This window comes from Notolepis coatsorum (genome assembly GCF_963971535.1).
Source record: "Notolepis coatsorum genome assembly, chromosome: 2".
Classification (NCBI taxonomy): Eukaryota; Metazoa; Chordata; class Actinopteri; order Aulopiformes; family Paralepididae; genus Notolepis; species Notolepis coatsorum.
Genome location: NC_140166.1, coordinates 67,915,801 through 67,987,889, shown reverse-complemented (window position 1 = coordinate 67,987,889; position 72,089 = coordinate 67,915,801).

Sequence of the window (72,089 nt, the reverse complement as noted above, 5' to 3'; positions counted from 1 at the left end):
CAGCTCTTGGCAGGCCAAAAACAACAGCTCCCTGCATCAATAACCAATCAGATATGTGTTTGCCAAGTCGTGTTCCCTGGGTTCGCATCAGATGCATCAATGTGCAAAACCGGCCTGCCGACCGTGAGGCTGGGGGGGAAAAAAACAATGTAATTCAGCTTAAACCTGCTGGTGCCACTGGGGGGGGGTCTGTGGAAAACCTTTGTTCCGCGTGCATGGGCTAGAAAAGTGATTACTCATAGTGACCCATAGTGATAGCAGTCATACTGTAAGCCCCTTTCACACTGCCCGTTCACGCTCGGAACCCCGTCATTCCGCCATGCCGTTCTGTGTGAACGCTCGGAACCCCGTCATTCCGCCATGCCGTTCTGTGTGAACGCTCGGAACCCCGTCATTCCACCATGCCGTTCTGTGTGAAGGCTCGGAACCCCGTCATTCCGCCATGCCGTTCTGTGTGAATGCTCAGAACCCCGTCATTCCGCCATGCCGTTCTGTGTGAACGCTCGGAACCCCGTCATTCCGCCATGCCGTTCTGTGTGAACGCTCGGAAACCCCGTCATTCCGCCATGCCGTTCTGTGTGAACGCTCGGAACCCCGTCATTCCGCCATGCCGTTCTGTGTGAACGCTCGGAACCCCGTCATTCCGCCATGCCGTTCTGTGTGAACGCTCGGAACCCCGTCATTCCGCCATGCCGTTCTGTGTGAACGCTCGGAACCCCGTCATTCCGCCATGCCGTTCTGTGTGAACGCTCGGAACCCCGTCATTCCGCCATGCCGTTCTGTGTGAACGCTCGGAAACCCCGTCATTCCGCCATGCCGTTCTGTGTGAACGCTCGGAACCCCGTCATTCCGCCATGCCGTTCTGTGTGAACGCTCGGAACCCCATAATTTTTTTTTTGCGGAGACGCTCTCTGATTGGCTACTGACGTTTCTGGTGCGCCCAATCGTGTGACGCCTGTTTCTACACCGGTTAAGCTTAGGCGCTCTTTGGAAGTTGGTTAAGGTTAGAGTTTGTCTTAGAGCAGGGCGATAGAACGCCAGCCCTGATTCCAAACTCTAACCTTAACCAACTTCGAAAGAGTCGCCTAAGCTTAACCGGTGATAAACTAGGCGTTAGGCAGTTTGCTGCTGTTCGACACGGAAATGGGCAAAGACACAGCTCGTCATGCGATTGGGGGCACATGTCAGTGGCCAATCAGAGAGCGTCTCCGCAAAATGCGGCTACCGGAACAAATAACGCTGCCGTTCTGTGTGTAAGCTACAGTGTGAACAACGTGAAGATGTGTTTTTTTGTCGGCCATTCGGTGTCAAGAAAAGGCACGTCCTGCGGTCGCATTTTGAAACGGACACCACCGTTGTGTTTTCCGTAACAAACAACTTGTATCACTGCCTTGTATCTTCATTTGGACCCCTGAAAAAATATTCGTAATTAGGAGTTCGTAATCTCGGCTGCTCTGCGACCGGCAAGGTCTCCCTACATTTGTATTTGTATTTATTGGTTTAAAATACAGAGACAGTGCATATTAAGGAACATTTGACTGTAAATATGCCAGTTTAGCCAAGTTGGCTAATTTTCAACTGTAGTCTCTGGGGCAGGTGACATGAGCACAACAATAATTAAAACATAGTACAATAATTAAAACACAGTAGGAATCAGTATAGGTTACAATACACTAAAATACATACAAATAAATACATTAAAATACAACCCCTCAGTTAAAATGGTCGCACACTTGACCATCTCTCAACCATGATTTTAAGTTAGTTTTAAATGAGATGTAACTTTGATACTCCCTGAGCCGTGTTGGCAGACTGTTCCAGACATGTTTCAAAGCCTAGAGACAGCTTGTCATCATCATGAGTTATGCATGTCGAATTGATTACATATGTCATTGCGTGTGTGTGCGCCTTTGGAGACCTATTTCAGAACCACGACTTGGGAACACAGCATTCTGTCGCACACACGATTCAGTGTGAGCAACCTATAGTTGGCTATAGTGACCTATTGTGATAGCACTTGTGCGTAGTGATGTCATTGTGACCTATTGTGATAGCACTTGTGCATAGTGATATCATAGTGACATATTGTGATATCACTTATGCATAGTGATGTCATAGTGACCTATTGTGATAGCACTTACTGTATGCATAGTGATGTCATAGTGACCTATTGTGATAGCACTTACTGTATGCATAGTGATGTTATAGTGACCTATTGTGATTGCACTTATGCATAGTGATGTCATTGTAACCCATAGTGATAGCACTTATGCATAGTGATGTCATTGTAACCTATAGTGATAGCACCAGGGGCGGACCTTCCTACAGGCGATATAGGCGGTCGCCTAGAGCGCCACCCAGAGGGGGGCGCCCAAAAAAAAAAAAAAAAAAAAAAAAAAAAATTATTTATTTTTTTAATTTTTTTTTCTCTGTGCAGTTTTGGCGCCCCCCTCTATATCTGCAACCATTATTTTTACATAAAAAAAATTCTAACATAAGGGAAAATGAGCCAAAAATCGAAAACGGTCGGTCGGTCTGAGCCTCAGCTTTAGGTGTTCACAGTCAGAACATGCTAGAGCGCTGTGCATTGATGGGTATCGGTCAAGTGTTTATAGAATTGAGCGTTGAGGAAAGAAAGACTAACGTTAGAGAACTATGAAGAGGCAAAAGCCATAAAAAAAAAAAAAAAAAAAAAATTACAAAAAAAAAAAAAAAAAAATCTTTTTGGGGGGGGGGGGGGGGGGGGGCGGCGCAGTGGTGAATCTCGCCTAGGGCGCCAAATGTGCTAGGTCCGCCCCTGGATAGCACTTATGCATAGTGATGTCATTGTAACCCATAGTGATAGTACTTATGCATAGTGATGTCATTGTAACCCATAGTGATAGCACTTATGCATAGTGATGTCATTGTAACACATACTGTAGTGATAGCACTTATGCATAGTGGTGTCATTGTAACCCATAGTGATAGCACTTATGCATAGTGATGTCATTGTGACCCATAGTGATGTCACTTACTTATAGTGATGTCATGCCACTGATCTAAGAAGCCTACTGTGCTAAATGCAGGCGTTGTGTGGAATAGGTATTTTAGCACAGCTGGACGTACATTATGCATTATGATTGTACAAATACTCTTCTGGTGCACTCATGCTATCATAATGCAACGATGTCCACCCAACTTGAATTGGGCAGTTGTTTGCACTTGCTCTGCTATAAACCTCTCTTTGTTGTGCTTGGTATTGTACAATAAAATCTCAAGGTCTATGTGATTCATGATTTTATATCCGCAATGACTTACGATCTAATATTTACATTGTGGTTATGCCTCGGGTGATCACAAAAATAAACCACATCACACTGGCAGAATTAGAAGAACAAATTACTAAATCTCAGAGTATAAATAGAGAATGAGTATTCCTGCAAGACACCCATATAACACACAACACGTTAATATTGTATGTACAGTCCAATTAAACGTGTTAATATTGTATGCACAGTTCAATTAAATACAATATTTATGTGTTCTTCCCTCATACTCATTTTGAAAGAGAGAGAGAGAGAGAAAAAAACATGTCCTGAAGCATCATTCAGCTGAGCTTCAAATGAGGAGAGAAAATAAGAGAAAAGGAGAGAGGTGTGTGAACCTCTAGCTTCCCTTCAAACGCAGCGTAAGAGGCAGCCAACAGACCTGGCAGTGGAATCCCCAGTGGGATGGGCCCAGGAGGGTAGAAGCCAGCTTCCAGCCCCATCCCCTACCTGGGAACAGCTGCGAGCTCCATCTGGATGCCCTTTCGCGGAGGCGATCTGAGAGGAGCATGGCGCACTGCCTCTCAGAACCAAACTTAGAGAGCACATTACCCCTGTGTTAGCCACGTTACATTGGCTGCCTGTAAAATACAGGTTTGATTTTTTAATTGCGCTCACCACCTACAAGGCTTTAAAGGGTGAAGCTCCAAGCTGCATTAGTGAGCTCATGACCCCTTACTGCCCCAGTAGGTCTCTCCGCTCCTCAGACCAAGGGGCGCTCGTCGTCCCCCGGACCAAACCAAAGGTGACCGGGCTTTTTCAGTGGTAGCACCTCCTAAACTATGGAATCAGCTACCTTGTTAAATCAGGTCTGCTGATAGTGTGGAGCCCTTTAAACAGGGTCTTAAAGCATGGGCGGCTACGTGGCGCAGTGGGCAAGGTAAGGCGCTCGCAACGAATGCTGGACACAAGACTCGAACAGAATGCCTCCTGTTCGAGCCCAGCGCTCCACATTGCTTTCAGTTTAGCTGGTCGTCCACAGTAATACACATTGGCCGTATTACGGGGAGGGAAACTGAAGGGTGGGTATCGGGCGTTGTGGACAGCGACTCCTACAGGTCGGTTGGTGCGCCTGCGCAGTAGAATCAAGAAGCGACGGGGGCGGGGCCCCTCCAAAGCCCAGACCCTCGACGCTGAAAGATCGAGCCGCGCAGGTGAAAAGATGCGACGGCTGTTACCTCGAGTATTGGAGGGGACTCGTGCTATGTATGACTTAGTCCACATTGCAGCCGGCTTGTGGGAGGCAAGAAACAACGTTCGAAAGACAGGGGAGGGTTGAATTGGATGATACGAAATTGGGATGGGAGAAAAATAGAAAATGGGAGAAAAAGTGGATAAAAAAAAAAACAGGGTCTTAAAGCCTTTCTATATAGTCAGGCCTTTAATTGATCATGTATGCGGTGTAACATTTGTGTATGTGGTGGTTATTTTAATTAACTTTTTACTGCCTGTAAAGCACTTTGTGATTTTAATCTAGAAAAGCTATACATATAAAATGTACCTTACCTTGCCTCTATTGCATGAAAGACGAGCACTTTTGTAACCACATGGGGGCGACAGTGGCTCGGGAGGTAGAGCGGTCGTCCGGTAATCCGGAGGTTCCCTGTTCGATTCCCGCTCCTCCTCCCGGGCAGTGTGTCGAAGTGTCCTTGAGCAAGACTCTTAACCCCGTAACTGCTCCCGATGAGCACGTTGGCACCCTGCATGGTCGCCTCCGACCGTCGGTGTGTGAATGTGTGAGTGAACGGGTAAAATGTGAGGAACAAATTGTAAAGCGCTTCGGATAAAAGAGTTATATAAGTGCACCGTTTACCACATGGTAGCATTTCAGGTATTGATGTGATCGCTAGTTAACCCTAGATCTTAGATCCTAATATGAAAAACAATGTGATTTAATGTTCTGTCTTACCTTGACTTTGTCTATTTTACTGCTATCTATTTTATGCTTTATGTCTGCACTTTATGCATTGCTCTTGATCTGCCAATGTTGTGCTCATTTTATGCCTGTCTTTTTGTACTGCTGTGAAGCACTTTGAGCTGCAATTCTTGTATGAAAGGTGCTATACAAACACAGTGTATTATTATTATTATTATTATTATTATTATTATTATTATTATTATTATTATTATTATTATTATTATTATTATTATTATTATTATTATTATTATTATTATTATTATTATTATTATTATTATTATTATTATTATTATTATTATTATTATTATTATTATTATTATTATTATTATTATTATTATTATTATTATTATTATTATTATTATTATTATTATTATTATTATTATTATTATTATTATTATTATTATTATTATTATTATTATTATTATTATTATTATTATTATTATTATTATTATTATTATTATTATTATTATTATTATTATTATTATTATTATTATTATTATTATTATTATTATTATTATTATTATTATTATTATTATTATTATTATTATTATTATTATTATTATTATTATTATTATTATTATTATTATTATTATTATTATTATTATTATTATTATTATTATTATTATTATTATTATTATTATTATTATTATTATTATTATTATTATTATTATTATTATTATTATTATTATTATTATTATAAATTATTATAGTTTGCTTCATTAATTAAAGGGTGTGAATTTAAGTGTTCTCTAGTGCCTTTTGTCCGCTTTAAGGTGGTGGTATAAGTTAAAGGTTGTGGTGTCGAAGTAAAAAAAATCTGTCTGGGCTAACCCCCCGGATCTCCTACAATCCTAAATCCGCCCCTGCTGACGTCCCTTGGTTGTTTGTGTGTGCGCGTGTCTCCGTGCGTACCTGCTCATGCGCACGCACGCACACACACACACACACATACAAAAGTGTGTGCACATGGACACGCGATTTACATTGACTGAAAATAAATGCAGACTGTAGCAACATTAGCGAATTGTAATAATTAATTTGCATGCATAATGTCCTCTTGTATACACACAACCCGTCCGTATGTTTCCAAGTTTAGTTGAAGGCCATTGATTATTTCCAACGTAATCTTTTACTTAGCAGAAGTAAGATCATATTTCTTCTCTGCTCCTCTCTCTGAATATGAATTACATAAGAGAATCCCCCCCCCCCCCCCACGCCTCTGGCAGAACCCGCAAACAAGCCAATGGCATTTATCAGAGGTCGCAGCGACATTACTTACCTAAATGAGACAACGCTAATTGCAATGAATTACCCCTGTGTTTGATACATTAGCGCAGGCTCAGTGGGCACAGACGCTTCTTCATTGTATTACGTCTGACCACCTCTGTGAGATTAAAGAACAGAGTTTAGAGAGAGAGAGAGAGAGAGCGTCTTGAACGCTCCGGCGTAATGTTTATTAATGTAAACGTTCATGTTTACCGCATCGTCGGCTCGCACCCGTGATTTGATAAAGACACTATTAGCCGAGGCGCAGGGTGACACTTCTCCCACACTGCCGGTGCCGGTTCCGAGTCCTACGTTTTCAGTATTGGTTCCGATCCAATCCATTCATTTTACTGAACCTGTTATGGTTTGTAACCGACCCCAATCGCACAACACAAGACAGGTATGATGGTTTGCCAAGAAACAGATATTTATTGAGAGACAGGGAAAAAGGGCACTGTCCCTTTAAGGGAGAACACAAATACAGGAATATAACAAGAGGGGAAAAACTAGGTGCCTTTAAGAGGCGGGCAGGAAAAGGGAACACTAAGGGAAGGTTAATGAACGCTAGGGGAAACATTAAAGGAACGCTAGGGGAAGGTTAAAGGAACACTAGGGGAAGGTTAAAGGAACAGAGGAACTAGAGACTAGGAGAAGTCGGGACAAGGAGAGCTAGGGAACAGGAGAAACTGGGGACTAGGAGAACTAGGGACAAGGAACTAGGTGGAACTAGAAGGGGAGAACTAGGGACAGAGGGGACTGAGGCCCGCGGAGGCGGGCTGGGGAACAGGGAGGAACTGGGGACAGAGACCCGCGGAGGCGGGCTGGGGACAGGGAGGAACTGGGGACTGGTGGGAAAACATCTGGGCCGCTCTGCAGAACAGAGGAGAGGGTTAATATTCAAAAGGGAACAAACAGAGCAGATGCAGAACAGTCCAAATAAACAAAGTAACAAAGTAATAATATCTTCGTGTGACTAACACACAGGGGGAGATGTAATGTCCAAAAATACTATCTAAGTGAGAACAAAAACAGAGTGGGAGATGAAATGTCCAAACAACTAACTAAGTGAGAACTAAAGGAGGCAATACGCTGGGTGAGTGACATCACAATCAAAACTCACCCAGGCGTATGCGTAATGGTACAGGAACAGCAGCGAGACGGGGGCAAGAGGCATTACGCTGGGTGAGTGACATCACAATCAAAACTCACCCAGGCGTATGCGTAATGGTACAGGAAACAGCAGCGGGAACGGGGGCAAGAGGCATTACGCTGGGTGAGTGACATCACAATCAAAACTCACCCAGGCGTATGCGTAATGGTACAGGGACAGCAGCGGGAACGGGGGCAAGAGGCATTACGCTGGGTGAGTGACATCACAATCAAAACTCACCCAGGCGTATGCGTAATGGTACAGGGACAGCAGCGGGGCGAGGGCATCGCCACCGGGTGGCTGGCTGTCCGAGCCGAGGAACAGAGTGCTGGAACAGTGGCGGTGGCGAGGGTGTCGTCCACCAGGTAGCCGACTGTCGGAGCCGAGGAACAGAGTGCTGGAACAGTGGCGGTGGCGAGGGTGTCGTCCACCGGGTAGCCGCTGTCGGAGCCGAGGAACAGAGTGCTGGAACAGTGGCGGTGGCGAGGGTGTCGTCCACCGGGTAGCCGACTGTCGGAGCCGAGGAACAGAGTGCTGGAACAGTGGCGGTGGCGAGGGTGTCGTCCACCGGGTAGCCGCTGTCGGAGCCGAGGAACAGAGTGCTGGAACAGTGGCGGTGGCGAGGGTGTCGTCCACCGGGTAGCCGACTGTCGGAGCCGAGGAACAGAGTGCTGGAACAGTGGCGGTGGCGAGGGTGTCGTCCACCGGGTAGCCGCTGTCGGAGCCGAGGAACAGAGTGCTGGAACAGTGGCGGTGGCGAGGGTGTCGTCCACCGGGTAGCCGCTGTCGGAGCCGAGGAACAGAGTGGCGCGCCACACCTTGGTGTGCGCGTCGGAACCGAGAGACGCATCGGGGTGCGTCTGCGAGGAGGAGTGTGCCAAGCACGAGGATCTTTGGAAAATGCGCGTTGGAGACTGGAGAGCGTGCCAAGCCCTTGAAGATGCGCGTTGCGCGCTGGTGACTGGAGAGCGTGCCAAGCCCTTGCAGATGCGCGTTGCGCGCTGGTGACTGGAGAGCGTGCCAAGCACGAGGATCCTTGGAAGATGCGCGTTGCGCGCTGGAGACTGGAGAGCGTGCCAAGCCCTTGAAGATGCGCGTTGCGCGCTGGTGACTGGAGAGCGTGCCAAGCCCTTGCAGATGCGCGTTGCGCGCTGGTGACTGGAGAGCGTGCCAAGCCCGAGGGTCCGGGAGATGCGCGTTGGTCTAGATGTGCGTCAGGACGAACAGCTGCGCTGGGGTCTGCAGTGGAGCGCTGGGGTGCCTCCCGTGGAAGTACAGGGAGCGCAGAACAGTCTCCTCCACAGGCTACGGCGACAGCAGACGAAGGCTGGAGCAAAACATCTCAAGGCTGGAGAAATCCATATACAGCATTGGTAGACCAGAGGATCTCCCGAAAGAGTCTAGATGTTAGAGAATATGACTCAGCATGAATACAACACGACCCCACGCCGAAACGAGGGGAAGAGCCCTGGTATTTAAAGCCCACAGGGGAACTAATTAGCCTGCCACCACAGGTGCGAGAGGTAATTGATAATAGTCCAGGTGTGGCCACTGAGAGTAAACGAGAGTAAAGAACGAGAGGGTGGGGGCTAGAGAGAGTGAGTGAGAAGGGAATTTCTAACAGTAGGCTTAAAGAAAACAGAGAAAGTTGGTGAGCAGCGGACAAAACCTCACAGTACCCCCCCCTCAACGGGAGCCACCTGGCGACCCAAAACAAATACAGACAGAGTGGCAGGGGGCAAAACAAGACAAAAACAAAAGGTACTGGCCAAGCCAGCAGGGGAAGCCACCACAAGAGTGGGGCTAGCAAAAGAAACAGGGTCGCCGAGGGGTAACTAGGGTAGCAGAGGGGCAACAGGAGGAACTGGCCTAGAGGAAACCGGGCCTAGAGGAACCGGGTCAGGAGGAACTGGGTCCAGAGAACTAGCCTAGAGAACTGGCCAAGAGAACTGGCCTAGAGAACCGGTCTAGAGAACTGGTTTAGAGAACTGGCCTAGAGAACTGGTCTAGAGAACTGGTCTAGAGGAACTGGTCTAGAGGAACTGAGGGGCAAGCAGGGTAGCTAAGGGGTAACCATGGTAGCACCGGGAAAGGGCTAGCAGAGGGAAAGGGTAGCTGCCAAGGCACTGATAGCTACAGGGCCTATGCTAGCTGTACTGCTACATCAACATAGAGGCTGCGCTAGCTGCCGAGCTAGGCTAGCAGGGGGAAAGGGTAGCTGCCAAGGCACTGATAGCTACAGGGCCTATGCCAGCTGTACTGCTACATTAACATAGAGGCTGCGCTAGCTGCCGGAGCTAGGCTGGCAGACAGGGCTGGACCAGCATGAGAGAACAAGCTAGCTGGAAGGACAGTCCTAGCTGTGTGAGATAAACTGACCTTGCTAGCTGAAGGGCAGTCCTAGCAGTGTGAGATAAACTGACCTTGCTAGCTGAAAAGGCAGTCCTAGCAGTGGGAGAAAAACTGACCTTGCTAGCTGAAAAGGCAGTCCTAGCAGTGAGAGATAAACTGACCTTGCTAGCTGAAAAGGCAGTCCTAGCAGTGGGAGATAAACTGACCTTGCTAGCTGAAAGGGCAGTCCTAGCAGTGGGATAAACTACACAAAAAAGTGGAGGCCATGCAGAGGGACCGGGTTAGCTGCTTGGGCCTGGCTAGCTACAGGGCCTATGCCAGCTGCAAGGCTGCATTAACATAGAGGCTGTGCTAGCAGCCGGGGCTAAGCTAGCAGACTGGGGCTCTGCTGAGGGACTGGGTTAGCTGCCAGGGCATGGCTAGCTACAGGGCCTATGCCAGCAGCAAGGGCTGCATAAACATAGAGGCCGTGCTAGCAGCCGGGGCAAGGCTAGCAGACAGGGGCCATGCTGGTAGTAGAGGCCTAACAAGCTGCAGGGGGGTCAACAGGGCTAACAGGGAAGCCAACAGGGCTAACAGGGGAGCTAACAGGCTAACAGGGGAGCTAAACTGGGCTAACAGGGAAGCCAACAGGGCTAACAGGGGAGCTAACAGGGGAGCTAGAGGGGAACTAGAGGGAACAAGAAAAAAAAGGCAAACTCAACATACACCGTCTGTGCTGGCTGGGGTCGTCGATTTGGTGGGGTCGTACTGTTATGGTTTGTAACCGACCCCAATCGCACAACACAAGACAGGTATGATGGTTTGCCAAGAAACAGATATTTATTGAGAGACAGGGAAAAAGGGCACTGTCCCTTTAAGGGAGAACACAAATACAGGAATATAACAAGAGGGGAAAAACTAGGTGCCTTTAAGAGGCGGGCAGGAAAAGGGAACACTAAGGGAAGGTTAATGAACGCTAGGGGAAACATTAAAGGAACGCTAGGGGAAGGTTAAAGGAACACTAGGGGAAGGTTAAAGGAACAGAGGAACTAGAGACTAGGAGAAGTCGGGACAAGGAGAGCTAGGGAACAGGAGAAACTGGGGACTAGGAGAACTAGGGACAAGGAACTAGGTGGAACTAGAAGGGGAGAACTAGGGACAGAGGGGACTGAGGCCCGCGGAGGCGGGCTGGGGAACAGGGAGGAACTGGGGACAGAGACCCGCGGAGGCGGGCTGGGGACAGGGAGGAACTGGGGACTGGTGGGAAAACATCTGGGCCGCTCTGCAGAACAGAGGAGAGGGTTAATATTCAAAAGGGAACAAACAGAGCAGATGCAGAACAGTCCAAATAAACAAAGTAACAAAGTAATAATATCTTCGTGTGACTAACACACAGGGGGAGATGTAATGTCCAAAAATACTATCTAAGTGAGAACAAAAACAGAGTGGGAGATGAAATGTCCAAACAACTAACTAAGTGAGAACTAAAGGAGGCAATACGCTGGGTGAGTGACATCACAATCAAAACTCACCCAGGCGTATGCGTAATGGTACAGGAACAGCAGCGAGACGGGGGCAAGAGGCATTACGCTGGGTGAGTGACATCACAATCAAAACTCACCCAGGCGTATGCGTAATGGTACAGGAAACAGCAGCGGGAACGGGGGCAAGAGGCATTACGCTGGGTGAGTGACATCACAATCAAAACTCACCCAGGCGTATGCGTAATGGTACAGGGACAGCAGCGGGAACGGGGGCAAGAGGCATTACGCTGGGTGAGTGACATCACAATCAAAACTCACCCAGGCGTATGCGTAATGGTACAGGGACAGCAGCGGGGCGAGGGCATCGCCACCGGGTGGCTGGCTGTCCGAGCCGAGGAACAGAGTGCTGGAACAGTGGCGGTGGCGAGGGTGTCGTCCACCAGGTAGCCGACTGTCGGAGCCGAGGAACAGAGTGCTGGAACAGTGGCGGTGGCGAGGGTGTCGTCCACCGGGTAGCCGCTGTCGGAGCCGAGGAACAGAGTGCTGGAACAGTGGCGGTGGCGAGGGTGTCGTCCACCGGGTAGCCGACTGTCGGAGCCGAGGAACAGAGTGCTGGAACAGTGGCGGTGGCGAGGGTGTCGTCCACCGGGTAGCCGCTGTCGGAGCCGAGGAACAGAGTGCTGGAACAGTGGCGGTGGCGAGGGTGTCGTCCACCGGGTAGCCGACTGTCGGAGCCGAGGAACAGAGTGCTGGAACAGTGGCGGTGGCGAGGGTGTCGTCCACCGGGTAGCCGCTGTCGGAGCCGAGGAACAGAGTGCTGGAACAGTGGCGGTGGCGAGGGTGTCGTCCACCGGGTAGCCGCTGTCGGAGCCGAGGAACAGAGTGGCGCGCCACACCTTGGTGTGCGCGTCGGAACCGAGAGACGCATCGGGGTGCGTCTGCGAGGAGGAGTGTGCCAAGCACGAGGATCTTTGGAAAATGCGCGTTGGAGACTGGAGAGCGTGCCAAGCCCTTGAAGATGCGCGTTGCGCGCTGGTGACTGGAGAGCGTGCCAAGCCCTTGCAGATGCGCGTTGCGCGCTGGTGACTGGAGAGCGTGCCAAGCACGAGGATCCTTGGAAGATGCGCGTTGCGCGCTGGAGACTGGAGAGCATGCCAAGCCCTTGAAGATGCGCGTTGCGCGCTGGTGACTGGAGAGCGTGCCAAGCCCTTGCAGATGCGCGTTGCGCGCTGGTGACTGGAGAGCGTGCCAAGCCCGAGGGTCCGGGAGATGCGCGTTGGTCTAGATGTGCGTCAGGACGAACAGCTGCGCTGGGGTCTGCAGTGGAGCGCTGGGGTGCCTCCCGTGGAAGTACAGGGAGCGCAGAACAGTCTCCTCCACAGGCTACGGCGACAGCAGACGAAGGCTGGAGCAAAACATCTCAAGGCTGGAGAAATCCATATACAGCATTGGTAGACCAGAGGATCTCCCGAAAGAGTCTAGATGTTAGAGAATATGACTCAGCATGAATACAACACGACCCCACGCCGAAACGAGGGGAAGAGCCCTGGTATTTAAAGCCCACAGGGGAACTAATTAGCCTGCCACCACAGGTGCGAGAGGTAATTGATAATAGTCCAGGTGTGGCCACTGAGAGTAAACGAGAGTAAAGAACGAGAGGGTGGGGGCTAGAGAGAGTGAGTGAGAAGGGAATTTCTAACAGTAGGCTTAAAGAAAACAGAGAAAGTTGGTGAGCAGCGGACAAAACCTCACAGAACCTCATAGATTTAGAACATTCGTTTAGTGTCAAAATGTTTTGAGATGTAATACATTTATCTCCATTAGCAAGATCTAGCCAGCTTGTTATGCGTCAAACATTTAGCAAATCCAGTCACTTTGCTTTGATGCATGGCTGATGTTACACACCTGGTATCACCTTTTAATATTGGGGAAATTACATTAACATTTTTACATTTAGTCATTTAGCTGAACACTTTTATCCAAAGCGACTTGCAAGTTCTGTACGACAAGTCAGCAGGAAGGGTACAACTCTTTCATCTGAGTAAGAATGTTAATCAAACAGTGTTGAAACTTGAGTGCTGCAGTGTTGAGTTCATAGTAGTAGAGACATATTAGTATAGTAAGTAGTAATATAGGCAAGGAAGATTATCTGATATTGATATTCTATGATACCCTAAGTGTGAGGATTGGTCCGATTCCGCACGCTTCAGGGTACCAATTACCTTCGCGCACCTGAAGTGAGTTCTAATCAGCTCGGTGGAGCCCTTTATATACTCTGGTGTTCCTAACGTTCTGGGTCGGGTCGTTTTGGATTACCACTGGCTGCTGCTTGTTCCCTCCCGTGTTGTACCTCGTCTGTTTTTCTCCAGGACGTCTATGGAAGTCGCCGCTGTTGCTTTTCTCTGTCATCCGTTGGATCTGTGCCTCGTTGCCCGCTTTGCGCAATTGCGCCTTGGTGAGTTTGGAACGTACTTTTTTGATACTCTGTTTTTCTTCGCATCTTCCTGACTCGGGACCTTTCTGTTTTTGTGTGTTTGGGTAACACTGAAGATTTGCCGTTTTTGTTTGTACTGGACTCAGCTAAACTTGTGTGTTGGTAACACTGAAGATTAAGTCACTTGTGTTTATACTGGACTCAGCTAAGGAGGACTGGACTGCCTTGTATTCCGTTGGCTTGTTTGTTGACAACTCTCTCTCTCTCCGTTCCTCCCCGAGTTGGATCTTCGAGTAGCTGCAGAGCCACAGAGTCAGAGGCGCAACGCCACTGTGCCGTCTCAGCACCGAGACGAGCTGCAGAGCCGCAGGCTACTCTGCCAAGAACATTCCCCACTTGTGCTTTTTGTTGTTTCTTCTATTCCCTGTTGTTTTGGAAATAAATACGCCCTGGTTTTTGGCTAACTCTGAACTACCTGTCTGTGCCGTGCTGTTGGGGTTGGTAACAAACCATAACACTAAGCCTGGTATTGGAGCGATACCTCATACCAGTATCGGTGCCTCCTTACTGTATGCAGAAAGTAGAATGTATCCTATTTCACACTATTTAACGAGAATCCACTTATTCAAACGCAACGATCGTATTAATTTATTTAACCTTTTTGAAAAGAGAATTGGCATGGACTACATTTCAAGGCTCAATCTTTCCACGAGACTAAGGGCCACAACTAGGGATGTTCGATATTGGCTTTTTTTTTACCGATATCCGATCTACCGATATTGTCCAACTCTTAATTTCCGATACCGATTTCAACCGATACCGATATATGCAGGGTTCCCCCCCCCCCCCAAAAAAATGGAATAATTTCAGTTAATTAACATTACATATCTCTTGTCATGGAATTAACACAATATTATGCATACTTTTGACAATAAATAAAATAAGAATTTGTTCTTACTTAGCCTGGGTAAAGAAAGGTTAAATACATGTAAAATATATTTTTTTTAGACCGATACCAATAATTTCCGATATATTATCCGCCGATATGCCAATATCGGACATCCCTAACCACAACCCTTGTGCACATTTTAGTGCCAGGGAAGAGTGAGTGGCGAGAGGTCAGCGTTACCTTTAGCTGCAGCCATACGTGGACCAGCCGTTCTCAGTAGACTGCAGCTCAGGGAGCTGTGGCCGGCGGTGAAGCCTTCCACTCATTTACCTCCGCCAGGTCCAGGAAATTGAAGTCAAAGGTTCACGGCACCTCACGCCACAAAGAAATGATCTGTTCGGGACTGCTGTGTAAAGGGAAGAGTGTGAATTAACCTGGACACTGTTAGAAGGGACACAAAAAGGTGAATTAAACTGAACACTGTTAGAAGGGGCACAAAGGGGTGAATTAAACTGGACACTTTTAGAAGGGACACAAAGGGGTGAATTAAACTGGACACTTTTAGAAGGGACACAAAGGGTGAATTAACTTGGACACTTTTAGAATGGGCACAAAGGGGTGAATTAAACTAGACACTTTTAGAAGGGACACAAAGGGGTGAATTAACTTGGACACTTTTAGAAGGGACACAAAGGGGTGAATTAACCTGGACACTTTTAGAAAGGGCACAAAGGGTGAATTAACCTGGACACTTTTAGAAAGGGCACAAAGGGTGAATTAAACTGGACACTTTTAGAAAGGGCACAAAGGGGTGAATTAAACTGGACACTTTTAGAAGGGACACAAAGGGGTGAATTAACTTGGACACTTTTAGAAGGGACACAAAGGGGTGAATTAACCTGGACACTTTTAGAAAGGGCACAAAGGGTGAATTAACCTGGACACTTTTAGAAGGGGCACAAAGGGTGAATTAACCTGGACACTTTTAGAAGGGGCACAAAGGGTGAATTAACTTGGACACTTTTAGAAAGGGCACAAAGGGTGAATTAACCTGGACACTTTTAGAAGGGGCACAAAGGGTGAATTAACCTGGACACTTTTAGAAAGGGCACAAAGGGTGAATTAACCTGGACACTTTTAGAAAGGGCACAAATGGTGAATTAACTCAGACACTTTTAGAAGGGGCACAAAGGGTGAATTAACCTGGACACTTTTAGAAGGGACACAAAGGGTGAATGATCCTGGACACTTTTAGAAAGGGCACAAAGGGTGAATTAACCTGGACACTTTTAGAAAGGGCACAAAGGGTGAATTAACCTGGACACTGTTAGAAGGGACAGAAAGGGGTGAACTAACCTGTCTGTCTGTCTGTCTGTCTGTCTGTCTGTCTGTCTGTCTGTCTGTCTGTCTGTCTGTCTGTCTGTCTGTCTGTCTGTCTGTCTGTCTGTCTGTCTGTCTGTCTGTCTGTCTGTCTGTCTGTCTGTCTGTCTGTCTGTCTGTCTGTCTGTCTGTCTGAAGACATTTTAATTCACCTAAAACAATGCTTGATTTATTGTGCACCTGATCTCACGCACATTCAAAAACGTTTTTCCAGCTTTTTCAGACGTGACCAACAGAGGAGAGGGTGAACGGGGAGGAGATGCGACAAATTGTCCCCCGGGAGCGGGAGGCGAACGCGGGATGGCCCCGTGGGTGTGCAAGGCACTACGCGGTGCGCCACGAGGGCGCCGCACATGCATTTACGGTTATTGAGAGTTAATTAGTTTTGAATAATGGCGACCGGTGATGTCATCGGGGACATTGAATCCTTGTGTTGTGTTAATTACAGCTCCGTGAAATGATATAGAATGTCTTGTCTTATAGGGAGCTACTACCTTATAATAAATATATAATAATATAATTGAGCTGTAATTAACACAACACAAGGATTACATGTTCCGTGATTACATCACCCGTGGCCCTATTCAAACTCATTAACTCTCGATAACTAAATTCACGTGTGCAAAACTGTTGAGTTTCTTTTTGGATGTGTGAGATTATGTTTTTCTTATTTATTTTTGGTGAAGTACCCCTTTAACTCCACTGTACACGAGGGAGAAACCTGAAGGGAGACTGTGTATGGGGGTAGTTTTGTGGATTCTACTTTTGCGTTTGTTTATTTTTGATAGAAATCTACCCCCATAACTGTGAGACATCCTGATTCCAATGCAATTTTGTAATAATAATAATAATAATAGATTCAATTTGTACCGCACTTTATATTCACGAGAACCTCAGAGTGCTACAGGAGATATAGACAAAAAGTTAAATGAATAAAACAATTAAAATTAATAAAAACAATTAAAATGAATAAAACAACCAATGAAATGGAAGAACATAAAGGAAAATAAAATAATAATAATAAAATGAACAGAAGTAACAAATACAAGTAAAAGAAAAATTCAGGCAAAAGCCTTGTTAAAAATAAATGTTTTTAGGCCCCTTTTAAAAGCCACAACGGATTGTGGTGCTCTCAGGTGGATTGTGGCCAAATATAGCTCATGAAACCGGTGGCATCTGCTGCAGCCTCCACTGAGTCCACAACGCCGCTGCACGTCCCTGCCTGCTCTGCCTGGCCCCCGGCCCCCGACGCGGCTGCTAATCCTTGATCTCTCAGGCTCAGTGAATTACCCACACACCTCAAAAAAACAGCACACTCAATAACCGGGAGATTACCGGGACTTTTGATGATGTCAGCAGTAGTAGAAGCCAGTTACTTTTCCGAGGGAGGCCGCTCGCTGAGAGAAGGAACATCTCACAGCTTGAGCTACAAATCCTCCTCCGGTACTGCATCCTATAGGCGTCACTGGGGCACCGCTGGGGAGGGGAAGGTGTTCTTGAAGAGGCAGACGGCCCGCACCTCGCCTCGTCATCGGAGGGTCAAAGACGGGGTATAAATGGGCGTCCGTATGTACCTGGATGCCCTTTGATTCAAATAGTTACATTTAGTCCTTTGGAGCAAAATTGCTAAGGCAAAATACTGTAGTGGTAAATAGAGTGGACCTTGTACACTGCAGTGTGTGTGTGTGTGTGTGTGTGTGTGTGTGTGTGTGTGTGTGTGTGTGTGTGTGTGTGTGTGTGTGTGTGTGTGTGTGTGTGTGTGTGTGTGTGTGTGTGTGTGTGTGTGTGTGTGTGTGTGTGTGTGTGTGTGTGTGTGTGTGTGTGTGTGTGTGTGTGTGCGTGCGTGTGCGTGCGTGCGTGCGCGTGCGTGTGTGTGTGTGTGTGTGCAGCTGAGCGTCATCTTCAGCACTAGAAGGCAGCCACTTCCAGTCAAGTCAAGAGTTTTATTTGTCACGGCATACAAGTATACAATGAAAGGTCAGACCAGGTCCTCATATTTATTCTTTGTGCACAACATGAGTCTCCTTCTTACTGTGACCTTAGCCCGGGATAGCGTGGGCTGGGTGCACACTAAAGAGGAGGCCACCGCGGGAAACAGTTAGGGTGACCACCTGTCCCGCGACTCGCGGGACAGTCCTGATATTGGGCCGTTTGTCCCGCGTCCCGCAACAACAAAACAATGTCCTGCAATTCAAAAAAAAAAAAAAAAAAAATTATTTTTAATTTTTAATTTTTTATCTTTCAAAGATTATTATTTAAAAAATGTTTTAAATGTTGTTCATTTAATGCCTCGTTCCAATACCCTCGTATATTTAAAATAAAAAAATCGGGTCGATGTCACAAACCAATGCATTGCGCAGCCGAGCAATAGTATCCATCTGCAGGACCACAGCACTGACACATTCCGGACCGCGACATTTTGCGGACCCACACTCTCCAGACCCTCGCTCCCATTGGCTGATTTGGGTCACGTGACCGTCCCACCCAATGGCTGAATTGGAGTGGGACGGTCACGTGACCCAAATCAGCCAATGGGAGCGAGGGTCTGGAGAGTGTGGGTCCGCAAAGTGTCACGGTCCTTAGTGTGTCGGTGCTGTGGTCCTGCAGCAGGATGCATCTCCAGCCAAAGCTGCTGAGCAGCTCACTCGAGTCGCGCTGCCTGTCACCTGTCCGAGCCGGTGTTCTGCGAAATTCTACTACTCTGCTGAGAACTGCTGCCGTAGCGCGAATCGCCTATATGTTTGGACAGCTGGGTGACGTCACCCTATAGTTCACTCCGAATTCCAACAGGTGTACCGACATTTTATCATCTACAAATACATTCGGCTGCAAAGCCAATTACATGCAAATATGTACATGCATAGATATATACAGTTCAAAAGGTGCAATGAAAAACATATGTTTAAGATATTGTTTAAGATATATCAACAACAAGACTCAACAAGACGTTCGTCAGCAAGGTGGCAGGATATAGTGTGAACGATTGTGGGTCATGCGCATTTCGCAGAACACCGTTTCAGATGATCCCCATCCCCACCGCTTCACCATCACCCATGGAGGAGAGGGGGACGTCACGTATAGTTGTTCAGAGGAGCGCCTCTTCAGCAAGTCTGGCCCAACTATTATTGAGAACTGAATCAGAGGGTCGGTTTGTTATAATAACAGAATACACAGGGAGTATCGCCGGGACACTGTCCAGAGGGAAGGGGGCAATAGAATCCGGAGGCTAATATCCCCTAAAACCGGAGGTGAGTTTAATAAGATTAATAACAAAATGAGCTATATATAGCCTACCGTCTGCGTCGAATATGATATATAGGCATTTAAATAATAAATACATTTATTTAATTTTAATTAGCAATAACATTTTTTTTTTTTTTTTTTTTTTTGCCCCCCCCCCCCCACGTGTCCCGCACTGTCCCGCAAGAGCAGTGCTGCTGTCCTGCGACTGAACCATTTTGACCTGGTCACCCTAGAAACAGTGCATGCTCTGCATACTCAACACCAGGGGTGTAAAAAGTACCAAGAAATTATACTTAAGTCAAAGTATGGGTGCCGTCTCAAAATCGTACTCAAGTAAATGTGAGGATGGGGGGTTCTTGCGGAGCCCAATAGCAAAACACAGGAGGAGAGAATGGAGCGGTTTAGGGTTCTTTAACCCCCTGAAGTCTAAAGTTTCTAGCTCCACCTTCTCAGAATATTCTCTTTTTTTTTTGTTACATAATGTAAAATTACAGATTCATACCTTCAAAATAAGCCATCAATTGTCAAATTTGAGACGATAGTTTTCAATCAATGTCCTATCAAACATTCTGGTAAAATCCTAACAACTTTTAAGTATAGGACTTGAACTAGATCCAAGTTCATTCAGCTATCTGATGAGAGAACTACACTCCCAGAATTCAATGTGATCATTGTCACTACAACCATTTCACACCTGGAGCAAAGGCCCAGTCATTCCTTTGTTATTCCAGTGAATGGACCCAGCAGGAGGCCTAGCCTAGCGACAAGCGGCCACTACATAGTTGGGTATTGAAAAAATGCTCATATACACATATAGAATAATAATCAACAAGAAACATCAACTGTATCAATTGTATTGTACAATGAACAACCCTATATATCGCTTTTGGATTACAATAGTAATACAAGGTAATGTACTGATTTCTTTTGATTTCTCTGTTTGAGAGAGAGAGTGCGTGTGTGTGTGTGTGTGTGTGTGCAGGGGAGTAGCTGGGGGGGGGTTAGGATGATTCCAAGGGCCCAGCAAATGCCCCAAATTTTTTTATAGATTGGGGGCCCCACATTTTTTTAATAGATTGGGGGCCCACAAATTGATTCTTTTCATGGGGCCCAGAATCTCCAGCTACGCCCCTGTGAGCGCACCTTTCTCTAGAGAGCTGTCATCACCGTGATGCACGCTTGAATGAACTGCGAGATAACTCATAACTCGTACACACACGCACTCTGTCTCTGCCAGTTATGTTGATGAAAAGCATGTTAGACTACTTTTAATACATAAATTAACGGTCCGTCGGGTCCCGTGTATTCTAGAGAATGATAATAATAATAATAATAATAATAATAATAATAATAATGCAGGACGCGCTGAAGAGGCATACATAGAAGCAGACTCGACATTAACGTTCCGTCGGGTCCCGTGTATTCTAGAGAATGATAATAATAATAATAATAATAATAATGCAGGACGCGCTGAAGAAGCATACATAGAAGCAGACTCGACACAAGTTTCGTCTCGACGCTGCGTCTCAGCGCACACACACACATACACGCACACCACATTATTCTGCGAAGCAGCTCAGTGTCCCGTGGATATTATTGCAAGAGATAATTCATACATATTATGAAAAGCCGATGCCGATCTGTTGTTTAGAATTTGGATGGGGGGTAGCGAGTCTCTGATACCTCTCACCTCTGCGCGGGGGTCTAACACCTATTCACAGCGCACACGCTTCTCTTGTGTGTGTGCGCGCGTGCGTGTATATGTGTTTCGTGACGCGCTGTAGTTCTCTCGCAAACGGAAATAATTACAAGCATACCATCTAGCAAGAATTAAACGTATTTACAAGTCGTATTATGTTTAGCAAGTAATGAGACATCTCAAAGCACTCGAAATTGTCATTTTTCTATTTTTATCGATTTCTGAAAATATGTACGTTTAGAGCATTTAGAAGACATTCTAATTCTTTTGTTCTCTGCCCACGGGAGCAATACGCCCCGTTGACTTATTCTTCCCAACCAAGCAGAGTATAACAGGAATGTGAAACAGGAATGTGAACAACACGGAGGTTATAATGTTCTTGGGGGGAAGAAGAATGAGAGCAGGTGCACTGCTGTCGGCAGCGAGAGAGAGAGGACACAGGTCTTGCGCTTGAGAGTGAGCAGGAGTCCTCTTTGCGGGGCTCGAGACGTCAGGGTGGAAGGACGCTGGGGCTCGAGACGTCAGGGTGGAAGGACGCTGGAGCGAAGTCCTGGGGCACAAGAAACAGAAGGTTAGGGCAAGCAGGGTAGTTACAGCTGGTCTTCAGGTAGCGTCGTCGTACCTCGGTAGGCAGTTTAACACTGCGACGTTGGATGACGGGTTCTGCCAGTTGAAGTAGGGAACGCTTGATGAGGTGATCTCTTCTGCTCCTCATCAGGCAGACACAAGCTCTGATCGTGACAGTAAAAGTCAGAGCATCTGGCTAAAAACACACTTGAGTAAAAGTAAAAAAGTGTCTACTTTTAAATCTACTTAAGTACTAAAAAGTAAAAGTAAAAACCTTTTTTCTGACTGTCTATTCTTCTGATAGCAGGTGTTTAATCAAATATCCCTGCTTTCTGGTCTTGCACAAGGACCAATCAGCATGGGTATGGGCGGGTTAATTTTCCATTGATGGGGATTTGATTGGCTGTTTTTAAATAAAGTCCGGCCGCAGGATTAATATCGTTAACGTTATTTCGGCCAGAGAAACAAATATACTCATTAAAATTGATGGACCTGCAAGATTTGTACTTTGTAGGTCTGCATTTTAAATGTAAGGAGTAAAAAGTATTTTTTTTTTCTCTGAAATGTAATTTAGTACAAGTATACAAACCTAATAATACTTGAGTAAAGTACAAATCCCCAACAACACGACTTAAGTATTGTAACGAAGTACAATTACTCAAGTACTTTACACCCCTGCTCAACACTCATCTCTCGATTTACAGTACCGGTACAGGTCAGTGGCACTGGATTCATTTCAGAACAAGGGGCCAACATATAGACCGGAGAGGCTCTCAACTCCATTTGAGGATAAACCGCACAAGGCCGTAGCAGACTACAGAGAGTGGCCCGTTCAGCCGAACGCACAATTGGACATTTACAACAAGCGGTGCGTGGGTAAGGCTAAGATAATTATGAAAGACTCCAGCCACCCAAACAACTGCCTCTTTGAACTGCTGCAGTCAGGCAAGCGATACCGGTGTCTCATGGCAAGCACAGAGAGACTCAGAAGAAGCTTCTATCCTCAGGCCATCAGAATGCTAAATGACAATAACACTATGTAACAACCATCAAATACACTCACAGCACACAGATCCATACGCACACACTCACTTTAAACAAACAACTCACTGCAGCACCCACTTTACCCACTTTAGAACACCTAAACACACTTTATATTTATTGGTAAATAATTTGCACTACAACCCATACCTCATTACACCTTACTGTAAATTGTACCTAAATTGTACCTCATCCCATTTCTGCTTTGTACTGTATAGTATATTGTATTGTAACTCAGTTACTTCTACTCTGCATTGTACATTGTATATATGTATATACTGAACACTTTTGTCTACGTACTTGACTTCTATTTTATACTTACTATACTTATTTTATACACAATCTCTGGAGCAAAACAGAAAGAAGCATTTTGTATAAAAGTATTCTGTACTTCTGTATGACAACTAATAAAGAAACTTGAAACTTAAACATAGTTTCCTACTGACAAAAATGCCCTTGATGGCATGCAGCTTATGTTTCAAGTTTCAAGTTCAAGTTTGTTTAATGCTTATCACAATAAAATACACAAACGTTACGGTGAAATGCTTGGTTCTGTATGAGCCACTGAGAGTGTGCTTCATACAGTAAAAAAAGTAAGTAAAAAAGTAAGTAAAGAGGAATATACAATATACATATATACAATACAATATAAAGTACAACCTAGGTACAGTCTAAGTACAGTGAGTAAAAATGAGTAAACAGTGAGGTACAATGCCGGAAATTAGGTACAAAACTTTGAGGTAAAGTGCAAATGCAAATGAGGTATGAATGTAGTGCAAATCTCTTTAATAATAGATAAATATAATGTAGTTTTAATGTCTAAAGTGAGTATTAAGGTGAGTGTTTGTTTAAAAGTGATTTTGTGCATGTGGATGTGTGTGCAATGAGTAGATGATGGGTTGTTACATGGAGTCATTGAGCATCCTGATGGCCTGGGGATAAATCAAATCAAATCAAATGTATTCGTAAGGCCCGACAACACACGTTAATGTCCCCATGGGCCGGCCACGTCTTCTTTAACCCATTTAAAACGCCTGCTAATAAATGCATTATATAGCCTGTATATACACACAAATGTGTTCCCGGTTTCAACGGGTTAAACAAGTCAAGAAGAAACATCACAATAAGTCAAGAACAAAACAAGAACACCATAAGGTCCAACACATTTTAAATAAATGCAAAATAAATTAATTGAATTGAATTGATTGGCTTATGATTAGGGATGTCCGATATTATCGGCCGATATCGGCAGTAAAATGTGATATCGGAAAATATCGGTACAAAAAAAAAAAAAAAAAACATAACAATATTTTTTATTTTCTTTATTTTTTAACATTTATTTAAACTTTATTTACCCAGGCAAGCAAGTAGGAACCAATTCTTATTTTATTTATTGTCAAAATTATGCATGTTGGTTTAATTCAACAACAAGAGATATGTAATGTTAATTTTTACTTTTTTAATGATCATATTTTGCACAGATAATGCTTACATTTAGAAAGCCTTTTGAATGCATCCAGTGAAATTATTAGTTACCTGAAATTATTCAGTTTTTTTGGGGGGAAACCCTACATATATCGGTATTGGTTGATATCGGTATCGGTATCGGAAATTAAGAGTTGGACAATATCGGAATATCGGTATCGGTAAAAAAGCCAATATCGAGCATCCCTACTTATGATATAACTACTAGAGAAACCTGTTGGTTTACAATACAGATGGAATTGGCTCTGGAGAAATAACTTCACACAACCTACATGGCTAACAATGTACCATGTAATCACTACTGCTTTCTACTGATTTTCTACCGATTTTTAACGTTCTAACGCACAGAAAGGAAATTGGTATCTATGTATGTTATTGTCTGACTCTGGAGACTCTGATGACTGTAATCACATTTCCCATAATGTCGGCATGTTCTTTTAAATGTCCACTTAGGGAAATGAGGAAGTATCCTGCAGGGAAGCACCACAGGGTAGATTGAAGAGGCATGCCTGAAAATGGATGATGGATCAAATGTAACCTTTCACAATGAACATGAACACTAAAACCTCAGCCCTGTATTGTACAATGAAGTGATGTACATCTTTCTTTTCAGAGCAACCTGGGCTATCAGATGATTCAGTTTTGGCCGATCAAGGTATACATGCATTATACCTCCAGATATAAATATAAAATATATATCAAAGAATTGTATTGAAAAAAACATAGAGCACAATAAAGAACTAGATATTTGTCTCCAAATATCCCCTTCTATCAAGACTTAGGAATAATAAAAGTGAAGTCCTAACTTATACGAATAAAGAATTATTGAAATTGTTCACAAGTCATTTCGTTTTTTTCAAGCTGTATTTTTTTAAACCAAATTCAAGTTCAAGGTAAACTTTTATAAAGATGCTTCTAAAACCTGAACGCTGTATTGTACAATGAAGTGATGTACTATACATCTTTCTTTTCAGAACAATCTGGGCTATCAGAATATGTTTTGTCAGATCAAGGGCTGCAGACGAACCTCTCTCAACTGGTACAGGTTCCATTCATATGATAACAATCGAACCATGTGCAAAATAAGGATGGCTTCTGCTAAATGTGATACGTTACATCATAATCATAATTGATATTGATACCATATATTTAATACACAACTGGAGCATTATCATACTCTGGGTTATGAAGCACGGGTCCTATGATTTAGACATAAACCATGACTAACACTGAGTCAAATTTCACATTGTATCATGAGTCTCAAAAAAGAGAGGGAAGAAATTAATTATTAAGAAAAAAATAAGAAATAAGTAATAAGACGAAATAAACGTAAACTATTGCTAATTAGTTAGACCGAGGAACAGGGGGCACATCTTGAGTAGGGGTCATCAACTGCATTTGTCCAAGGGCCAGAATCTTTACTATTATTCTTATTTCTATGACAACGTATGACTCACAAGCAGACACTGAACTCTCCACTCACAAGTACACATGAGCACACACAGACACACACACACACACACACACACACACACACACACACACACACACACACACACACACACACACACACACACACACACACACTCTATGGGGGATGAAACAGGTCGCACAGCGAACGAACGATCCACTCACCGCATCACTGCTCCGCGTGCACACCGCGTGCACACACTGCTCCGCGTGCACACACATGCACTCATCACGTTCACACATACAGATGCGTGCACACACGTGCACACACATGCTCAAAAACATGCACTCATCACGTGCACACATACACACGCGTGCACACACGTGCACACACATGCTCAAAAACATGCACTCAACACGTGCACACATACACACACGTGCACACACGTGCACACATACACACGCATGCACACACGTGCACACATACACACACACGTGTACACACGTGCACACATACACACGCGTGTACACACGTGCGCACATACACACGCGTGCACACATACACACGCGTGCATACACGTGCACACATACACACGCGTGCACACACGTGCACACATACACACGCGTGCACACACGTGCACACATACACATGCGTGTACACATGTTCACACATACACACGCGTGCACACACGTGCACGTTGCTTTTTTATTTTTTTTATTTTTTTATTTTTTTTATTTTTTTATTTTTTTTATATATTTTTTTGCTGCAAGAACGAATCTGTGAGTATTCGGGGACAGGATATGGTCGATGACAGATTACTTAAAATATACCTATATCTTTTTATTCACACTTTGGTAGATGATTAATACATTCTTAAAAGATCCAGCTCCCTTCAAAGCTGTAAAGTAATGTGAATCTCTACCCACTTTCAAAACCACTCTCACTCAGTCTGTGTGGTTCTCCAGCGGCTCTACAGAGGGTGGTGAAGGCGGCAGGCACGATCGTCGGGACTCCTCTAACAAACATCACCTCCGTCTTCACCTCCCGCTGCCTCCACCGCTCCAAGTGTATTATCAAGGACCAGTCTGTCTTATCCAGCACATCACCTCTTTCAGCTCCTTCCGTCAGGGAGGAGATACCGGTCCATACATACAGAGTTGAAGACTTATGAACAGCTTTTTCCCCCAAGCAGTCAGACTGTTAAACGCTCATTGACTGTCCCCTCACGTGCACCATGCAATTACCTGGACTTGATAAACCACTATGTTACTGCTCATCATGCACTTTATTATTTAAAATATTCTGTTATATGTACAGTGTTATGTGTTTCATGTATGTATATATTGTACTACGGTCTGTGGGAGCTCCCCTGAAATTTCGTTGTATACTGTTCCCCTAAGATTCCACCAGGGGGTAGTGAAGCGTAGGAATACATTGACTGCTATGAATGAATGAATGAATGAATGAATGAAAACTTTATTTAACAGATTGCAGAATGGGTACAATACAGTACGGCTCAATACACACAATTGTTAAGGGGATGCAGACCAGAGAAAGACGTTTGTCTTGTTTACATCAGGGTCCCCCATTTTCATTTCATATTGACATTTATGACATACTCAACATACATGACATTTATGGCATAGGGACATATAGGTATTTAGTACTGATACATTTGTGACATATAAGGTATTCAAATATACAGTACTGTTACTCATAGATCCTGACAGAGTATAGATGGGGAGCGGACTGTACATTAGGAGGGGGTGGGTGGGTGGGAGAGAAATATACATATACGGCGGGGAGAGAATATATACATGCGGTGGGGAGGAGACTGTCTATTAGGAGGGGGTGGGGGTGGGGGGTTTGGACATTTACGGTGGCCAGTTTCGAATTGCAGCCTTACATTTTAAAATACAGGAACTTGGTGCAGCCTTTCTTTATGTGAGCAACTGTCAAAATCCAGCTAGATGGGCCCTTGATGAATTCCCTTTCCATCCTGTACCAAAAGTCTACGTAAAAAGTCTACAAGATACACTATACGACTAAGGTACCCATGTACATGTCAAAATACTTCACAAAATACTTCCCTAAATCTGCATATGGCTCGCCGACAACAAACTATCATTACACATGGGCAAAACAGAGTCCATTCTCTTCGGTTCAAATAACAAACTCAGCAAAACAGACGGCTTCTCAGTAACAGTGGGTGACAATATTGTCACAAGGAAAGATGAAATTACCTTCCTGGGTTCCATCCTAGAGGCTAATCTTTCCTGTGACAAAATGGCATCCAATGTAATAAAAAAAGTCAATCAACGAACTCGATTCTTGTACCGGATCTCCTCCCTGGTAAACAAGAATACCCTGAAGACTCTGGCAGGAGCACTCATTCAAGGGTACTACGACTATGCTTGCACCTCATGGTACCAAAGCACCTCAAAGGCACTAAAAACCAAATTACAAACATCTCAAAACAAACTAGTCCGACTACTACTTGACCTGACTCCTAGAACCCACCTCACCCCTGCACACTTTGCCAACCTAGGATGGCTTAGAGTAGACAACAGAGTACAGCAACTTGCAATGGGCCTGGTCTACAAGATACACTACACGACCAAGGTACCCATGTACATGTCAAAATACTTCCCAAAGGTCAGTGAATACCACGATCACAACACCAGAGGGAGCTCCACAAATCATGTAAAACCCAGATTCGGCTCAAACAAGGGACTAAACACGTTTCGCAATTATGCCACAACAATGTGGAACGCCCTACCCAAAGCTGTAAAGGAATGTAAATCACTACCCACCTTCAAAAACACTCTCAAAGAACACCTACGGGAGACTGCAATTCAAAACTGGCCCCTACAAATGTCCTAACCCAGTTGTACAATAAAGACCAAGCATGGCTTTGTCAGTATTCCAATGTACAGCCCCACCCAACCCCACCCCACCTACCCAACCTCCTCCAATGTACAGTTTCCATGTCAAATGTATGTCAGTATTCCAATGTACAGTGCCCCCCCCCCCTACCCAACCCCCCCCCCCCCCCCCCCCACCTCCAATGTACAGCCTCACCCCACCTACCCAACCTCCCCCAATGCACAGTTTCTATGTCAAATGTATATACTCTTCTTCTGGATTTTTTTTAGTATCACAAACAGTACTGTATTTGAAAATCTGGTATGTCATAAATGTATAGATGTAGCAGTACTGTCTATCTGTATGTCATGTGTGTCATATGATGAATTGAAAATGGGGGACCCTGATGGAAACAAGACGAAAGTCTTTCTCAGGTCTGCATCCTCTTAACAATTGTATGTATTGAGCTGTACTGTACTGTACCCATTCTGCAATCTGTTAATAAACTTTTCAATCAATCAATCAATCAAGGTCAGTGAATACCACGACCACAACACCAGAGGAAGCTCAACAAATCATGTTAAACCCTGAATTAAGTAATCTGTCATCGACCATATCCTGTCTCACAGATTCGTTTTTGCAGTAATTTCTTTTTTATAAAAAAAAAAAAAAAAAAAAAAAAAAAAGTGTGTGCACACGTGTGTATGTGTGCACACGTGGGCACGCGTGTGTATGTGTGCACGCGTGGGCACGCGTGTGTATGTGTGCACGTGTTTGCACGCGTGTGTATGATTGCACGTGTTTGCACACGTGTGTATGGTTGCACGTGTTTGCACGCGTGTGTATGTGTGCACGTGTTTGCACGCGTGTGTATGGTTGCACGTGTTTGCACGCGTGTGTATGGTTGCACGTGTTTGCACGCGTGTGTATGGTTGCACGTGTTTGCACGCGTGTGTACTGCACGCGTGTGTGTGCTAGCTTGATTGCAGTCACGTGATTGCAGTCACGTGATTTTGATGACGCGCGAAACTCGCCGGGGGCAGGAAGTCAAGTCCCGAACAGTGATTCAAAACAATGGAAAGTCAATACGCAAAAACGTTGGACGAGCCTACCTACACGCACTAGGTATCATCAGAAAATCTCAAAACATATTGGATATGATCCGTACATGCTGAGGAAAATAGATTTTTCTCGCGTCTTGACCGATTTGCCTGGCGTTGAGGCGATTGACATAACAAATTACCTCGTCCTCCAGACCTACTACTACACGGCTAGCCAATGGAGGCTTATAACTATTTGGTGTGTGGTTGGGTCAACCATAGATATCTGGATCGAAAGCAGCATTGAATGACTGTCGTCTTGTTTTTGCGCGGGTGAGTAAATCTACTTGAGAATCACTCTTTTATATTGCTATTTCAACTCTAATGTACATGGATACACCACTGCATCGGCGTATTTAGACCACTATCACTAGGGCACGTGCCCTAGTGATCCTAATTTGTGCCCCAGTGATTACATAATCATTCTTATTTTTTTTACTTCGCTTTGAAATATTATAGTGAAATATTTTGCACTGTTTTTGATTTATCTTGTTGAAATCCTCCAACAGGCTCTTTTTTGTAGGTTGAATTGTTTGCACACCCCTATGACAGAGGCTGAGCATACATGGTACATCCCACCAGCTGACTGAGTCAGCTGGCAGCGCAGTTGAGCCAGGTAAACAGTAAACACACACACAGTGCTCGACGTCGACGAGGCACCACGTTTCAAATGGACATCAGAAAGTGCTTCGCCAAAGTGTTGCAGAGTAAAAATGAGAGAGGTAAGAGACTAGTTATAAGGCTGTCAAGAAAGCCCGCATGAATTTGAAGAATCTCCCATCCCTTAAGTTTAACCACAACGTTACCGGAGGAATTAGCTGCTAGAATAGGCACCGACTATATCTGGTAAGCAGCACGTTGTCGTATGGTCGTAACGTGCGTGCTCACCAGATATAGGCTAGCCTAGCTAGGACCTTTATACAGTAATAGCCTATCTATCTGCCTATGCCAGTAATTTTTATATTCTGCAGTTGTCTTTTGGAACAGTCTGCCCAGTGACTTGAAAATCGTCAATGCTGTTAGATTCAACTAAGTCCAGCCTGAAGACTGAATGAATGAATGAAAACTGTATTTAACAGATTGCAGAATGGTTACAATACAGTACGGCTCAATACACACAATTGTTAAGGGGATGCAGACCAGAGAAAGACGTTTGTCTTGTTTACATCTGGGTCCCCCATTTTCAATTCATAGTGACATTTATGACATAGGGATATACATGACATTATAGGTATTTTAGTACTGTTACATTTGTGACATATACGATATGCAAATATACAGTACTGTTACCCATAGATCCTGACAGAGTATATGATGGGCAAGGCTCAAAAGGGACTATAATTAACCTAGACACTCAGCAAAAAGGCACCCTTGCATGTTTATGAGTCTGTTATGTATAAATAGTAAATGGTATGATGTGTTGTGATGTGATGTCATGTCTGTATGATGCATGTCTAAGCATGTCATTCCTATCTATATATCTTTTTAAATCTATTCTATTCTACAATTTTATTGCACTTGTAACCCCGGGTTCAGATTCATAATTATCAATTACATAAATAGTTCCTGTTTATCTCTGAGGTCCCACTTCCTGTATATAGCGTATGATGTCATGATTTGAAGGTTCTGGAACCTTTGTGATGTCATCCTATGATGTCATATAGAACGTTCCGGAACATCTTGGTTTCCAATATATACAGCCAGCTCTCAAGAAGCCAGCTCTCTTTCTCCTCGACCACCGAACCAGCAACATCACCCAGACGGACCGGACTAACCAACCGACTGGAAGCCGCAAGTCTCCACCAGCATCCCGGAGCAGTCCAGACCACCCATCACCAAGCGTGCTCAGCTGGATAGATACCCGATGGCGAGCCAACCCCGGAACATTTGATAAGACTAATGCCAGCCTGATGTGAATACCCATGATGCTCAACTAGTGCTCAACTATTGCTACACCACTAGTCCGGTAGGATTGAACTGAACGAGACTACAAGGACTTCCAAGGGAGGCAATCCCGTTCATCTTATGTTATTTTGATATTGTATTTTGTATTTGAATTGATTTAACTGGATATGGATACAGATATTCCCCTATAAGAGTTAGAGGGTAAATGCTACCATTGTATGATGTTATAATAGAACCTTCTAGAACATAGAACCTTCTACACCGGTTGTGGTGATGTCATAATAGACCATTCTAGATGACACATCGATTATCGCCGAATCACTTCCTGGTTTAAAGAGTTTAAAGGGCCAATTCACCTAATAAGGTATTTGCATTCCCTGGTATGAAGAGCAGTCTTAAACTACCCCAAGTAGGTTACGGTAAAAGTAGGTTTGACTTTGGTGTCTTCTGAACTATGGACATTGGTGACATGTGGCGACCGGTTCCAATAACGCATTTCACTTTCACTGCCACACTATACACACTATATATATATATTTTTTTTTTCTAGGAGTTGGATTGTCTGTTACTGACTCATGTTCAAAGGATTTAAATTGTGTTGTACATAAACTACATTAATTTCAGATATCCACATTGATGGCGATAGGAGGCAAGAGTGTCCCGGGACTGCACCAATAAAATGGACAGGTATTATTATATTATACTATGATTCTACTGTCACCATGTATGCATATGCTCACTACATGTATGTATTGCTCCATCTCCACCCACTACAAACATGCAAACTCTCTAACCCACCCCCCCCCCCCCCCCTTCTCTGTGTGCTTGTCTATATTAGAGGTGGGCATAGATTAATCTTTTTAATCTAGATTAATCTATCTGCAATCCTGGATTTAATCCAGATTAAAATCTAGATAAAAAAAAGAGTCTGCCGAAGGCATTCAAAATATGTGTTCTACCCAAATAATGACCAGAAGTAAGTCCTTACTTTTTCTTTCCTCCTTACGTTTCTCAGGCCAGGTGGCCCATTACACCATGAGCCCATCTCCCGTTTCCAAAATGCATTACAGACTGTTTGAAAAAGCTGTTTTGTTATGATAATTGGTAATGAAATATCAAAATAATGTTCAATAAGATGTACTTGTGTTTAATAAATTGTTTATTCAGAAGTTAACACAAATAAATAATATTACCAGTACAGAACAGTAGAGTATCTAGCACACTCTCAGGAGCAAAACAGAAAGAAGCATTTCAAACTTGAACTATGTGACGTGGCTTGACTCAATCAGTCCAATCTCTATTTCTCCTTCTTCCACCAGTCACTCAGGCAGACCAGCTTGTTTTATGTAGCGGTGTCTACTCATAGTGCCTATAATATTTTTCCCGTTGGGTGCCAGACCAAACCCTGCCAATGCAAATCAAATTACCTTTTTAATTGGTTAATTAGGCCTATAGCTCCGGCACAAGACTGTACCACATAAAGGTAGACAAATAACTTAATTTATAGTAGGCCTAGACTACTGACCAAGCTAAATCATAGGTTAGTTTGCTCAAATGTAACAATCAATTACCCTTTCATAAATTCAAAAACCACTCAAGAGTCATGCTCAAGGTTGCCGGTTCGATCCCCGGGACCGGCAGGAACACCAACCACTGAAGTGGCCTTGAGCAAGGCACTTAAACCCCAACTGCTCCAGTGGAGTTGCTCAGTGGCCAATGCATGCATTAAAGCATTCCGTCTCCAGACGGATTTCCGTCAATTTGATTGGGGAGATCCGTCCATTTGATTTGCGGTCTGACTGAATTGGCTACCTGGTATAATATGATTTGTAGATGCATACACATTTAAACAAAATTTAGCCAATCAGAGGCGCCAAATATGAAGACAAAAAATCGCACCGCGCCAAGCAGAGTCATCACTCAGCGACTCGAGAGACAGGACGCTGCTCGCTCCGGAGGCTCGCTCCGCGGTTGCAGCTGCAGTCTATTGGGCGAGTTACACATTTGCGAGGTCTGAGAAGTCTGTCCACCACATGGCAGGGTAACAAGATAGTCATGTAAAATAATTAAAAACTGCGTGTTTTGGTTTAACGAGTCGCCTTTTTTGCAGCCTCGCGCGTCAAGTCAACTCTGCTTGTTGACCTAGTTTGTTTGTTTGTTTGTTTGTTTATTTGTTTGTTTATACCACGCTGCTTGCACTCGCTGCTATACCGATTAGCTAACGTTAGCTTAAAGCCCAACCTCCAGGTTAAACCCTACTGATCAATTATGGGTAGTTTACATCATTGGTATATAATTTCATTATTTATTTTTATCAAACGCCGACGTCACAACAGGACAACAGGTGCATATTAATGAGCCGAATCTAAAAGCTTATCAGACGCTAGCACCTAGCACGGCCGTGACGTCACTTCAGGAAACGTATGCCTTATGTCCGTCCGGGTCATAGTACTAGATCAATGGTGGCTCACTCGGTGCATCACAGTTAGCCTATATCTCCGCCGTCCCTGCTACACTCACTGACGTTAGCCTATAGCCCGCCGTCCCTGCGGGTGGTTCTCTCCTCTTTGTGTGCCCCCGTCCCCGCGGAGGAGCTTGTGGACTCGACAACAGCGGCGGCCGCAGGGCGCCGGAGCCCGCAGCGCTAGTTAGCTCATAGCTATCGTGTAACACTAGCCTTTACAGGCTCGAGCACCCTACGGTTGCCGCCGCCGTCGCGTCCATGGGCCCCCCGGCAGGGCACCCGTGGGCCGTGGGGACGGGGTGTACAGAGAGGAGAGAACCATTTTGGGTCGGCCGTTCATGCCGGCCAGCGAGCTGGATGTCGGGATATGTTGTTAGCACAATAGCTACCAAGCTAAGCTATGTTATCTACTAACGTTATAAACACAATATGTGTACAACGACACAATGATTTACATTATTACAAATATGGTAACGTGGTTGTGGCTTTTATAAATAGTGGTTAGCTTTAGAGTTGGATGGATGGCTATAATCACGGAGCAATAGTGAGGTGAAACAGATACATTTTCATTCGGCTAGTAGCAAGCATATATCTATGGTAGCAAGGCTCTCTGCCTGCCACTAGCTGTGTGACTATCAGCGCCCCCTGGTGAGCCCCCTGGTGTCCTGCACCTGTTGTGACGATCATTTTGATTACACACGCATGTTATGAACCATTGATTAAAATATGCACGTGCGTGGTGATTGTGTTGGGCAGACAAAATGTTTGATAAAAACGCTAAAACTGGGTCAATTTCAATACTTTTTTTTCCCTTCTTCATGAAAGCCACTGTTGGCCTAGTCCACATTGTTTATTGAACAAAAATACAACGTGGAGGTTGACCTTTAATAGCGTCGGTTAAATGGAAGGAGTAAGCCGGCCACTAAAAAGAGAACCCACCGCGGGGTTCTCAGATGAAAAGGATGAGCGGCACCACCTAACAAAAGAAAGTTTAGAGAGGAGAGGACGTTTGAAGAGACTGGCTAGGCAGCGCTACTGGGGGCTGTAGTGGTGAGTTGTTAACTTGTTCCGTGTGCCGCAACTATGTCAAAAACAGAAACAACACTTTTGTCATTGTCGTGTTACTTCACAGTACAATACGTGAGTCCCCTGCTGTGGTTGTGAGTATAAGTTTATTAGCTTAACTCCGTAGCAACATCACACAGGTGTATCTGTAGACAGTCTCCTCCCCACCATATATTCTCTCCCCACCGTATATCTTTTTTCTACCATCCCCTCCTAATGTACGGTCTCCTCCCCATCATATGTATATAATCTGTTAGGATCTATGGGTAACTACTGTATATTTCTCTCCCACCCCCTCCTAATGTACAGTCTCCTCCCCATCATATCATGTATATAATCTCTGTTAGGATCTATGGGTAACAGTATTGTATATTTTCTCCCACCCACCCACCCCCTCCTAATGTACAGTCTCCTCCCCATCATATGTATAATCTCTTGTCAGGATATATGGGTACCATTACTGTATATTTGCATATCGTATATGTCACAAATGTAACAGTACTATATACCTGTAGACTGTAGTATGTCCCTATGCCATAAATGTCACTATGAATTGAAAATGGGGGACCCTGATGATGTAAACAAGACAAACGTCTTTCTCTGGTCTGCATCCCCTTAACAATTGTGTGTATTGAGCCGTACTGTATTGTACCCATTCTGCAATCTGTTAAATAAAGTTTTCATTCACCTTGTGTCTACTGTAGGAGCTACCACATTTGAAGAGTCTGCTGTACAGACAGAGGATGTCTACTGTGGGACCTTGATTGCGGACAGTTTCTAACGTGATTCTCAGCGGAGCAGCAGTTTTCAAATAAAAATATAACTTTTTTGACCAGTAGAATCAACACACAACCAGCATCTCAGTAGCTCACAAAAAAATGAATTGTTCTACAAATTGATTTGTTATTATGCCTTGTAGTTATCAGGTTTAGTATGATGAGTGTATACAGTACATGTATGTATCTTTGGCTAAACTAAGTAAAAGATGAGCTCATCAACCACATGTGATACACATCACCCTTGAACATGTCAATTAATGATCTGATCATACTCTATTGATGGCTAGGATATTGAAATGTTAAATGTCTTTTGTTCTTGGATATGATAATGGTCTAATTTAAGTGCATTGGATGTCTTGTCTCCTGTGGCTACAATAAAACTTGTATTTTGGGTACACAATCTACATGTTTAAATCACTATCCCTGTGTAGTTAGTCATTGAGCTAGACTTAACCATGTCACTCAAATACTATAACGTAAGTATGTGCACCTGCACCCAGAGAATGCTGGCTGATTCAAAGGCTGTCATATTAGATCAATTAAACAATTTGAAACAATGCAGACTGGTGAAAAGAAAATCAAACCTTACTGTCATGCACTTGTCCTAATAAACTAACCTACACTGTAGCACTCAACACTTTGATGAACATTGTTACTCAGCTGATAGAGTTGTACCCTTCCTGCCAGTGGCGGCCGGTGGGTACTTCGCCATACTTCGCCACTAGGGGCACTATACCAAAATGTTTGCAAACATGTACAAGGCACGCATTGGCGAATATTATCAATATATGATCAGTCAGTCAAATGCAACGACGTTTCCAATAGCCCAACACAAACACGCACAGCTCTCTCTCTCTCTCTCTCTCTCTCTCTCTCTCTCTCTCTCTCTCTCTCTCTCTCTCTCTCTCTCTCTCTCTCTCTCTCTCTCTCTCTCTCTCTCTCTCTCTCTCTATTCAATTCAATTCTCTCTCTCTCACACACACACACTTTGAGTCAGAAACAAACATAGTATCAATGAGAGTATCAATAATACACCTGAGTGAAGTCTCTCTCAGATGATGTCAGATCCATTCAATAATAAACACATTTGTAAAGCTCGTTATTTGAAACAAATTACCATTCATTGTCTGAGTGGTTATGCCCCACATTCGGCGAAATTAGAGAGAGAGAGAGAGAGCGAGAGAGAGAGAGAGAGAGAGAGAGCGAGAGAGAGCATTTTAGTAAAGTTACATTTTCAACAAGATTGCTGCTATTTAAACACTTCATGGAAACGGGGTAACGTTAACCTTATGTCGACTGTAGTATTGTATGACCTCGACATAACGTTTAAACGTTAACGTTACTCCGTTTCCATGAAGTAATTATAAAAGTGGCCAGCTAAGATAACGGAGCTAACAGCTAGCAGTAGCTAACGAAAGCTGTAACGTTACAACGTTATGCGGCATCAGTAGACAACGTATCATGTATTAAACTAGAGTTAAGATCGCTAATCTACCTTGTTGTTGGCTTGTTGATAAAGTATATCCACTCCATGGCATTGTCCATCCAGCCTGTGTTGATGTCCATCCATTGTTGTCCCTCCGCATCCATATAGCTTGTTGTTAGCCAACAAGCTGTGTGAGTGAAGAGCTGTGTCTTTGTCCATTTCCGCCTCGAACAGCCTGCAAACTACCTGGCGTTCTATCGCCATGCTCTAAGACAAACTCTAACCTTAACCAACTTTGAAAGAGTGCCTAAGCTTAACAGTCTAAAGAACTTGCAGTCACGGCACGCTCGTCTAAGACAAACAGCTGCCTGCATCATTCTCACAACAACACAACTATCTCCACCGACCAACCTAGGAATAACCTAGAAATTGGATTCGGCCAATCAGAGATCGTCTCTGTGAAATTCTGCTACGGAAAAAAATACTGGCGTCGGCCAATCAGAGAGCGTCTCCGCGAAATGCGGCTACAGATATTCTTGACGCTACTGGCTAGACCGCTTCAAATCGCGCCCGGATTCCAACATAATAGTCATATTTCAACGCACAACGCGTTATGCACTGATTGGCTGTGACGGATACAGCGATCAAACTGTGACGCGCACTCAGAGCGCTATCGCGTATAGCCCGGGCCGAGAAATACAAAAAAAAAAAAAAAAAAAAAAAAAAAAAAACGTGATGTCACTTCCTGCTTTGGAAAACGAGTGTTTTTTAATTGCGATAATAACGTTATATTGTGCATTGGAAACACAAACATACTTAAAATGAGTAAATATTATTAATTTTAAACATGTTTATATTATTTATAGGGCTATAAAACTAAAAACTAAAAGCGTATTTTTCTTGTTCTCTCATATAACCAGGGTAGGGCCTGACGGGGGGGCGGCGCCCGAGCGCCCCTAGTGGCGAGCCGCCACTGCTTCCTGCTGTCTTGTTGTACATAACTTGTAAGTCGCTTTGGATAAAAGCGTCAGCTAGATGTAAAGTGGTTGACTATAAGTACGTATTCAAGACCTAAACTCTTTCTCTGCATTTGTACCCATTCTGCAATCTGTTATTCACCTTGTGTCTACTGTAGGAGCTACCACATTTGAAGAGTCTGCTGTACAGACAGAGGATGTCTACTGTGGGACCTTGATTGCGGACAGTTTCTAACGTGATTCTCAGCGGAGCAGCAGTTTTCAAATAAAAATTAAACTTTTTTGACCAGTAGAATCAACACACAACCAGCATCTCAGTAGCTCACAAAAAAATGAATTGTTCTACAAATTGATTTGTTATTATGCCTTGTAGTTATCAGGTTTAGTATGATGAGTGTATACATGTATGTATCTTTGGCTAAACTAAGTAAAAGATGAGCTCATCAACCACATGTGATACACATCAGACTTGAACATGTCAATTAATGATCTGATCATACTCTATTGATGGCTAGGATATTGAAATGTTAAATCTCTTTTGTTCTTGGATATGATAATGGTCTAATTTAAGTGCATTGGATGTCTTGTCTCCTGTGGCTACAATAAAACTTGTATTTTGGGTACACAATCTACATGTTTAAATCACTATCCCTGTGTAGTTAGTCATTGAGCTAGACTTAACCATGTCACTCAAATACTATAACGTAAGTATGTGCACCTGCACCCAGAGAATGCTGGCTGATTCAAAGGCTGTCATATTAGATCAATTAAACAATTTGAAACAATGCAGACTGGTGAAAAGAAAATCAAACCTTACTGTCATGCACTTGTCCTAATAAACTAACCTACACTGTAGCACTCAACACTTTGATGAACATTGTTACTCAGCTGATAGAGTTGTACCTTTCCTGCTGTCTTGTTGTACAGAACTTGTAAGTCGCTTTGGATAAAAGCGTCAGCTAGATGTAAAGTGGTTGACTATAAGTACGTATTCAAGACCTAAACTCTTTCTCTGCATCCCCTTAACAATTATGTGTATTGAGCCGTACTGTATTGTACCCATTCTGTAATCTGTTCATACAATTTTCAATCAATCAATCCGCAGCTTAATTACTGTAGCGATATAAGAGTGATTGATTGATTAAAAACGTTAACAGATTGCAGAATGGGTACAATATATAGCTCAAATACAACAACTGCTAAGAGGATGAATACATGAAGAGAGAAACATTTCTAAATCGTCTCGAATCTATAGCTCAACATGAAACAATTCGCAATTTATCATAAAATAAGTAAGTATAATTTTATTTCAACCAGAAATGCTTACAATAACGTTAGTTATAGAAGGGAATTCATTTTGTGAAAAAGTGTTCATGAGGCAGAATTATTACAACACAGCCTATATAACTCATCATCACTGTAAATGAGGGAAACCTCAATGCTTTCACGAGTATAAATAAAGGTTTGAAATGAAAATATATTTCCCCAATGATAAATCCCTATAGGGATGGACCGCGGTGGAAACTAAAGTGACAGACTGATTACCTTCACATTATGAATTTGCCCCCTGGTGGAATGTTAGGGGAACGTTGTTTATATTCCAATTCGTTTCTAGGCGGGCGTGCGTGCGTGTGTATTGTCGCAGCGCAAGTCAAATCGCTTGCAATGCAATCTGCGAACGACACACGCACGCCCGCCTGCGCCTGCCTAGTTATTTTATTAAGTGTCAGGTCAGGTGTAACGTACATCACACGCACGCGCAAGTCGCGAACACACACACGTAACGCACAGCACACGCACACGTCACGCGCAAGTCGCGAACACACACGCGTAACGCACAGCACACGCACAGCACACGCACGCGTCCGCACAAGTCGCGTGCACACCTAGAAATACCAACCAACCAACGCCTGCACTACATATGCGTGTAGTGTGTGTGCGCGTGTGTGTCCATTCTGAGTTGATGTAGATTGCAGGCGAGCGTCAAACGTTTGATGTCAGATCGCATGCGTTTGCATGCGTTTTGGTCTGCGTACCCTGAAACGTTTCAACCCCCATACACACACACACACACACACACACACACACACACACACACACACACACACACACACACACACACACACATGGCATGTCATGTGTGTGACACATTGAAGACACATTGAATGACATGCATGGTTAAGAAAATGATCATGGTAAATGGTGCTTTTATGCAAAGTGCTTTACAATTTTGTTCCTCACATAATGATGGCAGAGGCAACCATGCAAGGTGCCAAAATGCACAGCCATCACCATGAAACTTAAAAACAGGCTAGACTTCCCAAAACAAATTAGTAAGGGTGATCCTGAGCCTACACCCCAGAACCCACCTCCTCCCTTCTCACTTCCTCTGCCTCAGGTGGCTCAGAGTGGAGGAGAGGGTCTCTCAAATGAAACTGTGTATGGTCCACAGGATTTTTAAAAACGGGAGGCTCCACACTACCTCAACTGCCTATTCTTGTAAAGTCAGTGACGTACACGGCTACTCCGCCAGAGGAAGCTCCACCAACATCGTACCCTTCAAATTAAAATCTTTAATGGGCAAATGTACCTTTTTATATTTTCCGCAGCAATTTTATGGAACAGACTACCTGAAAGTATAACGCTACTTGCTTCCACGTTTTCCTTCAATACCTCCTTAAAATAAAAGAATGGCTGCAAAAAGGGGTCTTAATCCTCTGTTTGTTTTTTTATCTGTCCCCTGTATTGGTTTTACATATTGGAACCCCTGTAGGGTCATTGTTATTTGGTGAGGTCTCTATTGATGTGAACTATTGTTTTTGTTTTATAGATTGTATCTTGTTTTATGTTCCCCGCGCACACACACGCTCACATTATGCACACGTCACTTCATTTCACAAGGACCACAATGGAAACAAGCTCTAGGCCCTTTATTGTGTTTTTATCCTTTTGATCAATATTCTTTGTATTGTATTGCACAATCCTTGTTTTATTGCTTCAATAAAGACATCAATAAATCAATTCCTGTGACCGCATGACACTGGTGCCAATAACCAGAATATAGCACCCACTATGTTGTCGCTTAAATATTCACTTTGTTGTTTACTCTTAGAATAATATGTTTCTAAGAATGTTCTCTGTGGTCCTTTGCAAGTTTAGACCTTCATTTAGGATTATTTTGTGATGGTCAAGCATGAATAGAGATGATTGTAACGTCAGTTCCAGTTTGTTTCCGTAGGATACATTATGGTTATATTAATTATATTAATCTAAATGGTTAGGTAAGGAACTTGACACTTTTGTATTTCATCGCTGATGTTTACAAAGGCAGGGACATTCAAGGCTTATGCTTGGTTCACGGTGCCTAAAGATGATTTCGTTTTCATTCATGATGACATAAAATAGAATAATTCTCAGAATTACAGAAGATGTCTTGTGCAGGCTCTGCAAAAATATCCCCCTCCTCCGAAACCTCATAGTGCAGCTGTAACTGCACAGGGCACTTTTGCCTTGAGGACCACTTGTGTGACTAAAAGTGACATGAGTCACAGACAGATTCTCATGGACATTGTGGGAAATACATGTAAGTAAGGGATACCGTTTCCAGGGCTGTGTGAAAAGGCCAGGCAACATGCAGTGATTTTTTTCGTGGGGGGAAACGCATCCTCTGTGATTGACAACGCCCACGTCTCCCCCTAGAATCCTTAATGTTATCGCCCCGCGATTGTCTGACGCTCTGTTTGTGTGTTTTAAACCTCTACACACCAGCCTGACAGCATATTCCCTTTCCTTTTTTTTCACTTTGAGGGATCTGAGTCTTTGCACGCTTGAGGAATTTTCGGGCAGAGTAAAAACAGTAACCTGGGTGAACTTGTCTGTCAGTCAGAAGAAGGGACTCTAAGGAGATATTGCGTTTCTCTACCTGGCTGCTCGGTGAGTGGGGCCTGTCAGGCTGCATCCAGCTGCTTGCCTTCTCATTCTAATTTACCACAGAGACACTCGCCTTCTCATAGTGTATATGGATTGCATGGCTTTCTTTTCCTCAGCAGAGAGACAGAGAGAAAGTGAGGGGCAGAGGGAGGGAGAGAGAGATGGAGAAGGAGAGAGAGCCAGAGTGAGTGAGATAGAGAGATCGAGAGAACGGGAGGGATGAAGTGAGAAAGACAGAGTGAGAAACTATTAATCACTGTATTTTAACACATCCCAGGCCGTCTACACTTGCACTGCGGCCGGGACTGATGCACAGTGGGGTCTCAACTGCAGAGCAACACATTAACAAAACCTAGAATGGCAGCTCCGAAGCTAGTATATGTAGGCTACGGCACAACGGTTTGTATATTTGTGAAGACTTGAGGGAGATATGTAAAGGTCCAATCATTTGTGCATAATAACAGTTAGGCCCAGACAGTAGACAAAATGGTAAATGGTGCATTTTAGGGCTGACCCCTATTAGTCAATTAGTCGACTAATCGGTCGAAAGGAGCTGTAGTCGACTGGCCAACCTCTTAGTCGAATATAAAAAAATAAAAAAAACAGCCTAATGAATTTTTTTTATCATTCCTTCCAAAAGAAAAGAGGCCTAGAAGCGTGGCTAATGCTAATGGCACGCATACCAGAGGCTAACTGCCAACTAAAACAGGCACAGAGGCACTGAAAGAGGATTTCACCCATCTAATGAACACACTAGACTAGACTATACAAATATCAAGATGTATCCATCAGTGGACCAATTGCATGCTTTTGCAGAGGACAAGCAGCCTTCAGTCGACTCCTTCAGACATTGAGCCCCCCTCACAGCCCAGATGGAATGATAAAACAAATTACATTTTTTATTTTTTTTTAAATATTATATATATATATATTATATTTTTTTTTTGTCGACCAATAGTGGACAAACGGCACATTTTGGCCAATCATAGTCGACCATCCAAGTCCTTAGTCGGGGACAGCCCTAGTGCATTTATATAACAGCTTTTATACAAAGCGCTCACATTCACCCATGCACTCACCGATGGCGGAGGGAACCATGCAAAGGTGCCAACCTACACATCGGGAGCACATCTTGCTCGAGGAGACATCGACACGCTGCCCGGGAGGAGCGGGAATCGAACCGGGAACCTCTGGATTGCCAGACGACTGCTCTACCTCCTGAGACACTGTCGACATTCCTCTCCACGTATTCCTCCGAGCAGCCAGCGCACACAGGTGGTTTCTACGTGATCAGCCAGGTTCCGTATACAAATCTGCGGCACTTCTCTCGATTGTCCTTGGCCTCATTCCACCGCGTGCCGTCTGCCACTTGGCCCTGTGTCTTCCTGCCTGGAGAGATGGGCTGGCCGTGCGTCCCGATGCTTTAGGAAAGGGCTTCTACTGTACTTGTCACAAGCATATAGTTATTGGGACGTGTGGTGTAAATGACCGAAGGCAAGGATGCGCTCAGTCAAGTAGTCTTGGTTATTACAGATTTATTAACTCAAGCAGAAATACCACTTCGTCAAGAGTTAAGGCTGGATGACTCCACAGGGGAGCTCCTCGATAAACATTGTGGAACACAATTTCTACTTTTATAAAACAGAAAGCATCTGTTAAATGGCTGCTTTTTTATATAGCGCTTTTATCCAAAAGTGCTTTACAATTTGTTCCTGACATTTTACCCATTCACTTACACATTCACACACCGACGGCGGAGGCGACCGTGCAAGGTGCCGACCTGCTCATCGGGAGCCAAGGACACATCGACGACACGCTGCCCGGGAGGAGCGGGAATCGAACCGAGGAACCTCTGGATTGCCAGACGACTGCTCTACCTCCCGAGCCACTGTCGCCAGATATACCAGGTCTGTTGTTAGAGGGGACTGTGTGCAGTTCCAAACAGGAGGTCTGCTTTTAGTCAGGCAGCCTTTTCCGTGAGAGCCGCCCCCCACACCTGGCACAGTCTGCCAACACGGCTCAGGGAGTATCAAAGATACATTTAATTGAAATCGAATTTAAAATCTTGGTTGAGAGATGGTCAAGTGTGCGACCATTTTCACTGAGAGGTTGTAATGTATTTTAATGTATAATGTATTTTATCAGGAGGCTTGTAACCTACTGATTCCTACTGTGTTTTAATTATTGTACTGTGATGTAATTATTGTAGTGCTCATGTCACCTGCCCCAGAGACTATACGGTTGAAAATTAGCCAACCTGGCTAAACTGGCATATTTACAGTAATGTTCCTTAATATGCACCGTCTCTGTATTTTAAACCAATAAATACAAATACCAAAAAAATTTATACATGTAATAGAGGTGGCGGGCCTTGTGTTTGTAGGGTTACATCAAAGACACGACGGCAGGATATAGGTAGGGTAGGGGTGATGCGTGCGTGGGGTGTGAAGACATATGGCTTTGTGACTGATGGCGAGATGTTGAGAGTTGGAGACGTGACTGAACATGGGGGGGGGGGGGGTATTGTAGTATGGAACAGAAAGGGGTTCATTACGGGAAGCCAGGATGTGTGTAGAGAACAGCCTGATCTTATTGCATTGATCCAGGCCATCAGGATGCTCAACGACAATAACACTATGTAACAAACCATCAAATACACTCACAGCACACACATCCACACGTACACTACACACTCACTTTAAATAAACAACTCACTGTAGCCACCCACTTTAACACACTTTATATTTATTGGTCAAGTCAAGTCAAGTCAATTTTATTTGTATAGCACATTTCCAGGCAGCGGCAGCTGGCACCAAAGTGCTTCACAGGCAGGTTGATAAAAACAAAATAATATGATGCAAGATATAAGATTAAAACAGAGTAAAGCAATGAAAGTAATAAAAACAGGTAGTGTAACTGAGGGGTACAATTCCCTGACTGTATTGAATAAGTATGGTATCATTAAACCACTACTGAGTTATGTACATTACTACTGGCCATACAGTACACATGTATATGTGATGAACACCCCCACATTAACACGGCTTAACAAGAAAGTACTGTTTAGAATATTTATTATTATAGCAACGGTAGGTTACAGAATGATAATTATGAATTGCGCTTGTAAGGCGAAGAATGTGCATGAATAGGTCAAGAGCGTAAATCCATGAGCATATTACGAAGGGGATAATTAATACCACCTGTAGCATAAGAATTATGTAAGGCACACTCGTAGGTCAGCTGGAGATACTAAGGGGGTTCCCTCCGGTTATAAGCCAGCAGGGGGGAGGAATGTTCGAATGCAAAAGTCTGGATCAACGGGGAATCAATAAGCTCCAGCTACGGGAGGCGGTACATTACTCCCTTGATCGGCAGACGAAAGCAGCAGCTATAATCCAAGTATGCGCGACAGCATAGGTGAAAGCCAGCCAGCCTCTTCCTAGAGACGGGCTCGAGTGATGCTTCTCACGGGTAAATCCCACACAGCAGCCGGGTAGACGGTTCTCTGAACCAGCAGCCACGGTACCAAAGCAATATAATAATCCAGCCGGAAAAGGCTCTGCATTCACCGGTGTAGATTCTCCTGTGCACGGTACTTCACATTTAACTAGGTCGAACTTGACGTTATTTCACTAAGCTCTGACACTTTTACTATCCTATTCGCACGCGGTTATAAGTGCTCTATTTAGACGCAAAGTTGCTCACTTCACTTGGTCGTTGACTCGTGATGAAGGCTTTAACGTTTGAGGGTAACTAAGACTAAGTGCTTCTGTATCCACCTGCGACGTATTTATACGTAAGATGGATAATCTAGTGCCAACCTCATTTCTGTCTCGTATTCCTGCGCAAACCTGGGCATGTTGAGACAAGCCTTGGCGGTGGCTTTAAACTCGGCATTGGGGGTATGGCCGTGGCGCCTAGGGGATCGCTGTCCAATAGGAGAACGAATATTATGGTCTGGCCTGTACCTAGGTAAAGGGATATTCCGTGTATATGTACAAAGAATATACAAGGGATATCAGACGATATACAAATATTATACAAGGTATCTCAAGCAATAAATATATATATTCGGTTTAATCTGACCCTTTGTAACAGCCGCCTCCTAATTAGTCCGCACCTAATTAGATAAGCAGAGACAGATTAACCGTCTTGTCCACTACTCAATGTCCGTTGTGAGGAGTAGGGCAATTCACAAAGTCAGGGGGTCATGGTCGTCATTAAGAGAGTTGGGGAGCCTTGGCAACTCTATCAGCCTTGCCACGGGTCGGGTGTATGTCCGTCCCTGGACGAGCACTTCTGCCGCTCTGACCTTCCCGTCGGTACCAGTGATCACTTGGCTTACGCGGCCGGCCGGCCACGCAGCTCGGGGTAGTGACTGGTCTATGATCACGACGACTGTGTCCACTTTTAAGTTGTCCCCGTCCTTGACCCGCTTCTGACGGGCTGGAAGGGATGGTAGGGGGGTTAGGAGGAAGCGGGCCTGAGACTGCTTTGATCTGTGCTTGGCTGCGCCTCCACCTCCTCCGTCTGTTTCTCTTGTTTGCTCTGTACCCCGTCTGAGGAGGGGCCGGTTCCGGCCGCCCCATCAAGGAGTCGCTTGGGGTGCTGTGTTCGAGGTCAGCTACGTCTGGAGCGCAGCTGAGGGGGGTGGAGTTCGAAACTCCCTCTTGTGCCCACGGTTCTCTCACAGGCCTCTCGCTTAATGTCAATAGCCTCTCAACGGGCTGTACGAGAGAGTGGCCGGTGTCGCTCACCTTTGTGTGCAGGCAGCGTGTAGACGTGGGTTGACTGTCAAGTCCGTAGAGGGGGCCCTGGAGCGTCCACTCCAGTCGGGTCTGAACCGCGACTGGGCATCCTTTGGGTCCGATGTGGGCCGCCTCAATTGGGAGAATGAGGTCCGCGTGGTCGGAGCCGATGAGCAGGGTCGGTGTGGCGCCGTCGATAAGCGGTATAGGTAGTTGACGTAGGTGCACATACTTCGCCATCAGCTGTGGGATGGGGTAGGTGTACTGTGATAGGCCTATGTCGTGGCTGGTGAAGACGTTGGTAATACTATACTGCTTCTCAGGCTGGTCCACCGCTGCTATCTTGAAGGAGAGATTTTTACCCTTTATGGTCTTCTGGTCTCTTCTGATGGTACGTATTGTCATTGTTCCTTTGGCACCCCGCAGACCCAACTGGGCTGCGGCGGAAGCGAGGAGGAGAGTCTTTTCAGACCCATCGTCTAGGACGGCGTAAGTGTCCAGGACCTTGTCCTCATAGCTCAGGAGCACTCTGACCACTTTGATGAGCACTCGGGTGGTCCCGCTATGCTGGTCTATATGGAGCACTCCTGTTGGTCGGTTGCCTTGGATCTTCTGGAGTGGTGCCGACTCGCGGTCGTCCGAGTAGCACCGTGACTCCCAGTGTCTGCTGTAGCAGTCGGGACACCAAGGAGCGGTCTGGTGGATATTTGGTACTGGTGCCACCGCCTCGGCCTGGTACATTACCGCGACGGGCCCACTTTGTTGTCCTGGCGGACGCCTGTTGATGTCATGCAGGACCTCCAAGTGGGCGCCGCCGCACCTGCTGCACTTCTTCTTCAAACGACACTCAGCTGCCATATGGCTGCGCGCGCAGCGGAAGCAGCGGCGGTGGTCTTTGATCCACTGACTCACCTCGTCCGTGGTCAGCTTCCCGAAAGTGTCGCATTGATACAGCCGATGTTCCCCTTCACAGTACTGGCATTCAATCTTCCACTCCTCTTTCGTCGAGGGGGTGTTGTGGTTCTTGTGCTGCGGTACTGATTCGGCTTGGTGCATAACGGTCACCGACCGGCGGTTATCATTTGATCCCCGAGGTCCATCTCTTGGGCTTGGTCCACTCCATACGAACGTGTCCAGTCGTAGGCTGCTGACGTCCCTGGCGAGGAACTCAGATAGGTCTAGGAGGGATGCCTCTGGGCCGTTGGGGTCGCGGTGGTCTCTTTGCCGCCTGAAGCGCTCTTGTCGGGCGGGAGGGAGCTTCTCTAATATCCTTTCTACATTAGAGTTAGCATACAGTTCATATATCCCTTTCTCCTTTTGGGACCCCAGCATCCCTACCAGGGACTGTACCTTGATAGAGAGGTCGTCCAATGCTCTATTGTCTCTGGCTGGGGGGAGGCGGTCGATATCTCTTATTTCCTGTATCACGTAGTCCCATATGCGTCCATAGCGCTGGTCGAGGGCTACTAGAGCCGCGGTGTATGGGGTACTTGAGTTGGAATATGCCAGCGCTATATTGTGCGCTCTGGGCACCTTCAGGTGCTTGAGGAGGATAGCATATTTGTACGTCTCATCGGGGACGTCGGACCTCATAGTCTCTAAGCACATCCGTAGCTCCGTGTACTGTGCTCTGTCCTCGCGTGTAAAATCCGGGAACGTCGGTGTGCCAAGGTACGATGCCATGGATGGCTGGCACATCGGTGAGCGTTGGGGGAGAGGCCTCCTGGGCGAGTCTCCCCGTACATGTCGTTGTGGGCTGGTACCTGGTGGGTACCAGGGGCCGGGTACCCAGGTGCTGTTCCTCGGTGCTGACGGTGCGTCAAACTCACCCGTGAGTTGAGTCGGGGGTTTGTAGCGCAGTGACTCGGGGCTGACGTCTGGGCTGTACTGGGCCTCCTGGTCCAGAGTACGTTGCTGCTGGTCGGGGCTGTACTCGGCCTCCTGGTCCAGAGTACGTTGCTGCTGGTCAGCTTGACATTCCTCCTCTTCCTCTTCCTCTTCCTCTGCTAGGTCCTGGAGTCTTCTGTTCAGTCTCTCGGCGTGGTCCGGTTCTTCCCGGTTGCTGGGTCTCGTATGGACCGGCCGGGGAGGGGGTTCGGAGACGTGGACAGGATCCTCATGTTGGCGGGGTCCCGGGTCGCTTGGTCGGGTAGGGGAATGTGTCCTAGACCCTTGTCGTGATGATCTCCGGGAGCTCCATGCGGAGAGAGGGGGTGTCGCCATGGCAATCAATTTTTCCATCATCTGCGCCTGCAGCCGGTCGCGCTCTGCCTCGCGCTGGGCATGGGCGGCGTCGCGCACTGCTTCGCGCTGGGCATTGGCGGCGTCGCGCTGTGCATTGGCGCTGGCATGGGCGGCGTCGCGCTGTGCATTGGCAGCGGCGCACTGTGCATCGGCGCGGCTTCTTTCAATGTTCTCTTCCGTCTGAAGGCGTCTGGTCTCCAGTCTTATGCGGTCGTCTTCACTCCTTTGTTGCGCCTGGAAGCGATCTCGCTCGGTTGCAGCGTGTTCGCGCTCGCTGAGGGCTTGCGCTTGGAGTTGCGCGTGAAGGCGCTCTCGTTGGTCTGCAGCTTGTTCGCGCTCGCTCGTCTGTTGCGCTTGAAGTCGATCGCGTTCGGTGGAGGCTGCCAGGGTGGCGATGAATGCCTGCGCCAGCATCTTGTCCGCTTCGCTGGGGGAAGACACCGACGGAGGTGATCGGCTTCTGGCAGTGCTCGTTGGAGATCCGTTCTCCTGTCTCGCTCCGAGGAGGTCCATCTCCTGGGTGTGCGTCTCTTCTGGTAGTGGGTCGGGTTCCGTCCCTGGAGCGCTTTCTTTATCCTGGAGCTCTCCGGGGACTGTCCCGTTGGCGTTGTCTGGGGGTATAGTCATGTCATGTCCCTCCTGGTCCCCCCCGTGGGCTTGGTCAGTTTCGTTAGAACCCACTGGGGTCTCTACTGGCAGGGTTGTCTGGTCGGTAGGATTTGACATGCTTTGACTATCCGCTTTAGTTATTTTATCCGCATTTAACGTCTGTATAAAGCTAGGTAGTAGACTGGCAGCGTAGTCCTCTAGGTAAGAAGGTGGCTGCCGTCTGCGCTGCGGGCGATCTAGCTTAGGAGAACCGTTTGTGGAGTGTTCATCGTTGGCCATGTCAATATTAATATTATATTAATATTACGCTAATTACCCTCCGGCTCGAAGGACCAATTGTAACTGAGGGGTACAATTCCCTGACTGTATTGAATAAGTATGGTATCATTAAACCACTACTGAGTTATGTACATTACTACTGGCCATACAGTACACAGGTATATGTGATGAACACCCCCACATTAACACGGCTTAACAAGAAAGTACTGTTTAGAATATTTATTATTATAGCAACGGTAGGTTACAGAATGATAATTATGAATTGCGCTTGTAAGGCGAAGAATGTGCATGAATAGGTCAAGAGCGTAAATCCATGAGCATATTACGAAGGGGATAATTAATACCACCTGTAGCATAAGAATTATGTAAGGCACACTCGTAGGTCAGCTGGAGATACTAAGGGGGTTCCCTCCGGTTGTAAGCCAGCAGGGGGGAGGAATGTTCGAATGCAAAAGTCTGGATCAACGGGGAATCAATAAGCTCCAGCTACGGGAGGCGGTACATTACTCCCTTGATCGGCAGACGAAAGCAGCAGCTATAATCCAAGTATGCGCGACAGCATAGATGAAAGCCAGCCAGCCTCTTCCTAGAGACGGGCTCGAGTGATGCTTCTCACGGGTAAATCCCACACAGCAGCGGGGTAGACGGTTCTCTGATCCAGCAGCCACGGTACCAAAGCAATATAATAATCCAGCCGGAAAAGGCTCTGCATTCACCGGTGTAGATTCTCCTGTGCACGGTACTTCACATTTAACTAGGTCGAACTTGACGTTATTTCACTAAGCTCTGACACTTTTACTATCCTATTCGCACGCGGTTATAAGTGCTCTATTTAGACGCAAAGTTGCTCACTTCACTTGGTCGTTGACTCGTGATGAAGGCTTTAACGTTTGAGGGTAACTAAGACTAAGTGCTTCTGTATCCACCTGCGACGTATTTATACGTAAGATGGATAATCTAGTGCCAACCTCATTTCTGTCTCGTATTCAAGCGCAAACCTGGGCATGTTGAGACAAGCCTTGGCGGTGGCTTTGAACTCGGCATTGGGGGTATGGCCGTGGCGCCTAGGGGATCGCTGTCCAATAGGAGAACGAATATTATGGTCTGGCCTGTACCTAGGTAAAGGGATATTCCGTGTATATGTACAAAGAATATACAAGGGATATCAGACGATATACAAATATTATACAAGGTATCTCAAGCAATAAATATATATATTCGGTTTAATCTGACCCTTTGTAACAGGTAGGATACAGTAAAACAAAGAGGATAGAAGGGCCAGGGGTCTAGTGGTGATTAAGTGGGGGGGAAGGCCAAGGAGAACAGGTAGGTTTTTAAAAGTGATTTAAAAGCCTGCACGGGCGGCCCGTACGGTGAGGGGGAGGCTGTTCCACAATCTAGGCGCTGCGGTGGAGCAGGCTCTGTCTCCCCTAGTCTTGAGCCTAGTTCTAGGCATGGTAAAGAGATTTGCACTACAACTCATACCTCATTGCACCTTACCCTAAGTTGTACCTCATCCCATTTCTGCATTGTACTGTATATAGTTTTGTAACTCAGTGAAAAAAAATTGTCCTACTCTGCGTTGTATATTGTATATGTATATTGAACACTTTTGTTTACACTTGTTTACATACTTTTGACTTTCTATTTCATACTTATCTATTTTTATCTAGCACACTCTCAGGAGAAAAAAAGAAAAAAACATTTCATATAAAAGTATTCTGTATTTTTGTATGACAACTAATAAAGAAACTTGAAACATGAAACTTATATCAAAGAGAGAGGATGTTGGTCATTCTGGGATAGACAGACTGTTATGGTTTGTAACCGACCCCAATCGCACAACACAAGACAGGTATGATGGTTTGCCAAGAAACAGATATTTATTGAACAACAGGGAAATACAGGGAAAAGGGCACTGTCCCTTTAAGGGAGAATCACAAATACAGGAATATAATATGAGGGGAAGGAAAGGTGCCTTTAAGAGGCGGGCAGGAAAAGGGAACGCTAAGGGAAAGTAAGGGAACGCCTAAGGGAAGGTTAAGGGAACGCCTTGGGACAGAGGAACTAGAGACTAGGTAAACCAGGGACAAGGAGAACTAGGGAGAGAGGACTAGGGACTAGGAGAGCTAGGGATAGAGGACTAGGGACTAGGAGAACAAGGGACAAGGAACTAGCTGGAACTAGAAGGGGAGAACTTGGGACAGGAACTAGGTGGAACTAGAAACAGAGGGGACAGAGGGGACTGAGGCCCGCGGAGGCGGGCTGGGGTACAGGGAGGAACTGGGGACTGGTGGGAAAACATCTGGGCCGCTCTGCAGGACAGAGGAGAGAGTTAATGCACAAAAGGGAAAAAACAGAGCAGGTGCAGAACAGTCCAAATAACAAAGTGAACAAAGTAATAATATCTTCGTGTGACAAACACACAGGGGGAGATGTAAAGTCCAAAAATACTATTCTAAGTGAGAACCAAAAACAGAGGCATTACGCTGGGAGATGAAATGTCCAAACTAACTAACAGAGGCAATACGCTGGGAGATGAAATGTCCAAACTAACTAACAGAGGCAATACGCTGGGAGATGAAATGTCCAAACTAACTAACAGAGGCAATACGCTGGGAGAGTGACATCACAATCAAAACTCACCCAGGCGTATGCGTAAAGGTACAGGAACAGCAGCGGGAACGGGGGCAAGAGGCACTACGCTGAGTGAGTGACATCACAATCAAAACTCACCCAGGCGTATGCGTAAAGGTACGGGGCAGCAGCGGGAACGGGGGCAAGGGCACTACGCTGGGTGAGTGACATCACAATCAAAACTCACCCAGGCGTATGCGTAAAGGTACGGGGACAGCAGCGGGAACGGGGGCAAGGGCACTACGCTGGGTGAGTGACATCACAATCAAAACTCACCCAGGCGTATGCGTAAAGGTACGGGGACAGCAGCGGGAACGGGGGCAAGGGCACTACGCTGGGTGAGTGACATCACAATCAAAACTCACCCAGGCGCATGCGTAATGGTACAGGGACAGCAACGGGAACGAAGGCATGGCCACCGGGGCGGCTGGCTGTCCGAGCCGAGGGAGAGAGTGCTGGAACAGTGGCGGTGACGAGGGCATCGTCCACCGGGTAGCCGCTGTCGGAGCCGAGGAACAGAGTGCTGGAACAGTGGCGGTGACGAGGGCATCGTCCACCGGGTAGCCGCTGTCGGAGCCGAGGAACAGAGTGCGCGCCACACCTTGGTGTGCGCGTCGGAACAGGGAGCTGGAACAGTGGCGGTGGCGAGGATGTCGTCCACCGGGTAGCCACTGTCGGAGCGAGGAACAGAGTGCGCGCCACACCTTGGTGTGCGCGTCGGAACAGTGGCGGTGGCGAGAGCGTCGTCCACCGGGTAGCCGCTGTCGGAGCCGAGGAACAGAGTGCGCGCCACACCTTGGTGTGCGCGTCGGGACAGTGGCGGTGGCGAGAGCGTCGTCCACCGGGTAGCCGCTGTCGGAGCCGAGGAACAGAGTGCGCGTCGGGACAGTGGCGGTGGCGAGAGCGTCGTCCACCGGGTAGCCGCTGTCGGAACCGAGAGACGCCTCGGGGTGCGTCTGCGAGGAGGAGTGTGCCAAGCTCGAAGGTCTGGAAGATGCGCGTCAGTGCGCTGGAACGGAGGAGCGTGCCAAGCTCGAGGGTCCGGGAGATGCGCGTCAGTGCGCTGGAACGGAGGAGCGTGCCAAGCTCGAGGGTCCGGGAGATGCGCGTCAGTGCGCTGGAACGGAGGAGCGTGCCAAGCTCGAGGGTCCGGGAGATGCGCGTCAGGACGAACAGCTGCGCTGGGGTCTGCAGTGGAACGCTGAGGTGCCTCCCGTGGAAGTTACAGGGAGCGCAGAACAGTCTCCTCCACAGGCTACGGCGACAGCAGACGAAGGCTGGAGCAAACATCTCAAGGCTGGAGAGGTCCATCTTACAGCATTGGTAGACCAGAGGATCTCCCGAAAAGAGTCTAGATGTTAGGAATATGACTCGGCATGAATACAACACGACCCCACGCCAAAACGAGGGGAAGCGCCCTGGTATTTAAAGCCCACAGGGGGACTAATTAGCCTGCCACCACAGGTGCGAGAGATAATAGAATATCAAACAGGTGTGGCCACTAAGGGTAAAGAACGAGAGGGTGGGGGCTAGAGAGAGTGAGTAGGGAATTCCTAACAGTAGGCTTAAAGAAGACAGAGAAAAGGTAGTGAGCAGCGGGCAAAACCTCACAGTATCCCCCCCTCCAACGGGAGCCACCCGGCGACCCAAAACAAATACAGACAGAGTGGCAGGGGCAAAACAAGACGGTACTGGCCAAGCCAGCAGGGGAAGCCACCACAAGAGTGGGGCTAGCAAAAGAAACAGGGTCGCCGAGGGGTAACTAGGGTAGCAGAGGGGCAACTGGGGGAACTGGTCTAGAGGAACTGGGTCTAGAGAACTGGTCTAGAGAACTGGTCTAGAGAACTGGGCTAGAGAACCGGGCTAGAGAACTGGTCTAGAGAACTGGTTTAGAGAACTGGTCTAGAGAACTGGTCTAGAGGAACTGGGTCTAGAGAACTGAGGGGCAAGCAGGGTAGCAAAAAGGGGTAACCATGGTAGCACCGGGAAAAGGGCTAGCAGAGGGAAGGTTAGCTGCCAGGGCACTGACAGCTACAGGGCCTATGCTAGCTGTACTGCTACATCAACATAGAGGCTGCGCAAGCTGCCGGAGCTAGGCTAGCAGAGGGAAAGGGTAGCTGCCAGGGCACTGATAGCCACAGGGCCTATGCTAGCTGTACTGCTACATCAACATAGAGGCTGCGCTAGCTGCCGGAGCTAGGCTGGCAGACAGGGCTGGACCAGCATGAGAGAACAAGCTAGCTGGAAGGACAGTCCTAGCTGTGTGAGATAAACTACACAAAAAAGTGGAGGCCATGCAGAGGGACCAGGTTAGCTGCTTGGGCCTGGCTAGCTACAGGGCCTATGCCAGCTGCAAGGCTGCATTAACATAGAGGCTGTGCTAACAGCCGGGGCCAAGCTAGCAGGCCGGGGCCATGCAGAGGGAAACTGGGTTAGCCGCCAGGGCATGGCTAGCTACAGGGCCTATGCCAGCAGCAAGGGCTGCATAAACATAGAGGCTGTGCTAACAGCCGGGGCTAAGCTAGCAGACAGGGGCTCTGCTGAGGGACTGGGTTAGCTGCCAGGGCATGGCTAGCTACAGGGGGGTCAAACAGGGCAAAACGGGAAGCAAACAGGGGAGCTAACCGGGGAGACTAACAAGCTAAACAGGGGAGTAACAGGCTAACAAGGGAGCTAAACAGGACTAACAAGGAAGCTAAACTGGGCTAACAGGGAAGCTAACAGGGCTAACAGGGGAGCTAGAGGGAACAAGAAAAAAAAAGGCAAACTCAACATACACAGTCTGTGCTGGCTGGGGTCGTCGATTTGGTGGGGTCGTACTGTTATGGTTTGTAACCGACCCCAATCGCACAACACAAGACAGGTATGATGGTTTGCCAAGAAACAGATATTTATTGAACAACAGGGAAATACAGGGAAAAGGGCACTGTCCCTTTAAGGGAGAATCACAAATACAGGAATATAATATGAGGGGAAGGAAAGGTGCCTTTAAGAGGCGGGCAGGAAAAGGGAACGCTAAGGGAAAGTAAGGGAACGCCTAAGGGAAGGTTAAGGGAACGCCTTGGGACAGAGGAACTAGAGACTAGGTAAACCAGGGACAAGGAGAACTAGGGAGAGAGGACTAGGGACTAGGAGAGCTAGGGATAGAGGACTAGGGACTAGGAGAACAAGGGACAAGGAACTAGCTGGAACTAGAAGGGGAGAACTTGGGACAGGAACTAGGTGGAACTAGAAACAGAGGGGACAGAGGGGACTGAGGCCCGCGGAGGCGGGCTGGGGTACAGGGAGGAACTGGGGACTGGTGGGAAAACATCTGGGCCGCTCTGCAGGACAGAGGAGAGAGTTAATGCACAAAAGGGAAAAAACAGAGCAGGTGCAGAACAGTCCAAATAACAAAGTGAACAAAGTAATAATATCTTCGTGTGACAAACACACAGGGGGAGATGTAAAGTCCAAAAATACTATTCTAAGTGAGAACCAAAAACAGAGGCATTACGCTGGGAGATGAAATGTCCAAACTAACTAACAGAGGCAATACGCTGGGAGATGAAATGTCCAAACTAACTAACAGAGGCAATACGCTGGGAGATGAAATGTCCAAACTAACTAACAGAGGCAATACGCTGGGAGAGTGACATCACAATCAAAACTCACCCAGGCGTATGCGTAAAGGTACAGGAACAGCAGCGGGAACGGGGGCAAGAGGCACTACGCTGAGTGAGTGACATCACAATCAAAACTCACCCAGGCGTATGCGTAAAGGTACGGGGCAGCAGCGGGAACGGGGGCAAGGGCACTACGCTGGGTGAGTGACATCACAATCAAAACTCACCCAGGCGTATGCGTAAAGGTACGGGGACAGCAGCGGGAACGGGGGCAAGGGCACTACGCTGGGTGAGTGACATCACAATCAAAACTCACCCAGGCGTATGCGTAAAGGTACGGGGACAGCAGCGGGAACGGGGGCAAGGGCACTACGCTGGGTGAGTGACATCACAATCAAAACTCACCCAGGCGCATGCGTAATGGTACAGGGACAGCAACGGGAACGAAGGCATGGCCACCGGGGCGGCTGGCTGTCCGAGCCGAGGGAGAGAGTGCTGGAACAGTGGCGGTGACGAGGGCATCGTCCACCGGGTAGCCGCTGTCGGAGCCGAGGAACAGAGTGCTGGAACAGTGGCGGTGACGAGGGCATCGTCCACCGGGTAGCCGCTGTCGGAGCCGAGGAACAGAGTGCGCGCCACACCTTGGTGTGCGCGTCGGAACAGGGAGCTGGAACAGTGGCGGTGGCGAGGATGTCGTCCACCGGGTAGCCACTGTCGGAGCGAGGAACAGAGTGCGCGCCACACCTTGGTGTGCGCGTCGGAACAGTGGCGGTGGCGAGAGCGTCGTCCACCGGGTAGCCGCTGTCGGAGCCGAGGAACAGAGTGCGCGCCACACCTTGGTGTGCGCGTCGGGACAGTGGCGGTGGCGAGAGCGTCGTCCACCGGGTAGCCGCTGTCGGAGCCGAGGAACAGAGTGCGCGTCGGGACAGTGGCGGTGGCGAGAGCGTCGTCCACCGGGTAGCCGCTGTCGGAACCGAGAGACGCCTCGGGGTGCGTCTGCGAGGAGGAGTGTGCCAAGCTCGAAGGTCTGGAAGATGCGCGTCAGTGCGCTGGAACGGAGGAGCGTGCCAAGCTCGAGGGTCCGGGAGATGCGCGTCAGTGCGCTGGAACGGAGGAGCGTGCCAAGCTCGAGGGTCCGGGAGATGCGCGTCAGTGCGCTGGAACGGAGGAGCGTGCCAAGCTCGAGGGTCCGGGAGATGCGCGTCAGGACGAACAGCTGCGCTGGGGTCTGCAGTGGAACGCTGAGGTGCCTCCCGTGGAAGTTACAGGGAGCGCAGAACAGTCTCCTCCACAGGCTACGGCGACAGCAGACGAAGGCTGGAGCAAACATCTCAAGGCTGGAGAGGTCCATCTTACAGCATTGGTAGACCAGAGGATCTCCCGAAAAGAGTCTAGATGTTAGGAATATGACTCGGCATGAATACAACACGACCCCACGCCAAAACGAGGGGAAGCGCCCTGGTATTTAAAGCCCACAGGGGGACTAATTAGCCTGCCACCACAGGTGCGAGAGATAATAGAATATCAAACAGGTGTGGCCACTAAGGGTAAAGAACGAGAGGGTGGGGGCTAGAGAGAGTGAGTAGGGAATTCCTAACAGTAGGCTTAAAGAAGACAGAGAAAAGGTAGTGAGCAGCGGGCAAAACCTCACACAGACGTCTTTATGGAAACCATTATGTTCACCATGGATTTGTGTTGAAATGATACGGAGCGTCTAAGACTCGATTCTACTGGAGTCACTAGCCGGGAGTCGACCCCGAATCTCGGGAGCCGAGGAACCCGCTTTGTGCCGAGGAATCAACCCGTTTTGTGAACGAGGAATCAACCCTGTAGTGTGTCTCTCACTAACGCTAGTTAAAGGATAACTAACATTACAACTGAAATACACTGAACATTTTCACTCGGCTCGTGGGGAAATAGTCAACTAGGATGTGCCTTGAGAAACACATCTTGTGTCTCATCAGGTCTCTAACAGAGCACTGTGGAGATTCTGTATCATGACACTGTTTCAACGGTTTTGGGATTCATTGATTTGTCACCAAGCGACTGATTGGACAACTATACGGTTGCATGTCTGGTTGTTTCTTCTTGAGGTCAATCACAGTATAGCACACGTGTTTATCTCAATGATGGGTGTCCGCGTTGAGCTCAGAACTACTGCCAGCGAACTCCATGTCTTTGTGGGGAATTTGTCAGTGCAAATTTGCTATGCTAATCTTTCTAATTGAATCTTGACTTGGAGACGCCCCCAGAATGGATAAATAGCCGGGGAAAACAGAAGCAAAGTGGAGGCTAGTTTGATTAACAACAAGCATGCCAAGCTGCGTCCTATTGGTCTACAACAATTCCTTTAATGTGTTGCTGTCTTTGTATGTGCTTGGATCAATGTAACAGGATCTATTATGTGCTCGCCAATTAATTAACTTGCCATTATTATGAATGGTGAACCATGCAAACTGTGGCCCTGTTTGATGGAGTTATATTGTCCCAAGTATGGATTCACTGATCCAAAAGGACCATTTTCTGATGAGTCAACTGTAATACGTTTCGGCCCATGGGGACATTAACGTGTGTTGCCGGGCCTTACAAATGAATTTGATTTGATGATTAGTAATTGTCGTGTCCCATCATCCTTTACCTAGGATAATATTTACGTACTGTAATAATCAAACATCATATTGATGACAATTTGATTGAAGAAGAACTTTCACATTCTGCCCTCACAACAAAGTACCATGGTAGTGCCATGATGGTAATATCGTTGAAGTACCATGATATTATATTATGGTTTAAATTACATTATACCATGGTATTATTTTAGTACAAAAGTAGTACCATAGTGATAATTAACTTTGACCATGCTGGTACTGTGGTGACCCACTTGGGACAGACATTCACCAAACACTACAGACATTCACCAAACACTACAGACATTCACCAAATACTAGTACAGGCATTCACCAAACACTACAGACATTCACCGAATACTAGTACAGACATTCACCAAACACTACAGGCATTCACCAAACACTACAGACATTCACCGAATACCAAACACTACAGGCATTCACCAAACACTACAGACATTCACCAATACTAGGACAGACATTCACCAAACACTACAGGCATTCACCAAACACTACAGACATTCACCGAATACTAGTACAGACGTTCACCAAACACTACAGACATTCACCAAATAACTGAATAACTAAACAAATAAAATTGCCTAAGATAAGAGTAGAATAAAATAGAATAAAAATGGAATAAAATATACAGTAAATAAATACAGTAAAAATATACTGAGGTCTATAGGTGTAATATTGCACAGTGCTGTTTCAAAAGTAAGAGTCCAGGAAGATGGTAACTGTCACTCTGTGCTCAGTGATGCAGTGGGGCACAGTGATGCATTGTATAGTCTGATGGCTGTTGGAATGAAGGACGTCCTGTTCACAGAACACTACAGATGTTCACAGAACACTACAGATGTTCACAGAACACTAGACATTCACAGAACACTAGACATTCACAGAACACTACAGATGTTCACAGAACACTACAGACGTTCACAGAACACTACAGATGTTCACCGAACACTACAGACGTTCACCGAACACTATAAACACAATATACTTTATGTTGGGAAAGTAAATCATTAGTATTTAACACTTTAACATCCATCCGTCTCTTCATCCCTGCACTCCCACATTACCGCGGTAAACTTCTTAGTTCCTCCTGTGCATTTGCTCTAGTGACTGTGGCCTATGACAGCTGAACTAAACAGCATTCAGCCTCCAAGTTAACTTGTAATTAGGCAAACAATAATCATGAAACCGGGGCGGAATCACAAATAATGGATTGTACCCGCTAATAGCACCCTTAACTGCGTGTGATTTGCACCCGCTATTTGCTCCGTCTTATTAAGGACCTATTCACTAAAGATATTGTGCGAATGATATACTAGCGCACACATGCCCATACAGTGTGCAATACTCCTGATATCTGTCAGTGCAGTTGGCTTATGGAGTGCAATTTGCACCTGATACCTGGTAGCGCTGTTGGCTCCTGGAGCAACTGAGTGCAATTTGCCCCCGATATGGCAAAATAGTATAAATACTGCCCATGCAACAGTATGCATGTCCTAAGACAATGGCAGAAAGAAAACAGAAGCTTCAGTTATCAGATCGTGAATTGGAAGTCCTGATGAATCAATACTGTAGATCTTCTAGTCCTACACTTGTTTGGTACCAATTGGGTGGGCAAATTCTAGATGTGATTTCTTTTTTATTCCTATACATCCCTCGATTGTGTTTTGATATGACAAGACAGATCGGTTTTGTAGCTTATTAGTGGTTAACGAAAACAGAGTTTTGTGAATTGGAGTGTTTTTGCAATGAGGCTCATTTGCACACCCATATTACCTCATTTAAATACCGGCAAATATCACTGACGCACAGAGACACAATTATGCTGGCAACGCAGTTAGCATGGAATTGCACCCTTTGTGTATGCTTTGTGAATAGCAAGGTTTGTTTTGGGGCTATTTGCACAGGCATTGTGTCAGAAAAAGCTGCACAATCCCTTTGTGAATTCACCCCTCATTATGATACTTTCAGGCGCATAAAGGGGTATCTGGTGATACCCCTAAAATCTTAGCAAGATTGTCTTGCAATCTAACGTTGGTAGTTATCAAGCTGAATGAACAACTCCAAAGCCATGTTATTTACCATGAGCACGGTTTGTCAGTATGTTGATAAGCTACTGATGACTTAGAACACTGGACAGCAGTCGGCAATATTTCTTTTACATTTTCTTTTGGATTTCATGTTTTTTTTTTTTTGTCCTTGATTTATTGTGATGTTTCTCCTTGACTTGTTTAAATAAAACGTGTCTGGCCCATGGGGACATTAACGTGTGTTGTCGGGCCATACACATACATTTGATTTGATTTGATAATGGCAAGAAACGGACTTGGATGCGGACTAAGGATTTATAAACATGTATTTAGCCCCAGTCAGTGATTCACTGTTAAACTTCAACGGTGAGTAGAGCTACTATTGTATTTGGTATCTATCAATGCTGTCAGGTGAAAACCACTATTTGAATTTAATTAAGTAATCATCTTATTTCTTTTTCAATCTAAAGTTTACCCTGGGTGACGCTTCTCAGGGGAGCGTCTGATGAATGTTTGCTTGCCGCTTGTGAATGTTTTCCTGCTGCATCAGCCGTTCATTCGTTTTGATTGCAGAGATTAGTGCTGGAAGGCGATGTCTGTTGTCATGGTTGTGGTTCATGAACTGATTGCTTGGTTAGTTGTTCTGATTAATGGCAGTTGGATAGTAGTGCCAGCAGTAGGGTAGTCAGTTTCAAGGGGCGGTAGAAGTTGGCACATGTTCGCTCTGGACACATTGCATCTGTAGGTCTTTAAAACTGTATTTCTGTCTCCTCTCACAGTATTCCTATTGCATTCAACACATAGTGAGCGCTGAAACATTGAGTTTGGATAATAGAAAGGCTATGTAAAGTAATGAAAATAAAAGTGCTGCGTTAGTGAGAAGAGTGAGAGGGACGGTAGACAGTCCTTCTCTGGGCATTACGTCTGTTTAGCCATCACTCCTGTTAATGTACAGTATTTCAGAGCTATTGAGAATAGGCAACCAGGTGATGGCACGTTGCATTCTGGGTAGTGGTTTCCATTATTCAGGATACCTCTTTGTTTACATTCATTTTGCTTACAGTAAGCATGAGCACAGAGCGGCGACACACACAAGTCAACAGAATGAATGGACCGTTACAGCTCGTTACCGCACCTGAGCAGCTTCCACGACACTGCGGTCCAAACCTTTAACCGAGTTAAAGCCACCGTGGACAAGAAGGCCAGGAAAAGGTCTTTGCAGAGGGCCTGACGACCAGGACGACGCAGTGGCTTGTGACAAACAAAAACTGTGCAATCCAGTGGTTCCACCTCGGGTGTGTGGGGCTCCGTCAGGCCCGTTCACCAGGCGAGCCGTGGCTCTCTGCCACATGCACACACACAGACAGACCAGCTGGAACTTTGTATTTACATGCTGCTGTAAAGGTGCTATAAGTGGTATTTTTTTGTTTGTTAAAATAAGTGGTCTACATATTAAAATAATAGCTATATACTCTGACAGCCATCCAGTGATCGATTCATTGATTGTCTGGTCAGACCCATCCATTTACATTTACATTTACATTTAGTCATTTAGCTGACGCTTTTATCCAAAGCGACTTACAAGTTCTGTACGACAAGCCATCAGGAAGGGCACAACTCTATCAGCTGAGTAACAATGTTCGTCAAAGTGTTGAGTGCTACAGTGTAGGTTAGTTTATTAGGACAAGTGCATGACAGTATGGTTAGTTAGGGTTAGATAATTTTTTTTTTTTTTTTTTAATTCAGATAATGGTTGAAGAAGTGAGTCTTTAGTCGACAACGAAAGATTGGACGTGTTTCGGCTGTCCTAACTGGGGTGGGTAGTTCATTCCACCATTGTGGGGCAAGGACTGAGAATAGGCGACTTCTCTTTGATGACCCTCCCGGAGCTTGGATAGGAGTAGGTCTGAGGCGGCCAGAAGAAGCAGAGCGTAGGGGTCTTGAGGGTGTGTAGTTAGAGACCATTGACCGGAGGTAGGCGGGAGCAGTTCCCATCCAACCTCTCCAACTACCGCCCCATCTCCAATCTCCCTTTCTTTTCTAAAACACTTGAACGCATTGCTGTCTCCCAACTCCACTTCCATCTCCAGTCCAACACCCTCTATGAACCGCTTCAGTCTGGCTTCCGTCCTGCTCACAGCACCGAAACTGCACTGGTTAAAGTCATCAACGACCTCCTCGTCTCCGCTGATTCTGGTGCCCTCAACATCCTGATCCTACTGGATCTTAGTGCAGCCTTTGACGCAGTGTGTCACTCGATCCTCCTCCAAAGGCTGCACCAACTGGGTGTTGGGGGCACAGCACTTGACTGGTTTTCCTCCTATCTCACTGACAGACATCAATTAATCTCCCTCTCCGGCCACACCTCTTCCCCCTCCCCAGGATCAGTCCTCGGCCCCCTGCTCTTCATCTGCTACATTCTCCCCCTTGGTCACATCATACGTAAATACCACCTCAACTTCCTCTGTTACGCTGATGACACCCAAATATACATCAGTACACAATCCCCCCACTGCCCTCCCCTCAGTCACATTGAATCCTGCATCACCGAACTCCAAACCTGGATGACCCATAACCTCCTCAAATTAAACAGTGACAAGACGGAACTTTTCATCATCGGCACCAAAACCACCCTCACCAGATCCGGACCCATCACACTTACCATCAATGACTCCACCATCACCCCTTCCCCCCTAGTCCGCAACCTCTGTGTCACCCTCGACCCCACCCTCTCATTTGACCCCCATGTCCGCTCCATTGTAAAAACATCATACTTTCACCTCCGCAACATTGCCAAAATCCGTCACTGCCTCTCCCCCCTGCTGCTGAATCCCTCATACACGCCTTCATCTCCTCCCGCCTTGACTATTGTAACTCCCTCCTCACTGGCATCACCTCCCGCTCCCTCCATAAACTGCAGATGGTCCAGAACTCAGCCGCCCGCCTCCTCACTAACACCCGGTCCCGTGAACACATCACTCCTGTCCTCCACTCCCTCCACTGGCTCCCGATCAAGGAACGCATTCACTTCAAAACACTACTCCTCACCTTCAAAGCCCTCCATAGCCTGCCCCCCCCCCCCCCTACCTGACTGACCTTCTTCTCCCTTACCGCCCCACCCGGTCCTCTTCCACTGCTTCCCTCACTGTCCCGTCATCCAAAGTAAAAAGTTTTGGTGACCAGGCTTATTCACGAGCTGCCAGTGGCAGTTCGTCCATAGTGGGCGCTAGAGCGCCGCCCTCCCTGGTTAAAAGAGAGAAGAAGAATTTTTTCTTTCTTTTTTTTTTAATAAAATAAACATGTTTAAAATGAATAATATTTACTCATTTTAAGTATGTTTGTGTTTCCAATGCACAATATAACGTTAATATATCAAATATAAATAATAGTTTTTCATTCACAGGAAGTCACTAATAATAATAATAATAATAATAGATTTCATTTGTAATGCGCTTTACAGTTGCGGGGCAACTCTCAGAGCGCTACAGTTAAAGGGACTTAAAAGCTAGCGAGAATAAAGGAAAGAAAGAATATAAAAATAGGCAAGACTAAAACATAAAATAGCAGAGAAACATAGAATAATAAAACTGATAAAATAAATTGGTAAACTAGTAACTACCTCTCAGGCCGGGGCGAGCCATATCACGCACGGCAGGGCGTGCACTGGTTTCATCGCTGTATCCTCGCAGCCAATCAAATAGGTCAATGCAAATCAAAGTTGGTTAAGGTTAGAGTTTGTCTTAGAGCAGGGCGATAGAACGCCAGGTAGTTTGCAGGCTGTTCGACGCGGAAATGGGCTAATAAGAAGCTATTTGGCTAGCTGGATGCAGTCTGGACAGTGGATACACATCAACAGTCTGGGACTGTGGGACTGTGGACATATACACTTTATCAAGCCCTCCTGGACCACTTTCTCTCTCTCTCTCTCTCTCTCTCTCTCTCTCTCTCTCTCTCTCTCTCTCTCTCTCTCTCTCTCTCTCTCTCTCTCGCTCTCTCCCCCTCTCTCGCTCTCTCAACACAGCGTGTTGTTGTTGAACTACAACATTTAATTTCGCCGCGGGTGACGCATAATGGATGAATGAATGAATGGTAACTTGTTTAAAATGACAAGATATATATTTTTTTTCAACCTTTATTTAAAATCGTAATAAGCATCTGAGGTTTCCCTCATTTACAGAAACGACGATTGTACAGTACATAATAAAAACAATATTCACAGAAATGTAAACACCAGAGTAAAACAAATTAAAAACGTTTAAAAATTATTTTAAAATATCAACTAAAACAGTTACAGGTAGTCACACAATGGTCTGAAATCATACATTTAAACATTCCAAGGGAAGGGAGAACCTCCAATTTTAGCGTGAGTTGAAGGACATTCCATGAGTTAGAGGCATCAAAGGAAAAGGCTGACTTCCCTAGCTCAGAACAAATCTGAGGAACCCTAAGAACCATCCAGTCATTCGATCGAGTTGAATAGGTTCCAATATTCCAATTTAACAGTGAGGAGATATAAACAGGTTGTTTACCAATAAGGGCTTTAAAAATAAATAAATACCAGTGTTTGTTGCGCCTTTCTGCAAGAGAAGGCCAACCCACCCTATCATACAGGACACAATGGTGAGTATCATATCTGTCACCAGTTATAAATCTGAGAGCTGAGTGATATGCAGAATCCAGAGGTTTAAGAGTTGATGATGCAGCATGCCTATAAATTACATCACCATAGTCCAAAACTGATAAGAAGACTGATTCCACAATTATTTTTCTACTAAATAATCAGGATAACACCAGATCTTATAAGCAGCTTCAGGCATAGGGATCGAGTCTGGGCCAGATTCCGAAAAGACAAGGACCCAGTTGTCTGGGAGGAGTATAAACGGCTGAGAAATGTTAGCAAGACTATGGTCAGAAATGCCAAATCCAATTATTTTAAGGACTCCTTAGCTCGTGATTTCAAAAATCCCAAACAATTCTGGAATAAGATTAAAACTTTAACTGGTGTATCCAAAAATAATATTATTGACCAGATAAAAGTGAACACTATTATACGAGATCCACAGCTGATTGCACAGTCATTCATCCAGCATTTTTCATCTGTCACTGCTGCATCATCACTCGATCCCGTGTCTGATCTCTTCAGTAATAGGCCTCCTGATCATAGCTTCTCTTTTATGAAAATTTTACCTTTGGAAGTCTTTGATGCCATCAATAGCCTAAAAGTAAGTGGTGGTCCTGGATTAGATGGTTTAGAACCTAAGTTCCTCAAACTTGCATCCCATATTCTAATGTACCCATTATGTGATCTGTTTAATATGTCATTGTCCACATTCGAAATGCCTGACATATGGAAGTGCTCTCGTATTACCCCGTTGCATAAAGGTGGAGATGCACTTGAAATGAATAATTATAGACCAATCGCAATTATTTGTTCTATTGCCAAAGTGTTTGAGAAATTGATATATAATCAGCTCTCTAAATTTCTTGACAAGTACAATATTTTATCACCTCATCAATCTGGTTTTAGGTCAAAATGCTCAACATCAACAGCTCTATTAAACCTTACAAACGACATCTTTTCTGCAACTAACGATGGTAAATTAACTGGTGCAATTTTTATCGATCTGAGCAAAGCCTTCGACTTAGTTGACCACCACCTACTTCTAGATAAACTTCACTCTGTTGGCCTATCACGCAATGCATTACTCTGGTTCAATACATACCTTCATAATAGAAAACAATGTGATGTCATCCAAGGGTTCAAATCGGATACAATGGTCCAAGAACGTGGTGTGCCGCAAGGTTCAACCCTTGGTCCACTTCTTTTTTCAATATTTATAAATAATATACCTTCTGTCTGTTCTGATTGCAGCGTTCATCTTTATGCAGATGATACAGTGTTGTATACATCCAAAAATAATGTAGCACAGATTCAATCAGCCTTACAATATAACTTTAAGACACTACTGAAATGGCTTGCTGAAAATAAACTAATACTAAACAAAACCAAATCGCACTTTATGATTTTTGGTACTCGGAAAAGACTGAAGGCAACCGAATCTAAGGCATGCGTTATCTTATGTGCCGATAATACACCTCTGCATAAAGCTGAACGCATCAAGTATTTGGGAGTATGGCTTGACCCCGAACTCTCATTCAATTTCCATATTACCTCTACTGTTATTAAAATGAATCGCAGCATTGGAGCCCTTTATAGAGCTAGACATTGTTTTTGCTTCACTGTTAGAAAGAGACTTGCACAACAACTTATTTTGCCATTAATGGACTATGCGGATGTTGTCTATCAAGCTGCTTCCAAAACCCATTTATCACCTCTAAATGTGGCTTACAATAGACTATGCAGATTTGTTCTTGACTGTCCGTTCACAACCCACCATTGTACTATGTATCAAACCTTAGACTGGCCTTCTCCTACTTTAAGAAGACAGAGACATTGGCTGCAATTGATTTTCAAATGTATCCATTCTGACTATCCTGCTTACCTGAGGACAAAGGATCATCCCCACCCCCCTCCTAACATCAATGAACACAGGACCCCATCCCTACCGCCACAAGATCAACCACACGGACTAGGATCCCCCACCCCCCCTCCGGACATCACAGAGCCCCCCCCCCTTCCCACAGAAGAAGAATCCTACCTTCATCTCAATGATATAGACGACACAGCAGATAAAAACGGACTACATATCTTTCATCTTAATGTAAATAGCCTCAGGCACAAACTGGCAGAAATAAGAAATCATTTCAGTAGCGGAAAGGTAAACATACTATGTTTCTCAGAAACCAAACTGGACCCATCAGTAACAGACCCGGAAATTGAATTAGAGAACTATTCTTTAGTCCGCAATGACAGGAACAGGCATGGAGGAGGTGTCTGTATGTACATCCATCAAGACACCAAATTTATTAACCGTACAGACCTAGATCATGAGGCTATTGAAACTGTTTTTGTAGAAATTCTATTTGAAAGGGCTAAATCTGTTCTAGTCGGCACAATTTACAGACCGCCAGACCAAAATGGCTTTTATGACGTGTTGGATGAGTGCTTAGCTGGAGTTGAGGATACAGAAATGATTCTTATTGGGGATTGGAACACGGATATGCAACAAAAAGATGCACCCGTCTTCAAATCCTACAATAGGTTTTGTGATCTGCACGGCCTCAGCCAACTAATCACACAACCCACACGTGTGTGTGAGTCAACTCAGACTACCATTGACCTCATCCTGACCTCTGACAAGTCCAAGATCGCCAATAAAGGGGTTATAGCATGCGGGTTAAGTGATCATTATATGATATTCTGTACCCGCAAAAAGCTAAAACAAAAGGCTGGCTGTCACAAAACAGTCACATCTAGAGACCTAAAAACCTACTCTAGCGAGGCCTTTAACCTTGAACTGGAGGGTCTGGACTGGTCAGATGAGCTCAATGGTACACTGGTTGAAGAAACATGGCTTGGCTTCAAAACCAAATTTTCAACGATACTAAACAACATGGCCCCCCTAAGAACCACCAGGGTAAAAAATCGCGCTGAGCCGTGGATGCACGCTGAAATACTGACCGCTATGAAAACCAGAGACAAAAAATGCTCTGAGTTTCGTAAAAGTCAGTCAAAGCTTAACATAAGCACGAGCAGTGAACTCCAAGCCCACGTGACTGAACTCAAACTGCAAAGAAACAGACTAAGAAATGATGTAAACTCCATGATCAAAACAGCAAAGAAAAAATTCATCAATGACAAAACCGAGGAAAACAAAAACAAACCGCGTGAACTTTGGAAATTACTCAATAACCAACTAGGCTGCAGTAAAAAACTTAAAACCAGATTCTCAAACATAAACATAAAGACGGACAACACGCTCATCACAGAAAAGCTGGATGTAGCCAATTACTTAAATAGTTTCTTCACAAACATAGCCACAACACTGGTAAACAAACTACCCTCCCACTCAGGGCATTATGGGGTAGAACACATAGTAGCTTACTACAAAAACCTAGGGGTCCACAAAGACGACTTCAAACTGGAAATGGTAACAACAGATGAGGTACTCAAAAAACTGAGCGCCCTCCAACCTAACAAGGCCACTGGCCATGACAACATCCCCTCCAAATTCCTCAGAGACTCAGCAGCCGCCATCACCCCAGTCATCACACACATAATAAACCTCTCTATAAAACAGGGACACGTCCCCAAGGACTTCAAAATTGCGAGAGTGACCCCTCTGCACAAAAAAGGCAGTAAATTAGACCCAGGCAACTACCGCCCTGTTTCTATCCTTACCTCCATCTCGAAAGTCATGGAAAAAATTGTATACGAACAGGTCGAAAAATACCTTGCGGAAAAAAATCTAATCTACGAATTCCAATCTGGCTTCAGAACATCCCACTCCACTGACACATGCCTTCTCTATTTAAACGACCACATCAAACAAGAGGTGGACGCGGGCAAATACTGCGGCATGGTCATGCTGGACCTACAAAAGGCCTTCGACACTGTCAATCACACCATTCTGATTGACAAGCTAAAAGCAATTGGTTTTGATAGTCTATCAGTGAGCTGGATGCAATCCTACCTGGAGGGGAGAGAGCAGATGGTGGAGGTAAACGGTACCCTATCCCCCCCCCTCACAGTAAACTGTGGTGTTCCACAAGGAAGCATACTAGGTCCGCTACTGTTCCTAATTTATGCAAATGACATGTCGTCAGCTTGTGACTGCAACTTGTTCCTGTTTGCGGACGACTCAGCCCTGCTGGTCTCTGACAAGAACAAATTACAGGTTGAAAAAACCCTCAGCTCAGAACTAAGCAAAATCTGCATATGGCTCGCTGATAACAAACTATCATTACACATGGGCAAAACAGAGTCCATTCTCTTCGGTTCAAATAACAAACTCAGAAAGACCGACGGCTTCTCAGTTACAGTGGGTGACAATATTGTCACAAGGAAAGAAGATATTACCTACCTGGGTTCCATCCTAGAGGCAAATCTTTCCTGTGACAAAATGGCATCCAATGTAATAAAAAAAGTCAACCAACGAACTCGTTTCTTTTACCGGATCTCCTCACTGGTAAACAAGAATACCCTGAAGACTCTAGCAGGAGCACTCATTCAAGGGTACTACGACTATGCTTGCACCTCATGGTACCAAAGCACCTCAAAGGCGCTAAAAACAAAATTACAAACATCTCAAAACAAACTGGTCAGACTACTGCTTGACCTTACTCCTAGAACCCACCTCACCCCTGCCCACTTTGACAACCTAGGATGGCTTAGAGTAGACGACAGAGTACAGCAACTTGCAATGGGCCTGGTCTACAAGATACACTACACGACCAAGGTACCCATGTACATGACTAAATACTTCCCAAAGGTCAGTGAATACCACGATCACAACACCAGAGGGAGCTCCACAAATCATGTTAAACCCAGATTCGGCTCAAACAAGGGACTAAACACGTTTCGCAATTATGCCACATCAATGTGGAACGCCCTACCCAAAGCTGTAAAGGAATGTGAATCACTACCCACTTTCAAAAACACTCTCAAAAAACACCTAAGGGAGACTGCAACTCGAAACTGGCCCCTGTAAATGTCCGAACACAACCCCCGCCAACACCCCCCCCCCCCCCACTCCTACCCCCCCCCCCCCCCAACCACCTCCAATGTACAGTCCCACCCCCACCTACCCAATCCAATGTACAGTTTCTACGCCTAATGTATATACTCTTTTCTTTCTGGACTCTTTTTGTATCACAAATACAGTACTGTAATTGCAAATCTGGTATGTCATAAATGTATAGATGTAGCAGTACTGTCTATCTGTATGTCATGTATGTCATATATGTTACGATGAATTGGAAATGGGGGACCCTGGTGGAAACAAGACGAAAGTCTTTCTCTGGTCTGCATCCCCTTAACAATTGTATGTATTGAGCTGTACTGCACTGTACCCATTCTGCAATCTGTTAATAAAGTTTTCATTCATTCATTCATTCACCTGAAACAGTTGATGGTCCCTTTCTCTTGCACTTATCGTCTAAGACACTCTGTACAGTATTTTTTCACAGTTTCTCCATTTTCAAAAGCAATGGCCAAAAAATCTTTCATGTTCAAAGCCCCTTCGGACTGGAACAATCTTCCGGTGTCCATTCGGTCCATATCTTCATTTTACCTCTTTAAAAATGCTCTTTGTTCTAATTTTACTGGCAAGTGTACATGCTTCCTTGGTGGGGCTCCTGCGCTGGTGAGGGGACGTGGGGCACAGCCGTCCTTTATGCGGGTGTTACGGGTTAGCTAGTTGGCTCTACTCCTATTTTTAGGCAGGGGGGGCCGATTGGTTGATTTGGGGCGCTTGTTGGGCAGGTTGATTGCTCCTCTTCTCCTGCCAGTCCTGGAGCTCAATTTCTATTACATCCTGTATTCTACTCACCCTTTGAATGTTTTGTTGGGCCTTTCTCGCGGCGGCTGCCTGGCGGTGTCATCGCAGGGTAAGCATATTTGTTTGCCCTGCGGTGGCAGCGTCATGTGACTGTCGGGGAGTGTGCCTCTTATGATGGAGATTGAGACATATCCACTTATCCCCTTACAATGAGACATATCCTCTTACAATGTTTACTTGTTCTGTTGTGTTTTTGTATGTCCTGTATTTATTTAATTTTTGTTGTTGTTGTGTGTCATGTGTTACATTGCACAAAATGTGGGACCCTCTCGAAAACGAGATACTGTATCTCAAGTGGTTTTTCCCAATAAAAGAATTTCAATATATACTAAATAGAGGAAAATTGGATCTGTTTCTGTACAGGAAACCAATTTTCTGTCGCAGTTTAATAATAATAATAATAATAGATCAAATTTATATAGCGCCTTTCATAGAACCCAAGGTCGCTTTACAATCAAGACAAAAAATAGGGCAAGGAAAGTAGGGGGGGGAGGGGGAAGAGGGGATGAGGGAAAGTAGGGGATAATGGACCTAATTTAATCTAAAACTAACTGATGGGGAAAGCCTTGGTGAAGAGGTGTGTTTTTAGAGCGGATTTGAAGGTGTCCATGGTTGGGGCGTTGCGGATTTCGGGGGGGAGAGAGTTCCAGAGGGTAGGGGACACCACGCTGAAGGCTCTGTCCCCAAAAGTCCGTAACCTGGTGCGAGGGAT